This window comes from Staurois parvus, unplaced genomic scaffold, assembly GCF_062004578.1.
Source record: "Staurois parvus isolate SC_StPar_1 unplaced genomic scaffold, SC_StPar_1.0 ptg000255l, whole genome shotgun sequence".
Lineage (NCBI taxonomy): Eukaryota > Metazoa > Chordata > Amphibia > Anura > Ranidae > Staurois > Staurois parvus.
In genome coordinates this window covers 928,471-1,000,559 of record NW_028318051.1, presented here as the reverse complement: position 1 = coordinate 1,000,559, position 72,089 = coordinate 928,471, and the positions used below count along the sequence as shown (strand labels likewise).

Below are 72,089 nucleotides of genomic sequence, written 5' to 3'. Positions count from 1 at the left end.
GCTTTAATAGCTGCAGATGTTTCAGACTCAGAAATGTCCTCATTGAGGGCTGCAGAGGCCGAATCAGAGAGGGCGGGAAGGCATAAGTTCAAAAAGAAAAAGTTCAGCCTTAGTTGCAGAGTACGGGGTGGATTTTGTTATGTAGATAGGCTAAGAAATCTGCAAACTGAGAGACATTGAGAGGGATCACACACGTGGTCACCACTAGGATTTCAACGTTGAAATGATTTGTATGAGTTCCTGATAGAATTAGGTTTTTCTACAAACATAGGGCCAGGCTTGTTCAAGCACCTGTAAAATTTATGTTTAAACCACCGAAGAGCCTTTTCCGATTTGACAGTGGGTAAAAGATCCAGTTCTGTGGCGTCATTAAAATATATTTCATGATTATTAATGAACATATAACTGGATTAAATGATCCTTATATATCAGCCTGGAGTAAAAACATGATACTTGGCACCATACCAAGTTTTTTCCTAGTACCTTGATAATTGAGTTCCATAGCAATTAAAAAGACCTGGTTATCTGTAAAAACTGTGTGTTGAATCTTTATAGCTGAATGCCCAGTGATGTGCACTATTGTGACAGAAAGCAGATGGAAAACACGAAGTGTATTGACACAGGTATCTGCTGCTTTATCTTTACCGTCATCTCCTAATATTACATTGGATGTGCTTATTTAAACAGATCATTGATGCTGTTTCCTGCATGACAAGCAGTAATTTGACAAGTAAACGCATTTCTCCTAAATCCAGTGATTCCTATTGTAACTTTTATTTAAAAAATATGCTATCACCAGACCTTTAAAATTATAAATGCATATATTGTATGCATTTTATTTACCTCTAAAATCTTCCCTTATGTAGACCTCCAAAAGCCCTAAAACTGTTGCTGGGTGCTGCCATCTTGGATGTGATGTCACCAGCCCCAGCAGACTCAGGGCTGTGTAAGGTCCACTTTTCAAGTCCCCACCTATATTGAAATGCAGCATACACTTAAAAAAAATAGTATGGTGGAAAAAAAGATAGATGACATATTTGCATCTCCTCCAACTTCCATGGTGCAGGGGGTGATATCCATCCTTTGCAGATAAGATCCAAGGAAATGGTGAGCAACTCCAAATCTCCAAGAAGATGCTGCACAACAGTGCTGAGAGCATCTTCCCTGTGAGACTTGGAGTACTTTATATTCTCCAGATCTAGCTGAAAGAATGATGAGGTCACTGTCATCTAGGCATCCTTGGGCAGAAGCTGAGGAAGGTAAGTATATTATCTAACTTCCCTCTACTACAGCTTTTAGTTTAATTGCTATTCTGCTTTTGGGCCCTTAAAGGTTGGGCCCTTAAAAAGAGGTCACTTTAAGTTTAATTGACACATTATAATATTCCACTTTGCTCCTCCTGGCTGCTACATAAATGGTTAAAGACCATGTTTAGTCTTAGCAAAAAAAAAAAAAAAAATCAGCAACTAGAAATACTGTAGCTGCTGAAATTAAAAAAAAGGACACTTACCTGTCCAAGGATCCAGTGCTGTCCTCACCCGAGCTGGTTTTTCGGCAGTCTTCAGGTTGCCGGCACATTTGCTAAGCTTCGCAGTTGGCTTCCCACTGCCCATTTTCGAACCCTGCTGTGTCTTGTGAATGGTCCCGCAGCTTGTCCTAGAAGGTTGCAGGTGGGGGGAACTTACACTCTGACTGCTTAGGTGGTCAAAGTGGAAGTGGATACCTACTAAAACAATGTATTGCCCCCCCAAAGAAAAACTCCAAAAGTGGGAGAGGAGGGGGGAAGGTGTTAAAGCAGAACTTCACCCTAAAAGTGAAGTACCACTTTAAGTACCGAGGTGAAGGAAGGAACAGAGATGCTGGGTCAGCACAGACAGTAATTAGAGGAGAGGGCTATGATGTACAAGGGGGAGCTATGCCAGGGAGCTGATTAGACAATAAAAATAATTTATGGAAAGGAAAGCACTGCAAGTAAGTATTTAAAGTAATTTATTGTTCTGTCATTTTACCTGCAATTTTTTAAGTTGGTGACAGGGTCTAATTATAGCTGAACTCTGAGTATAGTTATATTGCATAGCTACATTATTTCAGCTTAGACCATTGTAAGTATGCATATGTCATACCTTTGGGACCATAGTTGAGAATTTTTAAAGTAGTCACTTCTACCCCAGTGAAACATATAAATAGGTATAGTTGATCCATCTGCACCACATACTTACATAGTTAGTCTGGCTGAAAAAAGACAAAAGTCCATCCAGTTCAACCATTAAAAAGAAAAGTTATAATCCTATACCCACAGTTAATCCAGAGGAGTGCAAAAAAACCCCAGCAAAGTATGATCCAATTTGCTCCTGCAGGGAAAAAAAATTCCTTCCTGGTCCCCGAGAGACAATTGGATATTCCCTGGATCAACTTTACCTATAAATGTTATATCCAGTTATATTCTGTGTATCTAAGAAAGAATCCAGGACTTTCCTACAGCAATCCACTGAGCTGACTAGAACCAACTCCTGAGGGAGTCTATTCCACATTCTCACAGATCTTACTGTGAAGAAACCTTTCCGTGTTTGGAGATTAAATTTATTTTCCTCCAGACATAAAGAGCGCCCCCTTGTCCTCTGTGATGACCTCAGGGGGAATAACTCTACACCGAGTTCACTATATGAACCACTGATGTATTTATACATGGAGATCATATCCCCCCTTATGTATTATACATGGTGATCATATCCCCCCCTTATGTATTATACATGGAGATCATATCCCCCCTTATGTATTATACATGGAGATCATATCCCCCTTATGTATTATACATGGAGATCATATCCCCCCTTATGTATTATACATGAAGATCATATCTCCCCTTATGTATTATACATGGAGATCATATCCCCCCTTATGTATTATACATGGTGATCATATCCCCCTTATGTATTATACATGGAGATCATATCCCCCCTTATGTATTATACATGGAGATCATATCCCCCCTTATGTATTATACATGGAGATCATATCCCCCCTTATGTATTATACATGGAGATCATATCCCCCCCTTATGTATTATACATGGAGATCATATCCCCCCTTATGTATTATACAAGGAGATCATATCCCCCCTTATGTATTATACATGGAGATCATATCCCCCCTTATGTATTATACATGTTGATCATATCCCCCCTTATGTATTATACATGGAGATCATATCCCCTCTTATGTATTATACATGGAGATCATATCCCCCCTTATGTATTATACATGTTGATCATATCCCCCCTTATGTATTATACATGGAGATCATATCCCCCCTTATGTATTATACATGTTGATCATATCCCCCCCTTATGTATTATACATGGAGATCATATCCCCCTTAGGTATTATACATGGAGATCATATCCCCCCTTATGTATTATACATGGAGATCATATCCCCCCTTATGTATTATACATGGAGATCATATCCCTCCTTATGTATTATACATGGAGATCATATCCCCCCTTATGTATTATACATGGAGATCATATCCCCCTTATGTATTATACATGGTGATCATATCCCCCCCTTATGTATTATACATGGAGATCATATCCCCCCTTATGTATTATACATGAAGATCATATCTCCCCTTATGTATTATACATGGAGATCATATCCCCCCTTATGTATTATACATGGTGATCATATCCCCCTTATGTATTATACATGGAGATCATATCCCCCCTTATGTATTATACATGGAGATCATATCCCCCCTTATGTATTATACATGGAGATCATATCCCCCCTTATGTATTATACATGGAGATCATATCCCCCCTTATGTATTATACATGGAGATCATATCCCCCCCTTATGTATTATACATGGAGATCATATCCCCCCTTATGTATTATACATGGAGATCATATCCCCCCTTATGTATTATACATGGAGATCATATCCCCCCTTATGTATTATACATGTTGATCATATCCCCCCTTATGTATTATACATGGAGATCATATCCCCTCTTATGTATTATACATGGAGATCATATCCCCCCTTATGTATTATACATGGAGATCATATCCCCCCTTATGTATTATACATGGAGATCATATCCCCCCTTATGTATTATACATGGAGATCATATCCACCCCTTATGTATTATACATGGAGATCATATCCCCCCTTATGTATTATACATGTTGATCATATCCCCCCCTTATGTATTATACATGGAGATCATATCCCCCTTAGGTATTATACATGGAGATCATATCCCCCCTTATGTATTATACATGGAGATCATATCCCCCCTTATGTATTATACATGGAGATCATATCCCTCCTTATGTATTATACATGGAGATCATATCCCCCCTTATGTATTATACATGGAGATCATATCCCCCTTATGTATTATACATGGAGATCATATTCCCCCTTATGTATTATACATGGAGATCATATCCCCCCTTATGTATTATACATGGAGATCATATCCCCCCTTATGTATTATACATGGAGATCATATCCCTCCTTATGTATTATACATGGAGATCATATCCCCCCTTATGTATTATACATGGAGATCATATCCCCCTTATGTATTATACATGGAGATCATATCCCCCCTTATGTATTATAAATGGAGATCATATCCCCCCTTATGTATTATACATGGGGATCATATCCCCCTTATGTATAATACATGGAGATCATATCCCCCCTTATGTATTATACATGGAGATCATATCCCCCCTTATGTATTATACATGGAGATCATATCCCCCCTTATGTATTATACATGGAGATCATATCCCCCCTTATGTATTATACATGGAGATCATATCCCTCCTTATGTATTATACATGGAGATCATATCCCCCCTTATGTATTATACATGGAGATCATATCCCCCTTATGTATTATACATGGAGATCATATCCCCCCTTAATCTCCTCTTCTCAAGAAATAATAAATTCAGTTCCTCTAATCTTTCCACATCCCTATTACATAAAGTGAAAGTCAAAGAAGAAAAGGAATGTGAAATTTTAAAGGTACAATTCCTCCAGGATAAACACACACAAATATACATAAAAATCAGGTTTTATTACAGGATATGTTAAAAACACAGAGACATATTTCTCTAATAGTAAAAACATAAAGGTATCAACAGGGGCATCCCTAGGGTTGGTGTCACACAGTGCGGTAACATTTGGTGACACCCCCTCCGACGATCCCCGCAGAATGGATTGGATCTGCGGATTGAGCATAATGGATCGGACTCCGATCCATTATGCTCCCCAATCCGCAGATCTGATCCGTCTTGCGGGGTTCGTCGGCATGCAACCTATACGGGGTGACACCGGACCCGCTCCACGAAAAGGTAAGTTGTAAAGAAATAATATAATACAGAAAATGCTACTAACTAGTTGAAAACTCCTCAATAACACACTAGAAGTGAAGTCCAATCCCTAATAAGTCCACAAAATATAAACCATAGCCTTCCTGTGTGATCACGGTGAAAAATTGTGTCCAAAGGAAACATAAATCCTTCCAACGATTTCCACGATAAATAGTGAAAAAGAACTGTGAATCAAATGGTGAAACAACACTGTGTGTGTGAATCACTCTTCAGTGCCCAAACACAAGCCAACACAGTGTACATTTCTACAGAATAAATAAAAATAGGATGTAAAAAAACAGAATTGAAATAAATAGAATAAAAAAAAACAGAACATAGCCGTCTTCCTAAATTCGAATAGAATAAAACAGAATAGAATAAGCAGAAAAGAAAGGAAGAGAACAGAAAAAAATAGAACAGACAAGAGTAGAATATAACAGGAAATAAAGAATAGAATAGAAAAGAATCGAATCGAAAATAGAACAGAATAAAATAGAAAGAATATAGCCTTCTTTAAATTGAATTTCGAGTTTCAAATAGAATAGCACCAGCTATTCTTCACAATGAATTTGAATCAGTTTGATATTTTCGATTCAAATTTGAGTTTAATATTTCGAATCCATTGGAAAAATTTTAATCTGGTTGAAAACAAATGAAATGAAACTAAATGAAACAAAGTTGATTACGAATGCAACGAAATTAAATTAGTAACTTAATGAATTGATACGAAATTAAACAAATTGTTTCATTCTGCACGTCTACTCTCCTCTACTGAAAACAGTGTTTTATGGCTGTCGTTATCCCCATTGATAGCATTTCCCCTACATGCTGTCCTGGTGACAATGTTGTCCCCTGCACAGGAAGTGAGGGAATGGGGACAACAATAAAAACCTGACTGTTCTCTACTAGAGCCTAAGTTTTACAGTGTTCCTAAACCCACAACAGTACAATCAGTCTGTATATGCAGTAAAGCATGCTTGTTATACTCACTGTGGAACCTAAGGGGTTAATCCTCTGCATTGTGTAAAAAAGGCTGTTTGATTCTTTCTACTCTGATCCTCCCCTTCTTCTACTGTCCCCAATCCATCTGCTGATAGAACAGAGCCTTGAAGACAAGCTGCACATGCTCAGTTTGGTGTGTATTGCTAGATAGTATTTTTTTTCTCAAGAGAGTGCATGTAATCAGCAGAGGGCCAATCAGCGCTGTCCAGACAGAGGGTCAGGGGTTATGCAGCCTCATAGGGCAATCAGGGGAGAATGAAAACTCCTCCTACAAGCTTTAACCAGTGCTCTGCTGGACACTGATAGAAGTCACAAGACTGCTATAACTGCTGATGAGAAAAGGTATTTAGCAGTTTATGTTTACTAAAATAATTGCATTTCCATGTTCTGTGTACTGTGGGAGGCCAGAGAGCGAATGCAGGGTCCGGGAGACCAGATATAGTGAATGCAGGGTCCGGGGAGACCAGATATAGTGAATGCAGGGTCTGGGGAGACCGAAAATAGTGAATGCAGGGTCCGGGGAGATCGGATATAGTGAATGCAGGGTCCGGGGAGACCAGATATAGTGAATGCAGGGTCCGGGGAGACCAGATATAGTGAATGCAGGGTCCTGGGAGACCAGATATAGTGAATGCAGGGTCCGGAGAGAGCAGATATAGTGAATGCAGGGTCCTGGGAGACCAGATATAGTGAATGCAGGGTCCGGGGAGACCAGATATAGTGAATGCAGGGTCCGGGGAGACCAGATATAGTGAATGCAGGGTCTGGGGAGACCGAAAATAGTGAATGCAGGGTCCGGGGAGATCGGATATAGTGAATGCAGGGTCCGGGGAGACCAGATATAGTGAATGCAGGGTCCGGGGAGACCAGATATAGTGAATGCAGGGTCCTGGGAGACCGAATATAGTGAATGCAGGGTCCTGGGAGAACAGATATAGTGAATGCAGGGTCCGGGGAGATCGGATATAGTGAATGCAGGGTCCGGGAGACCAGATATAGTGAATGCAGGGTCCGGGAGACTAGATAGAGTGAATGCAGGGTCCGGGCAGACCAGATAGAGTGAATGCAGGGTACGGGGAAACCAGATAGAGTGAATGCAGGGTTCGGGGAGAACAGATAGAGTGAATGCAGGGTTCGGGGAGACCAGATAGAGTGAATGCAGGGTTCGGGGAGACCAGATAGAGTGAATGCAGGGTCCGGGGAGATCGAATATAGTGAATGCAGGGTCCGGAAGACCAGATAGAGTGAATGCAGGGTCCGGGGGTTAAATAAGTTTTGGCTGAAGCTACACATACACAAACCAAAGCCATGCTTCCATCCTGAAGAGGGGCTTTGCAATGTGTTTGCATATCCTTGGTGTCAGATTTATTTTAGCGGTGCACTTTGCTATTACAACGTCATGCAATTTCTGACACTTGTAGAAAGATGTAAAAGGTCAGCACTCTCATTATCTGTGCTTAGAGTTCCAACTGGTTTATCTTGCACCATACTAGTAACACAAGATTTTCCCATGAATGACCTTCGAGACATTTTCATTTATCTTTTGAAACACAGTCATTGACAGCCCATGTCTTCCATTCAAAAAACCCACCCCCTCCAAAAAAAAAAAAATTACACAAAGTGAATCCATGACAGTATTTAAAGAGGAACTGAATGCATCGATTATTGGCAGACTGTGCTCCTTAAAACACCCAAACCATCTATTTCCAGAGCATGTATTTCTCCTGAGGTTACCTGTGGGGTTTTTCTTTGTATCATGAACAATTCTTCTGGCAGGTGTGGCTGCCTGACCTTGGCTTGGTATCAAGAGATCCCCAAACTTTCCACTTCTTAAAAAGTGATTGAGCAGTACTGACTGGCATATTCAAGACTTTGGATATCTTTTTATGTCCTTTTCCATCTTTATAAAGTTCCATTACCTTGTTATGCAGTTCTTTTGACAGTTCTTTTCTGCTCCCCATGGCTCCGTATCTAGCCTGCTCAGTGCATTCACGTGAGAGCTAACAAACTCATTGACTATTTATAAAACTGTCAATGTAGCATTTAAATTAATAATGCAAAAAACTATTATTTACAGCCAATCACCCACCAAAGGTGAGAAATTAGATACAAATGACACAAATTAACATATAAAAAAAAGTCCACATAATCCAGTTATATAATAATGCTGTACCAGGGGGGGACTGACCATTCGAGCTTTTGGGCACTGCCGAGGACCCGGGGTCAGTAGGGGGCCCCATGAAATGCCCCTGGTACCTTTTTTATAGGCTTTTTTGAGTGTGGGCAAGAACACAGGGGCCCCATGATCCCCTATTGCCCAGGGGCCCCATGAGTTGTCAGTCCGCCCCTGCGCTGCACTAGACTGGTGACAATATGTGCAAAAAAAGAAGTTAGATTTTTTTTTTAATTTCTACATTTCCCCCCAAAAATTGTAAAATTACAACTTCTAAAAAACTCACCATGACTCTTACTAAATACCTTGGACTGTCTATATTTCCAAAAATGGGTAATTTGGGGGATGTTTGTAAAGTCATGGTGTTTTCGAGCCTCAAGAAATGAGATGGGCCTTCAGTATGTCAGGATCGATCGATTGTCAGATATACTGTATACACCTTGGTTTGTGGACTCTATAACTTTCCTACACACTAAATAATATGCACTAATTTGGGGTATTTTCACCAAAGAAATGTGGCAGAATACATTTAGAGCTAAATTTATGAAGAAAGGTTATTTATTTGCAAAATTTTATAACAGAAATGAAGAAAATGCATTTTTTTCAAAAGTTTCAGATTTTTTTGGTTTATTTAGCAAGGAAAAAAAACTCAGTGGTGATTAAATACCACCACAAGAAAGCTCTATTTGTGTGAAAAGAATAATTTTTTTTTGCGGTACAGTGTTGCATGACTGTGCAATTGTCATTCAAAGTGTGAAAGCACTGAAAGGTGAAAATTGGCCAGAGGCCTCCCCTCTGAAGATGTGCCTTAGCACGAAAGGCCTCAGGAGGAACTGCCAGCTTGTCACGCCTCATTGCCGCCCAGACCACGAGGAGGTCTGGCGGCCATTTTTCTTTAGGTCAGTAAGAGAGTTTTTACCTTGCACTTTTTGGCTTTTTGCCCACTTCAATACTGACCTGTTCTGTACTATATCTGTTATTAATAAAAGTTTGACATACTACACTATGGGCATTTTCACATTCTTTACCCCTTACTGAGGGGTTACCAGACTAGCAGACACAGACACACCCGGAGGAGGTAGCCCTCACCTGGTCGCTTTATCCTGATCCTAAGGAGGTCCTGTGAGTCCAGCAGATCACCGCCTCCCAGAGGGAGTACGATACCTGTGATTCTAATACACAAATGCGCATTTCCTATGCGCGGTCGGTGAGTGCGCATTTCTGTCATTTCTACTGGATCCTTCATAGCTGTGTCTACCATCTGATTGTCATTATATTGATGGAAATATCTCATGAACTTTTAACAACAAATTTTAAAGAACAAACTTTTCAATATGTTTTAGCGCTGCACTTTTTTATTTAATTAATATACACTTATTGGTATTTTTTTTTTACCAGAGATATACAGCAGAATACATTTTGGCCAATAATTATGTAGAAATTAATTTTTTTAATTGGATGTTTTATAACAGAAAGTAGAAATATCCTTTTTTTTTTCAAAATTTTCGGTCCTTTTTTTGTATATATAGCAAATAATAAAAAAGCCCCCAGTGGAGATCAAATACTACCAAAAGAAAGCTCTATTTGTGTGAGAAATTTCATTTGGGAACAGTGCTGCGTGACCTCGCAATTACCTGTTTAAGTAGCGCAGTGCTGAATAGAAAAAAAAAGTCCCGGATTTGAAGGGGGTAAAGTGGTTAATGGCACCCCAAATGCAAGAAGCAAACATGTGTTTTGCTGTGCACAAACACTTGCGGTAAAAAAATCATGTAAACCAGAAGCAGCAATATGTTCTATGATCTATTTTGCTGCATTTGTCGCATGAAGGGCAGCTGCTTGAAATCCATGGGTTGCCCTATGCACCTTGGGCAAGAAGCTTGAAAAAAAAAAAATGCACACAAAAAAAGCAGGCTTTAAATCGTTAGGTGTACATTTTCACTAAGCATTCATTCACACTGATGCGGTGTGGAATTTGCAGCATTTTCAGTGCGAATTCTGTACCGCATCACAATCGCATCCCGTTCACATGGACCGATGCAGGTGTGTATGTTAACGACACCCCCACATCGGTCTGCAAAATGCGGTGCGATGTGCAGAATCTGATCACAAAACGGGGTACGATGTGCAGAATCGGATCGCAAAACGTGGTGCGATGTTCAGAATCGGATTGCATAGGTGTGAATATCTATGCAATCCGATTCTAGTGTGGACCAAAAAAGGGTCCTGAACCTTTTTGGTGCGAGTGCGGTGCGAATAGAGCCTTACAAAATGTACAGCTCCAATCGCACCGCATACAAATCGCATGTGATTTGTACAGGAATGCAGCGCGGTTCCTGTACAAATCACATCGGATTTCCACAAGCGCTGTAGCGTGAACCTAGTGTGAATAAGGCCACACAGCAAAAATGCAACCTGGCTGATTTTTGTGACATAATGGGGGTTATTGCTCTGTACTAATGTAAATGACCCCCCAGGGGTGCTGCTGGGACTAGGGTGGCCACCTCATCCCTCTAAAACCGAACACATATTAATTACATGTTCTGGGGCTAATTTAATGCAGATAAAGCGCTAGGTGAGTTTAATTGCCACCTTAACCGCTTTCCCACCGTCCTATAGTAGACATTCTGCTACAGGGCTGCACAAAATCATACATATACGTGACTACAGATTTCTGGGTAGTGGGCACACATATCCTACCCATTGGCTGCTTCAGCCGTCGATCACTGGGTCCTGGCCGGTGATTCCCCGCCAGCACCTGGCGACTGCCGAGTATCACTGACAGGGGAGAGACCTGCATGTAAACAATACAGATCTCTCCCCTGTCAGCTCCTGCACACTGCTTTGTATGGCTCTGCAGAGCAGACCACAGACACAGACTGTGTGCTTACACAGTGAAACACAGCACACAGTTAACCCTTTGATCGCCCCACATATTAACCCCTTCCTCCCCAGTGCCATTAGTACAGCATCAGTGCTTTTTATTAGCACTAATCACTGTATTGGTGTCACTGGGGATGTCAGTGATAGTCAGTTCCCCCGCCCCCCAGTGTCCGAATGCCTGTCGCAGTTCCGCTATAAGTTGCTGATCGCCGCCATTACTAGTATTAAAAAAAAAAAATCCAGTATCTATACCGCCATTTGTAAACATGATAACTTCCACATAAACCAATTAATTTACATGTATTGGGATTTATTTTTTTTAGCAAAGACATGTCGCAGAATACATTTTGGCCTAAATTTATGACGAAATTTGATTTTTAAAATTTTTTTACTGGACGTGTTTAAGAGCAAAAAGTAAAAAATAAGTTTTTGTTTATAGCACAAAAAATTAAAAAAAAAAGCAGAGGCGATCAAATACCACCAAAAGCTCTATTTGTGGGCAAAAAAGGACATGTTTCATTTGGGTGCAGCGTTGCATGACCGCGCAATCGTCAGTTAAAGTAATGTAGCGACGTAAAGTGAAAACGTCCTGGTCAGGAAGGGATTAAATCATCTGGAGGGTAAGGGGTTAATGAGCCCCAGAACCTGTGTAATTAATGTGTTCGGGTTTAAAGGGATGGGGTGGCGACCCTTGCTGGTACATAGTCAGGGGCAGACTGACAACTCATGGGGCCATAGGGCAATAGGGGATCATGGGGCCCGTGTCCTTGCCCACACTCAAAAAAGCCTATGAAAAAGGTCGGACTGACCATTTGGAAACTCAGGCACTGCCCGAGGGCCCGGGGTCAGTAGTACATAGTAATGCACATGTGTCCCTGCACATAGTAATGACCCCTATGACTGCAGCGCTCAGTGGTGACTCTGTGAGAAGAGCAGCAGCAGTACCTTCCCTATCACCCCTCCCATGGCTCACACCACCCACCACCCACCGGGAACTACAGATGAACAATCATTAATCGGCACACACACTCTATCTCCTGGCACCTTTGCCCACTGATTGATGACGTCACTCTGCCTCAAGGTCCATAGGTCAGCCAATAGACGCCTCCAGTACAGAGCCTTGCCTGCCATTCTTACATCCCTGATTGGCTCTGTGTTCCGCCCTTCAATGCAGCGACACGCCCCAGCTGTCGGTCAGATGGTCCTATCCCCGCCCCTTACATGACCTTATATGGCATAGAGCGGGTTATTCTTAAAGGGAACTCGGCAGCACGCCTCCTTTTCGTCTGCTGGCTCAGCGGCTCGTGGTGGTGCTGCGATCTCTCCGCCGATCACCATGTCTGACAAGCTGTCCTACAAAGTTGGTAAGAAGGCGGCACCGGGCGCTGAGGATAGGCTGCAGGTCTATGACATGTGGGAGGACATGCTGGTCCAGCCTGGGGAAGGAAGGTGCCGGGTGTAGAATGGGGGACAGCCACCGGCCTCTGCTCCAATCCACCTATACAGGGACTACAAGAACCAGCATGGCTGTCAGTGGGGGCGCCGATCAGACCATACTGACATTAACGTTTGCAGCCATCAGGGTTTGTATGACTCCATATACCTGAGGGATGGGAGGGAGTGACATCATTGTGTTCTATGGAGATAGGAAGTCTTCAGCTTTCTAAATGATACAATTTCTCAGATCAGAGGATGAATGAAAAAACATTGGAAAATATTTATATCTGGGGATGGGTGGACTATTGTCGGGTGGGGGGATGATTGGGTAGATCTGGGGGTGGGGGAATGATCTTTGGGTAGATCTGGGGGTGAGGGGTTGATCTTTGGGTAGATCTGGGGGTGGGGCGATGATTACTGGGTAGATCTGGGGGTGGGGGGACGATTGTTGGGTGGGGGGACGATCGTCGGGTAGATGTGGGGGGGGGGGATGATCGTCGGGTAGATCCAAGATCGACCATTTGGTAGGGGGATGATCGTCGGGTAGATCTGGGGGTGGGGGGACGATCGTCGGGTAGATCTGGGGGTGGGGGGACGATCGTCGGGTAGATCCAAGATTGACCATTTGGTAGGGGGACGATTTTGGGGTAGATCTGGGGGTGGGGGGATGATCGCTGGGTAGAACTGGGGTTGGGGGGACGATTGTCGGGTAGATCTGGGGGGGTGGGAGGGACGATTGTCGGGTAGATGTGGGGGGGGGGACGATCGTCGGGTAGATCCAAGATCGACCATTTGGTAGGGGGACGATTGTCGGGTAGATCTGGGGGTGGGGGGACGATCATCGGGTAGATCTGGGGTTTGGGGACTGTCAGGTAGATCCAAGATCGACCATTTGGTAGGGGGACGATCTTGGGGTAGATCTGGGGGTGGGGGGACGATTGTCGGGTAGATCCAAGATCGACCATATGGTAGGGGGACGATCGTTGGGTAGATCTGGGGTGGGGGGACAATCGTCAGGTTAATCTGGGGCTGGGGGGCGATCGTTGGGCAGATCGATTGATCATCTGGTGGGTGAACGATTGTCGGGTAGATCTGGAGATGGGGGACGATAATGATATATTTGGATCAGTTGATGCGTAGCAACCATCATATCTATATGAGGGGATGGATAATAATTGGTTAATATTTTGAACAGTTGATACATGATAACTCTTGTCTGAGTTGTCCATTGGTAGGCGGGGTTTCCTCTATGCACTGAATAGATTGGAGTATTTGGATAGCCGAATTGTCCGATTGGTCAGTTTATTTTATATCGGCTGTTAAAAAGTTACTAAACTCAGGACCCGGCACTCGCTGTCTGTGGTCTCCCCGGACCCTGCACTCGCTGTCTGTGGTCTCCCCGGACCCTGCACTCGCTGTCTGTGGTCTCCCCGGACCCTGCACTCGCTGTCTGTGGTCTCCCCGGACCCTGCACTCGCTGTCTGTGGTCTCCCCGGACCCTGCACTCGCTGTCTGTGGTCTCCCCGGACCCTGCACTCGCTGTCTGTGGTCTCCCCGGACCCTGCACTCGCTGTCTGTGGTCTCCCCGGACCCTGCACTCGCTGTCTGTGGTCTCCCCGGACCCTGCACTCGCTGTCTGTGGTCTCCCCGGACCCTGCACTCGCTGTCTGTGGTCTCCCCGGACCCTGCACTCGCTGTCTGTGGTCTCCCCGGACCCTGCACTCGCTGTCTGTGGTCTCCCCGGACCCTGCACTCGCTGTCTGTGGTCTCCCCGGACCCTGCACTCGCTGCCTGTGGTCTCCCCGGACCCTGCACTCGCTGCCTGTGGTCTCCCCGGACCCTGCACTCGCTGCCTGTGGTCTCCCCGGACCCTGCACTCGCTGCCTGTGGTCTCCCCGGACCCTGCACTCGCTGCCTGTGGTCTCCCCGGACCCTGCACTCGCTGCCTGTGGTCTCCCCGGACCCTGCACTCGCTGCCTGTGGTCTCCCCGGACCCTGCACTCGCTGCCTGTGGTCTCCCCGGACCCTGCACTCGCTGTCTCTGGTCTCCCACAGTATAAATGACATGGAAATGATATTATTTTAGTAAATATAAACTGCTGAATAACTTTTCTCATCAGCAATTAGAGCAATCTTGTGACTTCTAGCAGTGTCTAGCAGAGCACTGGTTGAAGCTTGTAGGAGCAGCTTCATTCTCCCCTGATTGTCCTATGAGGCTGCATATCCCCTGACCCTTTAGACAGCACTGATTGGCCCTGTGCTGATCACATGCACTCCCCCAAGGAAAAAAAAACTAGTAATACGCAGCAAACTGAGTAGGTGCAGCTTTCCCCCAGGGCTCTATCGGCAGATGGATTGGGGACATTAGAAGGGGAGGATCAGAGAAGTCAGGATCAAACTTCTTTTACACAATGCAGAGGATTAACCCCTTAGGTTCCCAGTGAGTATAACAAGCATGCATTACTGCCTCTACAGACTGATTTTACTGTTGTGGGTTTAGTAATACTTGAACTATATCCTTAAAGGCAGTACCAGGGAAGGTTCAGCGCCCAGAGCAAGAATGCTGAACTGCTCCCTCCTCCTAATACATGCTGAAGACCTTGCGTCCATTCTTTGCCCCCTTGCTTCGGCTGTCAGTGGTTTGCATGGAGTGTGCACTGCCCATGCATGGCCGATTGCCCGCTTTCTTGCAGTTAGAAGTTGGTTGCACCTGCATGGGGTGTAGAGCGGGTATGTGGAACACTGCATGACATCAATGGCAGTCAGAGCAGCCATGACGCTGCAGCCCACTGGTTGATAGCCACTGATCTGGAGATTACTTGGGTGAAGGGTGCCCTCCCCTACTGCTGAGCCCCAGTTGGTCGCTTCTCCTGCCCACCCCTTGTCCCAGCCCTGCTTAACCACTTGCCTACCAGGCACTTTCACCCCCTTCCTGCCCAGGCCAGTTTTCAGCTTTCAGCGCTGTTGCACTTTGACAATTGCGCGGTCATACAACGTTCTAATAGTTCTAATGGAATGCTGCCCGCACTGGAAAACGCAACCATACTGGGAACCGAGGTTTCCGTGTGGGCTGCGTTTTCCAAAGAGGTGCAGGGACTTCTTCCCTGTGGGGCACGGGAATCCATTCAAATGAATGGGCGCAAGTGCCTGTGTAAAATGCGGCCGCATAGGTGTGAACCAGGGGTTCTAAAGTTTTGTAAATAAAGTAATTTTTCTCCTTCACTGATGGGCACTGATAGGCTGCACTGATGAGGAGTCACTGATGGGTACTGATCAGGAGGCTGCACTGATGAGGAGTCACTGATGGGTACTGATCAGGAGGCTGCACTGATGAGGAGTCACTGATGGGTACTGATCAGGAGGTTGCACTGATGAGGCACTGATCAGGAGGTTGCACTGATGGACACTGATCAGGAGGCTGCACTGATGAGTCACTGATGGGCACTGACCAGGAGGTTGCACTGACCAGGAGTCACTGATGAGCATTAAACAGGAGGCTGCACTGATGAGTCACTGATGGGCTTCACTGATGGGCACTGATTGCCCGCACTGAAGGGTAATATTGGCTGCACTGATGGGATACACTGCTTACCGACTCCTTTCCTCACGCGCTGTCAGTATGAGGAGGGGACTGGCGATAACTGGCATTTACTAATTACCCAGTGATCAGCTGTGATTGGACACAGCTGGTAACATGGTGAAAGAGGCTGTGATTGGCCCGTTTCATAGCCATGTGTTCAGTTGTGTCCGAAGGGCACAGCGATCACAGATCACACGCGGTGCGTGCCCAGGCGGCACGCTTCTGGAGAAACACTCATGGACGCCCTCCCAGAACTAGCCGACCGCACTGTAGCAGTCTTTCGGCCATAGCTCGGTCAGGAACTGGTTAAAGGCCAACTCTCAGACTTGAAAATGATCCCTTGTGGTGGGGCTACACTGACACTGCAAGGGTTAATTGCTTCTTTAACCTTTGTTCTAGTGGGGAGTAAAGGCACTTTTATCTATGGATTCTCCACTTCCCCATGCTTGGGCAGTGGACTGTCCCTTGGTTTTGTCATGTTCAATGCACTGCTGTGGACCCTGCATCGGTCTCTGTCAGGACCTTAGGCCTCCAGAGCACAGGGGAGAAGATGCTGTGGGGACCGGTCTAGCACGGTTAAGTAAACCTACATTTTACAAATCCCCTCCATCGACTCAAGCAGTTAATCCTTGCAGTGCAGGTGCAGCCCCACTGCAAAATAACATTTTCCCAGTTTCCTGAAGATCAGCTTTACCCCGGTTCACATATGCGGCCGTGCGGGTCGTGTTTTGTGCAGGCACAAGAGCCTATTCATTTGAATGGACTCCTGTGCCCCGTGACACGCAGAGGAGAAGTCCCTGTACTTCTGAAAACACAGCCCGCACGGGAACCTCTGTTCCCAGTACGGTTGCGTTTTCCAGTGCAGGCGGCGTGCCATTAGAACTAATGGCACCCACCCGCGGGTCCGCATTCCTCTGCGGGTGGTGCAGCTGCGTGGATTTTCATGCGGATCTGCAGCGGCACCACGCACACAGATGTGAACCAAGCCTAAGGCCCCATTCACACTTCACGTAGCAGGATCGTGCGTTCCTGCTTGCATTTTGTTTGCAAGGTTTGTGCATTTCTGTGGGTCGCACACGGGGCGGCAAGTCATGCGCTGCATTATGCGCAACACACGCAACCTTTTCAGTTGTGGAGAATTGGGCATTTTTTTTTATTTAAACGTTCAGTTTTTCACACAAACACACAATCACGCCTCGTTTGGGGTATATCATAGATATTCGTATTTTAATATTTCTAAATGATGAAATCTCTCTGATGTACTTGAAAATATGGTTGAAGAAGGAATTTTTTTTTTTTAAATTTTTCTGTATTCTAGTCTGATCATTTAAACCCACGTCTATAGTGAGTTTTTCTGCTTTTTGTTATTCCTGGGTAACAATGATGGGACATGATACTTTTGGGCTGTAGAGAAGATCCAGGACAGATGAGTTTCTGCACAGACCCCCTCGGGGAGGATGACGACAAAGCAGTACGCTGTTTGGTAGTCTTCCTGCTTCTGATGTAATCCTGGCTGTTCACTGCTTCATGTGGACTCCACGCTGCTGCTAACACAGCTCTGCACCCTAGAGGATTCTGGGAGTTGTAGTGTTTATGGGCTGTCAGCTGGGTGCTGCTCCGTTCTGGCTGAAACTCCCCTTCCCAGCATGCTCCACACCCGGCTGCCTCCAGGATTTGGCACACGCTGTAACAGGATCTGACAGCAGCTCTAGAGCAGACCTGCACTGAGAATTCCAGCCTAACCTATATTACACAAGAGATTAGCTCCCGTGTGCCTGCTTTATGTAAGCTGTACCCTGGATTTAGGATAATTGGTTTACAGCACCTATTTTTTATATATATATATATATATATATATATATATATATATATATATATATATATATATATATATGAATGTGTGAAGGGTTATCACTTTTGCCAAAGAAAAAAAAAAAACAAAAAAAACTGCGTGTGCTATTAAAGCAATATTAAACCCACAAGCAAACCTTTATTATATTGCAGTTTACCAAATCTTACTTGTGATGGCTTTTTCAGGATTTCTTCTATTTTCATCTGGTGATCCAGCCAGTAAGTCTGTTTTTTGAAAAAAAAAAAAAAACTCTCTAGCAGAATGCATCATTTACAGGGATGAGGCAAACTATTTAACACGGGCAGGGGTGCTTACATTGATCAGCTTTTATTTATTTATGCAAAACCTTTATCCAAAAAAGAAAAACCAAAAAAACTGTTGCCGTAATGGCTTAAGGCCCCTTGTAGACGGGGCGTGATGCGCCTGCTCAGTGGGGGGGTCTCTCCACTGAGCAGGTGGATGACAGGTCTGACAGACACGGCCCGCTAATTTCAATGAGACAGTCGGATGTAAACGGACTGCCTGTACGTTCCCCCCTGATTGTCATCTGATCCGCTGGATGCATGGGCAACAACCCCCCCCCCATCTGTCTGTTTTTGGTGTATCGGATCGGGTGCCAGCGGCGTGTCCAGTACATGGAAGTAGATGGTGCAGAGGAGAGTGATCCTGGGACTCCTGCGTGTGACATGTGGAGTTCTGGAGGGGATATAAGGAGAGATAGACCCCTGGAGGTGAGAGTGGGATATCCATCCATCCATATCCATCACAGGGAGCATCATTTTGGAGAACCACCGGGTGGATTATTAATATATTGCAATGTGGAATCCTCTGAGAAGGATTTTTGGAGCAGGAATAGTTGCATCTGTCCTTTCAGGACAAAACACGATTTTTAGCCTAAATTTTATTGGGCTAAAAAGGAGTTGAGCGCATAATATAGCAATACTCATTGTTTTTTTTCACCCATTGGATGTCACAAGTTTTTTTCCATATATTAGGAGGACTGTTCACTTAATATGGGCATTTGTTTTGTGGTTATAATTGTTTGTTTGGTTTATTGTGTTCCATTGAGGAAACTTTTATAATTTTTGTTTTGGTCATCATATTTTATATTTTTTGGTAATAATCAGGTTTATAATTTGATCATGAACACAAGTCACAGATGAATATAAGTTCATTTTAAGTATTTTATTATCACATATTATGGGTAAACCCTATTAATAGCACGGGAGCCCAGCACTATTGTTAATATTTGGATTGAGGTGTCAGCCGACTATTGTCGGCTGACACCTGCCAGTCTGTAGGAAGTCTATGGATGGACCAATTGGGTCCGCCTGAAAAAAAAAAACACGGACAGGCGGACGCTATCAGTCCGCTCATGTGAAAGGGGCCTAAAAAGTGTGAGTTGGAGTCTGGCTTCAATGTGTTAGTGTATCTAAATCTGTTAGTAAATGTAACAATCTCCCCAGACTGACAATGCTGCTGTCCAAAGCTACCCCACTGTGCTCCTTCATCCAGAGTGGGGGTGCTCTAATACAGGAGTTGTTAGTGGCCAGATCACCAGAGGAAAAAATCTAAAGACGAATGCAGCACTACATCTAATGATTGGTAAGCTGCAATATATTACACTTTTGGTTTTGTGTTTAACCATTTCCATACCGGGCAATTTTACACCTTCCTGCCCAGGCCATTTTTCAGGTTTCAGCGCTCACACTTTGAATGACAATTACGCGGTCATACAACACTGTACCCAAACTAAAATTTTATCATTTTCTTCACACAACTAGAGCTTTTTTTTGGTGGTATTTAATCACCGCTGGGGTTTTTATTTTTTGCTACATTAACAAAAAAAGACCAAAAATTTTGAAAAAAAAACACATTTTTCTTTGTTTCTGTTATAAAAGTTTACAAATAAATAATTGTTCATAAATTTAGGCCAAGATGTATTCTGCTACATGTCTTTGGTGAAAATAACCCAAATTAGGATGTATTTTTTAGTTTGTAGGAAAGTTATAGAGTTCACAAACTATGGTATAGATCTGAATATTGATCAATCCTGAAGTACTGACAGCCAATCTAATTTCTTGAGGTCCAAGAATGTCAGGACAGTACAGATATCCCACAAATGACCCCTTTTTGCAGAGTAGACAGTCCAACGTACTTCATAAGAGGCAAAGCGAGTTTTTTGAAGTTGTATTTTTATGTCATAATTTTTTGGAAAATGAAAAAATTAAAAAAATAATTTTCACTTTTTTTTTTTTTACATACGGTCACCAGTGCAGTACAGCGTCATCATATAACTGGCATGGCGTTTAACAGGGACACTGACTGGTGACAGTATGAAAAAAAAAATATATATTTTTTTTATTTTTTTATTGTATTTAATTTTTTTAAATTTTTTTAAATTTTTTGTTCATATTTTACTATGACCAAAGTAGTACAATGTTACCATAGTAACACTGTACTACTTTGGGGAAGTGATCAGTATTTTTTATTTTTTTATTTTTTTACACAATTTGCTTATAGCAAAGAATTACTTTGCTATAAGCAAGCATTTACCGGAATGGAATCGATTCATTCAGCGCTTTTTTTTTTTTTTGTGCTTAGCTGTGATTTGGTCACAGCTAATCACATGACATGTGCATGCGATTAGCTGTGACCATTCACAGCTAGGCACTAGTATACAATGGATGGCATCATGAATGAAGCCATCCATTGTATACAACTGTCATGTGACCTGCTGTGATTGGTCACAGCAGGTCACATGGTGCCAGCAACGGGAGCCGGTACTCGGATCTGTCATCGGCCGTGTCCGAGGTGCACGGCCCGTGACAGATCCCGCTGCTGCGCCGCTCTGCATTACCGCAAACGGCGCATGTGCGGGAGCACCCAGAATGAAGAGGCACATCTGAAGCCGCCAAACGGCCCTTGGCCGGGCGGCTAATGGTTAATAATGCTTTAAGGGATGTCTGTAGATCTTGTTCATAGCAGTGCAGTTTTATGTTATGTACCTACTATGGCTGTAGATTCTTTTTTGCAACTTCAGAAGCCTGCCTGAAAAACTCATTGGAAATAGAAACAACACCTCCTGCGCTCAGGGACCCAGATCCTGGGTGGATGGACCACTTATGGAAGCTTGTCCACCAATGGATCAAAGGTTGTGCAGCTCTTAAGAAGGCTGGGGAAGCCTGACCAGTACTGCAAAGTGGGGAAAAAAAAGAGTGCACCAACCTTGCGCATTAGCTTGATACAAAACTTGATTTATTAAAATGATATATATATATTCACGAAGCAGTAAAACAATCATGCAAGATCCTCAAAGGAGCATTAAAGTGCAAGACCAGTGCGAGTCACATCAAGGGGGGGCGCACTCTCAGAAGTTCAGCTGATGCGTTTCGAAGGGGGTCCCTTCCTCCGAGCTGAGGAAGAAGGGACCCCCTTCGAAACGTGTCAGCAGAACTTTTGTGTCTCACCCCTTGAGGTGACTCTCACTGGTCTTGCACTAATGCACCTTTGAGGATCTTGCAGGGACCCTCTTCGAAACGCGTCAGAACTTTTGGGTCTCCACCCTTGGGTCTCCACCCTTGGGTCTCCACCCTTGGGTCTCCACCCTTGGGTCTCCACCCTTGGGTCTCCACCCTTGGGTCTCCACCCTTGGGTCTCCACCCTTGGGTCTCCACCCTTGGGTCTCCACCCTTGGGTCTCCACCCTTGGGTCTCCACCCTTGGGTCTCCACCCTTGATGTGACTCGCACTGGTCTTGCACTTTAATGCTCCTTTGAGGATCTTGCATGATTGTTTTACTGCTTTGTTTGAGTATATATCTCATTTTAATAAAAATTAAGTTTTGTATTGGAGGTAATGCGCAAGGTTGGTGCACTTTCTTTTTGTTTCACTTTGGAAAAACCCCCATATCCTATTCTCTTTTTTTTCTGTTTTGCTATGATGCTTCAGTCGGCTCTCAGGCTGTTGATTCATTATCACAAGAGTGTGTACTCTCTTCTTCTGAGCCCCACGTGGGCGCTCTCACTTATCTGCCTCATTAGCTCTGAGCTCAGTGCTGTAGCGACGGGTAGATGGCGTGCCCCTGTATGCGCGGTATTTTAAATAGGAGAGACTTTATTCACACGGGTGTGACCCCACCACATACAGATGTGTGCGGCATCTAGTTCTCAACTCCGCATAAAAGCGCAATAGGGCATTCAGACAGGCGCAGTGGGGCTACATTTGGCAGCAAAATAAAGTGTTCATTGCCAGAGTGCACTGTTGTGAAGGCAAGAATCAGCATCTGGATTGTTGGCTGAAGTGTCATAGCGGCATGTAAAAACATGCAAAAAAAGTTAACCGCCTGACTATGCTAAGGCTGCAACATGTAGGTGTTGCATGAACACGATTTATTTATTTTTTTTCCCTCCCCATCTTACAACGCACATGGGTTAGGCCATTCTTTTGAGTGAGCTGCCCTACGGGCAACAAATGTTTCAAAGAAGCCTCTGCACTTTTTTGTGTGTGGATGTTTTTTTTTAATTTTTTTTTTTTTTTTGTTTCCGATGAAGTATGGCCTGCCTAACACTCAAGTGTGATGAAGGCTTAAAGCAGTGGTTCTCAACCTTTCTAACGCCGCGACCCCTTAATACAGTTCCTCATGTTGTGGTGACCCCCAACCATAAAATTATTTTCGTTGCTACTTCATAACTGTAATTTTGCAGTAGGAGGAATAGTGCCACGTCATTGGTGTCAGTGGGAGGAATAGTGCCCCGTCGTTGGTGTCAGTGGGAGGAATAGTGCCCCGTCGTTGGTGTCAGTGGGAGGAATAGTGCCCCGTCGTTGGTGTCAGTGGGAGGAATAGTGCCCCGTCGTTGGTGTCAGTGGGAGGAATAGTGCCCCCTTCATTGGTGTCAGTGGGAGGAATAGTGCCCCCTTCATTGGTGTCAGTGGGAGGAAAAGTGCCCCCTTCATTGGTGTCAGTGGGAGGAAAAGTGCCCCCTTCATTGGTGTCAGTGGGAGGAAAAGTGCCCCCTTCATTGGTGTCAGTGGGAGGAAAAGTGCCCCCTTCATTGGTGTCAGTGGGAGGAAAAGTGCCCCCTTCATTGGTGTCAGTGGGAGGAAAAGTGCCCCCTTCATTGGTGTCAGTGGGAGGAATAGTGCCCCCTTCATTGGTGTCAGTGGGAGGAATAGTGCCCCCTTCATTGGTGTCAGTGGGAGGAATAGTGCCCCCTTCATTGGTGTCAGTGGGAGGAATAGTGCCCCCTTCATTGGTGTCAGTGGGAGGAATAGTGCCCCCTTCATTGGTGTCAGTGGGAGGAATAGTGCCCCCTTCATTGGTGTCAGTGGGAGGAATAGTGCCCCCTTCATTGGTGTCAGTGGGAGGAATAGTGCCCCCTTCATTGGTGTCAGTGGGAGGAATAGTGCCCCCTTCATTGGTGTCAGTGGGAGGAATAGTGCCCCCTTCATTGGTGTCAGTGGGAGGAATAGTGCCCCCTTCATTGGTGTCAGTGGGAGGAATAGTGCCCCCTTCATTGGTGTCAGTGGGAGGAATAGTGCCCCCTTCATTGGTGTCAGTGGGAGGAATAGTGCCCCCTTCATTGGTGTCAGTGGGAGGAATAGTGCCCCCTTCATTGGTGTCAGTGGGAGGAATAGTGCCCCCTTCATTGGTGTCAGTGGGAGGAATAGTGCCCCCTTCATTGGTGTCAGTGGGAGGAATAGTGCCCCCTTCATTGGTGTCAGTGGGAGGAATAGTGCCCCCTTCATTGGTGTCAGTGGGAGGAATAGTGCCCCCTTCATTGGTGTCAGTGGGAGGAATAGTGCCCCCTTCATTGGTGTCAGTGGGAGGAATAGTGCCCCCTTCATTGGTGTCAGTGGGAGGAATAGTGCCCCCTTCATTGGTGTCAGTGGGAGGAATAGTGCCCCCTTCATTGGTGTCAGTGGGAGGAATAGTGCCCCCTTCATTGGTGTCAGTGGGAGGAATAGTGCCCCCTTCATTGGTGTCAGTGGGAGGAATAGTGCCCCCTTCATTGGTGTCAGCGGGAGGAATAGTGCCCCCTTCATTGGTGTCAGTGGGAGGAATAGTGCCCCCTTCATTGGTGTCAGTGGGAGGAATAGTGCCCCCTTCATTGGTGTCAGTGGGAGGAATAGTGCCCCCTTCATTGGTGTCAGTGGGAGGAATAGTGCCCCCTTCATTGGTGTCAGTGGGAGGAATAGTGCCCCCTTCATTGGTGTCAGCGGGAGGAATAGTGCCCCCTTCATTGGTGTCAGCGGGAGGAATAGTGCCCCCTTCATTGGTGTCAGCGGGAGGAATAGTGCCCCCTTCATTGGTGTCAGCGGGAGGAATAGTGCCCCCTTCATTGGTGTCAGCGGGAGGAATAGTGCCCCCTTCATTGGTGTCAGCGGGAGGAATAGTGCCCCCTTCATTGGTGTCAGCGGGAGGAATAGTGCCCCCTTCATTGGTGTCAGCGGGAGGAATAGTGCCCCCTTCATTGGTGTCAGCGGGAGGAATAGTGCCCCCTTCATTGGTGTCAGCGGGAGGAATAGTGCCCCCTTCATTGGTGTCAGCGGGAGGAATAGTGCCCCCTTCATTGGTGTCAGCGGGAGGAATAGTGCCCCCTTCATTGGTATTAGTGACACCAATGATGGGGCACTATTCCCACTGACACCAATGATACTTACCTTGCAGATCCCTGCTCCAGCCTGGGCTCGCTCGCTCCCTCCCTCTCCCATGGTACCAACACTTACCTGTCAGATGTCTTCCTTCTCCGGCCGCTCTCCTCCTCTTCACACGCTCAATCTTCGCGGTGCCGCTCGGCTCCTCCTCTCCAAGCTCCACCTCTTTGCCGGTGATTGGCCGCCTGTGTGCCTCTCCTGAGCTACAGTGCCGGCGGCCAATCACAGGCGAGGATTGATCTCAAGGTGTGTCCAGATGACAGGGGCGGCATGTCATCCCGCCCACACCTGGAGGTGGCGGCGGCGAGGAGCGGTGTCTCGGTTCTTAAGACCATCGGAAATATGTGTTTTCCGATGGTCTTAGGCGACCCCTGTGGAAGCGTCGTTCGACCCCCAAAGGGGTCGCGACCCCCAGGTTGAGAACCGCTGGCTTAAAGGGAAACTCCAGTCTCACCTTTAACCACTTGCCTACAGGGCACTTCTTGCCCAGGCCAACTTTCAGCGCTGTCTCACTTTGAATGACAATTGCGCGGTCATGCAACACTGTACCCAAATTAAATTTTTATTTTTTTATTTTTTTTGCTAAATAAACCAAAAACAACTGAAGACTTTGAGGGAAAAAAAAAGTTTTTTTCTTAGTTTTTGTTTAAAATTTTGTAAAGTGATTTTTCTCCTTCACTGTTGTGCGCAAATTGGGCGGCACTGATATGTGGCATTGATGTGCACTGGCAGGTGGCACTGCTGGGACTACACTGATCATCAGTGCTCTGATGATCAGTGTAGATATCCCCTTGGAGGAATGCCGCTTACCGGCTGTCCTCTCCTCACAAGCTTTCAGCATGACAGCTCGTGTGGCGAGAAATGCCGATAACCGGCAGTTCCCTATTTACATGCGATCAGCTGTGATTGGACACAGCTGATCACATGACCAAGCCGATGTCTTTTGGCTCTTTCCGTTGATCATGATCCACTGTGTCCAAGGGACACAGCGCCCCACCGATCGCTACATGCCCTTGGAGCCGCACGTGTGCTTAGAGTGGGAGGACGTCATATGACGTCCTCCCAGAACGAGAGAACCGCCTTGCGTCTCATTTCCTTATATGGTGGGCGGGAGGTGGTTAAAGAAAATTTGTCTGCTGCAAAAACTGTAGTTGCTGACTTTTAAACGGCCACTCACCTGTCTTCTGGTCCAGCGGTGTGTTCACACAGATCATCTTATCTCCCTGGCACTGGAATCTTAATTGAGGGCATCTGGCTGTGACTGCTTGCAGCTTCATAGCTGGGTGCCCACTGCGCGTTCGCGAGTAGCGCTGCACCTTGTGAATGGTCCTGTAGTCTTCTGGGACCTGTCACATACCCCAGAATACTGCAGAGGAGGCAGGGAGGACAACCTCCGATCATCTACTCTAGGAGGTGGTAGTGGGAGCAGGTAGCTGTTAAAATTGGATACCCGCTCCCCCTAGTGCCAATTCCTCATGGGGAGTGACAGACCAGTCCCTAAAGCAGAACTTCCTCTTTTAGGTGGAGTCCCACTTTACCCACATGCCTGCTGCCCTATAGTAGAACACTATAAGTGATGTGCATTTCCGGGTAGTGTACACCCGCGTGTGCATGCCGCCCTACCTGTGCCGCCACTGGCGGCTAGCAATGTTGATTACTGGGTCCAGGCTGGAGATTCCCCGGCGATCGTCAGGCAAAGCTGACGGGACAGACCTGTGTGTAAACAAAGATCTCTCTCCTACCAGGAAGAACATGCTGCTATGTATTTCTCTGCATAGCAGAGAAATACACAGCAGCATGTCTCCCTAGTAAAACACACAGCCCATCATGTAAAACAGCACACAGTTAACCCTTTGATCGCCCCAGATGTTAACCCCTTCCTGCCCAGTGTCATTTGTACAGTGTCAGTGCTTTTTATTAGCAATCCCGCTCATTTCAGTTGCGTACACGCATTTGGGATAACCTGATTATTTTTTGTTTTGGATGGGAAAGGAGGTCACAGATCAAAGTCTTCTGTTCCAACTGTAGAACCTTCCCTTTTTTTTTTTTTTTTTTTTTTTTGTTCCCCTTTGTAAACCAATTCAGAAAATGTGATCTAATGGATGATCTACTGGACTGGCGACACAAGAGACTGCCAGTAAACTGAGCATGGCTGTGTACAATTGCCGGTTATGCTTTCAAATCTTGGTGTTTTGTATGTGAATCCCTGCTTGGCTGATCTTGGGTTAAAGCTGTACTCCTGGCAAATGGCTAAAATTAACTTCTGAAATACAGGCATTTGATCTGTTTTACCTGCCAAACGATGTTACTGTCCATTCAGATTGGAGCTTTACCAAAAGATCTTGCAGAGAAGAAGACACTATTAAAAAATTATTTATTTTTATTTTTTAACTGATGCAGTTAAAGTGGTTCTAAAGGCTCATGATTCCTCCCCCCCCCCAGGTGTTTTTAAAAGCAATCCACTGAGCTGGCCAGAAACAACTCTTGAGGGAGTCTGTTCCATATTTCACAGCTCTTACTGTGAAGACACCTTTCCATGTTTGGAGATTAAATTTCCTTTCCTCCAGACGTAAAGAGTGTCCCCTTGTCCTCTGTGATGACCTCAGGGTGAATAACTCTACACCGAGTTCACTATATGAACCACTGATGTATTTATATATGTTGATCATATCCCCCCTTATGTATTATACATGGAGATCATATCCCCCTTAATCTCCTCAAGAGAATACATTCAATTCCTCTAATCTTTCCTCATAGCTGAACTCCATGCCTGTTATCAGCTTGGTTGCCCTTCTCTGTACTCTCTCCAGTTCCCCAATGTTCTTTTTGTGAATTGGTGCCCAAAACTGAACTGCATATTCCAGATGAGGTCTTACCAATGATTTGTACAGGGGTAATATGATATCTCTCTCTGGAGTCTATACCTCTTTTAATACAGGAGAGGATTTACTCGCTTTCGAAACCTCAGCTTGACATTGCATGCCATTATTAAGCTTGTGATCTACCAGAACCCTTAATATATACCAGAGACTTGATTTGAATGATCTTAACCCTTCCCCTCTGCTAGGAAGATGGTAACACCCTAAACCAGTAATGCTCAACCTGTGGCCTGTTGGCCACATGCGGCCCTCGGAGCCCTCTGATGTGGCCCTTTGACCTCAAACTAAATGTGGGAGTTTTAGTTCACTTTCAGAAAGTGCACCATATACCTGCAAAAAATAGGTCTATGGCAGCCCACAGGGAAACCTTAAGTGGGCTGCAACTATGATAAACCGCAACATATCAGTTTGAAAACAGCCTTACAGGGAGCTCAGGACAGTAAGTGCTCATTTTACATTTGTAGTTTGGAGGTTTGGTAAAACCCATAGTTGACTTGTTTTTATCACATTCCCAACTACTGGTGTAGCATCAGGGGTCCCAGTGGTGACCCTGCCTCATGCTCCAGGGGGCCCATACGGCCTTCCTGTCACATTGTTTTACACTTGCACAGGAGAGGCAGTAAGGCAGTAGGGGGGCATATACAGGAACCAATCCTCTCCATTTTCCTCCTGCAACTGCTGAAAGCCGGCTTCTCCTCCTTTCCCTTCTGCCGGCATTCATTGGCTGCAGGAGGAATATGTTCAATTTTTTTTACTTTTTTCATTTTGAATAGTAGATTGAACGATTTTATTTCATTGTGGACCAAGACCAGTTACCAAATCACTTAAGTGGCCCTCGCTCATCAAACGGTTGAACACCCTTGTCCTAAACGTTGGATAAACATTCTGCCAGAAAGTGTAAAGTTGGTGAACTCTGTCCACGTGAAGTACACTGTGAAACCTGTAGTATTTGGTGTTGATTAGTGCACAGCCACTGTTCTAGATTATGTTCAGTAAAATATTTTGTATCTGTTCTAGCTGACATCACCCTGGCAGAATGGGGCAGGAAGGCCATCGAAATTGCAGAAAACGAAATGCCTGGCCTGATGAAGATGAGGGAGATGCACTCGAAGAGCAAACCTCTGAAAGGGGCCCGGATTGCCGGTTGTCTGCACATGACTCTCCAGACAGCTGTGCTCATTGAGACCCTGACGGCACTGGGAGCTGAGGTACATACTGGTTATACAGGACCATTTTTATATGAAATTTTTTTCTATGGCCGAAACACGCTGGCTTTTCACATGACTGTACCACACCAAATTTAATAAAGAGCATTTTGAGTATAGCCATTGCACTGGAGCTTAAAGATCTGAGGTTAACAGAGACCTTCCAAGCTGGAAGCCCATGCCTGCAAGCCATGAATGATTAGGAAGGTAGAAGCTCTGTTTCATCGGTCTTAGTAAGTTTACTTGCATTGCATGTAAACTTACAGGTGAAACTCGAAAAATTAGAATATTGTGCAAAAGTTCATTTATTTCAGTAATGTAACTTAAAAGGTGAAACTAATATATGAGACTCATTACATGCAAAGCAAGATAGTTCAAGCTGTGATTTGTCATCATTGTGATGATTATGGCTTACAGCTCATGAAAACCCCAAATCCACAATCTCAGAAAATGAGAATATTGTGAAAAGGTGCAATATTCTCGGCTCAAAGTGTCCCACTCTAATCAGCTAATTAAGCCATAACACCTGCAAAGGGTTCCTGAGCCATTAAATGGTCTCTCAGTCTGGTTCTGTGGGAATCACAATCATGGGAAAGACTGCTGACCTGACAGTTGTGCAGAAAACCATCACTGACACCCTCCATAAGGAGGAAAGCCTCAAAAGGTAATTGCAAAAAGTTGGATGTTCCCAAAGTGCTGTATCAAAGCACATTAATAGAAAGTTAAGTCAAAGGGAAAAGTGTGGAAGAAAAAGGTGCACAAGCAGCAGGGATGACCGCAGCCTGGAGAGGATTGTCAGGTAAAGGCCATTTCAAAAGTATTGGGGACTTTCACAAGGAGTGGACTGAGGCTGGAGTCAGGGCATCAAGAGCCACCACACACCGACTGATCCTGGACATGGTTTTCAAATGTCGTATTCCTCTTGTCAAGCTGCTCCTGGACAACAAACAACGTCAGAAGCATCTTACCTGGGCTAAAGGAAAACAGACCTGGTCTGTTGCTCAGTGGTCCAAAGTCCTCTTTTCTGATGAGAGCAACTTTTGCATCTCATTTGGAAACCAAGGACCCAGAGTATGGAGGAAGAATGGAGAGGCCCAAGGACCCAGAGTATGGAGGAAGAATGGAGAGGCACAAGGACCCAGAGTATGGAGGAAGAATGGAGAGGCACACACTGCAAGATGCTTTAAGTCTAGTGTGAAGTTTCCAGTCTGTGTTGATTTGGGGAGCCATGTCATCTGCTGGTGTTGGCCCACTGTGCTTCATTAAGTCCAGGGTCAACGCAGCCGTCTACCAGGAGATTTTGGAGCACTTCATGCTTCCTTCCACAGACAAGCTTTATGGGGATGCTGACTTCATTTTCCAGCAGGACTTGGCACCTGCCCACACTGCCAAAAGCACCAAAACCTGGTTCAATGACCGTGGGATTACTGTGCTTGATTGGCCAGCAAACTCGCCTGACCTGAACCCCATAGAAAATCTATGGGGCATTGCCAAGAGAAAGATATGAGACCGAACAATGCAGAAGAGCTGAAGGCTGCTATTGAAGCATCCTGGTCTTCCATAACACCTCAGCAGTGCCACAGGCTGATAGCTTCCATGCCACGGCGCATTGAGGCAGTAATTGCTGCAAAAGGGGCCCAAACCACTGAGTACATATGCATGCTTCTACTTTTCAGAGGTCCGATATTGTTTTATGTACAATCCTTGTTTTATTGATTGCATGGAATCTAATTTTCTGAGATTGTGGATTTGGGGTTTTCATGAGTTGTAAGCCATAATCGTCACAATTATGACAAATCACGGCTTGAACTATCTTGCTTTGCATGTAATGAGTCTATCTCATATATTTTCAACTTTTTAAGTTGCTGCACTGAAATGAACTTTTTTGCACGATATTCAAATTTGTGTGCGTCTTTCACACAGTCGTTCCAATCAGGTCCACCTATCCGGTTTTCCAGATTGACTTGTTCGGACAATCCATTCATCTCCATGGACCAGCAGTTGTAAATGGACTTGAATGGCGTTTTACTGTGTTTTGCCATATTTTTCAGCGTTAGAACATTTTTACAGCTCAACTCTTCTAGAAACCCACTAGTCTTGGGTTTATTTTCCAGCCAAAAAACATTGATTACAGTCTGTGTGCATGGACACACAGGATAACGTGTTGGGGGGGGGGTGGGGGGTTTACTAGATGTAGAAAGTCAAAAGCCAAAAACATCTGCTGTAAAAACATCCAGTGTGCATGAGGACTAAGGGAGGTGGCTTATCCTAGTCGTTCTAGGATTTAATACCTGCTCCATGGTGGCAGCTGCTCTGGGAAAATTGGTTGGGGATTTTTATTTCCCCACATTTGCTATCTCTGGATTTCTTTGTTTGCCTGGGTCCCTTTTTTTTACCTTGAAAGAAAACAAATTCAAAAGTTGATTGCTGAACAACATATGGCACATGCTGTGGCAAATATTCTGCATATTCAAAACCTACAACCCCAGTTGGAACGCTGTGTAAAATTCACTTAAAAACAAATTTTAAACTGACAATGTACCATGTACAATGTTTTAAGTAAAAAAAAAAAAAAAAAAATGGTTATGAAATTGATCAGCGACACGTCACAAATAAGTTGGGACAGGGTAACAAAAAGCTGGTATAGTAAAGCTGGCCGTAGATGGAAACATTTTGGCTGGTTAAGCAGGGACTGGCTGAGTTTCGATCCATCAATAGGTAATCTGGTTGTACTGAAGTCTCTTCAGTACAAACTGCCTGTTTTTTGGATTTTTTTATTGCACGTGATTAATTCTAAATCTAGTTTTGCTCAGCAGGGGATCTGTCCACTGATCGCCCTGCTGAGATGAGTGGAGCTGCTGGATGACAGGTCTGTCCACTCCACTTGTATAGAACGAGACACAGCCTGCTCTGCTCTGTGGGCAGTCGGATGTACATGGCCTGGCTGTTTACACCCAACTGCCCTCCTAAATCGGCGTTAGCTTGGCTTACCCTACACGTCATAGCCCCCTTTACATCATTGTACCCTCTGTCTGTGTTCTCAGCCCCCCCTTCACATTAGTCCCCCACCACCTTTACATTAGTGTCCACAGTCCCCCTATACATTGCAGACCCCCTAAATATCAGTACACCCTTTAGGCTACGTTCACACCTATTCAGTTTGCGCTTTGCCTTTTTTTTTTTTTTTTTTTTTTTTTGCAGTTCTTTTCGCAGTTTTTACTTCTTAAAGCCGTTCTGTATTGCCCCTTCACATCGCAAAACTCCCCTACACAGCCCTACCTTTTTGGTAGGGCAGAGGCATGTATCATCCTGGGGTGCCCTCTCCCCAATCTCCCACCCAGCAGCCACCACTGCCCTCCTCACAGCAGGGCAGGTGATGGAAAGAGGTGCAGATCAAGACTGAGGGCAAGAGCTTCCCAACTTTTCTCTGGAAGATTTACACTCCCCCCCCCCCCCCCCCCCCCCCCCCCCTCCTAACCAGGCTGTTTTTTTGCAGTACGGCGCTGCATTTATTTTAACTGACAATTGGTCGGTCTTTTTTTTGTTTTTCCTGCAAATAGGTTTCTTTTTGTGGTATCCCTTTTTTGCATTTTTTTTTTTTTTCTTTTAAACACGGTAACACTGGGTGGCACGAGAGGAAGTGATGGATTGTGCTCCCAGCACTGCAGGGACATGCGATAGGCACAGTTCTGTTGTGACAAAAGTGATCAATGTAAACCTAGGCACAACTCAGTTCTTCCTCCCTGCTCAATGATCTGTGCATGGATGTGCGCTGGGACTCTGAGATCTGCTTCTGCTGTGACCGTTCACAGCAGAAGTGATCTGCCAGCAGCGTGTGTGCACCCCCATGAGGCATAAGTGCAAAATTGCGCACGTGTATATTTGTCTCCTGGGATATTGATCTGGTCAGTTAAGTAGCAGAGGGGGTTGTTAATCAGTTTCAGCTGCTTTTGGTGTTAATGAAATGAACAGGTTCACTAGATGGGCAGCGATGAGACTACCCTCAAAACAGGAATGGTTTTACAGGTGGAGGCCACTGCCTTTTTTTGTTTTTTTTCCTTATCTTTTGACTGTTTTTCACTAGTTTTGCATTTGGCTAGGGTCAGTGGCACTACTGTTAGCATGAGGCAATACCTGGAACCTACAGAGGTTGCACAGGCAGTCAAGCTCCTCCAGGACTGCACCTCAATACGTGCCATTGCCAGAAGGTTGTCTGTGTCACCCAATCTCAAGAGCATGGAGGAGATTCCAGAAGACAGTTACTCTAGGAGAGCTGGACAGGGCCGTAGAAGGTCCTTAACCCATCAGCAGGACCGGTATCGGCTCCTTTGTGCAAGGAGGAAAAGAATGAGCACTGCCAGAGCAATACAAAATGACCTCCAGCAGGCCACTGATGTGACTGTCTCTGACCAAACAATCCAAAACAGACTTCATGAGGGTGGCCTGAGGGCCCGACTTCCTCTAGTGGGCCCTGTGCTTACTGCCTGGCACCATAGAGCTAGATTGGCATTTGCCATTGAACACCAGAATTGGCAGATCCACCACAGGTGCCCTGTGCTTTTCACAGATGAGAGCAGGTTCACTTTGAGCACAAGTGACAGACGTGAAAAGGTCTGGAGAACCTTATGCTGCCTGTAACATCGTTCAGCATGACCGTTTGGTGGTCGGTCAGTGATGGTCTGTGGAGGCATATCCATGGAGAGATTCGCAGACCTCTACAGGCTAGACAATGGCACCCTGACTGGCATTGGGTATCAGAATGAAATCCTTGGACCCATTGTCAAACCCTGTGCTGGTGCTGTGGGTCCTGGGCTCATGTGATGAAAGTATGCAGGCAGTTTCGGTCCATCCAATGCTGCCAGGTTGCACCTCAGACTGTCCAGGAGCTCAGTGATGCCCTGGTCCAGATCTGGGAAGAAATACCCCAGGACACCTTCCATCGTCTCATTAGGAGCATGCCCCGACATTGTCAGACATACAAGCATGTGGGGGTCATACAAACTGAGTACCATTTTGAGTTGCTGCAATGAAATTTCATCAAAATGGACTAGCCTACTGCATCTTTTTTCAGTTTGATTTTCGGGGTGTCTTTAAATTCAGTCCTCTGTAGGTTGATTTTCATTTCCATCAAATGATGAGGCATCCTTACGTTCCTAATACATTAAAAAAAAAAAAAAAAAAAATCTTCTGGATATCTATACGGATATGGATTTGGTAAACTACGAAATACTCACAAATGCGGGCCATTTTTTGCAAACAAGATTTGTTAATTTGCACCCACAAAGTATTTTTCCTAACAAAATCATTCAAGACCATGTTGCAAAAATGAAGAGAAGCCTCCTGTGCTGCCAAAAAGTGGCTGAAACAAATGTATGAAAAATTGTGCTGCGCTACTTATCCTAAAAGTGAGTAAACCATTCACATAAATGCAAAAAAAAATTGTTCACTAATTGGTAGTGCAGCATTTTTAACAATCTCCTAAAACCCAAAAATGAATGAACAATCCAGATGGAACCATGTAACAACAAAAGTGAATCCACAATATGTGTAACAAATGGCAACAAAGATTGACAAGAACAGTGTTCGATGGATGAAATGCATAAACATATAAATGAAAAATAGATAAGTGACATAAAAGACAGACCCAAAAAAGGGGCAACAAAGATAAAGTGACCAAATGGTGAATGCAAAAAAATCATGTTCAGTGGATGAAATGCATAAAAATATACACTTGTGTGCATATATATTTGGACACAGGCACAATTTTCATACTTTTGGCTCTGTATGCCAACAGAATAAATTAAAACACAACAATCCAAATTAATTTGAAATGCAGACTTTCAGCTTTAACTCAAGGGGTTGAACATAATACAAAGTACCAATTTTAGGAACTGCAACTATTTTATTTATTTATTTTTTTAAATCTCCTCCTCCCTCCTCCAAATTCCTCACAAAGGATCAAAAGAGAGCTTCCATAGTGTAGGAAGGAAGGCTTTATTAATGGGTACATTAGCAGATCCAAAAGGCAATCGCTGTATCAAATAGTACAGGGTGTATGAAGTTGGGAGTACCAATATGACGGCTGCCGTCCGTACCGGAATAATGCCACCACGCTTCTGTCCTATGCGTTACTTCACAAGTCATGACCTCATCAGGACCCCCCCCATCTGATCGCACTGGAACAGACTGCACTAGTGTGAACTAGGACCACTAGAATACATGGGAAACACTGTGCATGCATTGTTTGAGCAGAAAAAAAGTGCTGGACTGCATCTGGTGTGAACCAGCCTTCGGTGTATAAAAGGCAATGTACAAAAAAAAAATTAGATGCACTTACATAGTGATGTGCAACACAGGCATTTTAATGCTTGTCTCTATGGATGCAAGAAATTGTCTGAAATATGCTTTTTGGGTGGACATTCCCCTTCTCTTTAATGAAAGAGGGAAGAAAAAAAACCTTGTGCACATCAAATTGGCTTTTCTTGCATGGAAGCAAATTTAGTAATCTTTAACTAATATTGCAGAATTGTTTGAGCTTTGTACTACTAGGCATTACCAGTTTAGAAGGCTTAGCTTTGTCTGGGCCATAGTTAAGAATTCTTGGGCTTGTCTGTTATTTTGTACTGTGCAGGAAGCACAGCATTGTGGGTCCATCAGTGTTGCAGTGCTGTTCTGTGTCTAGAGCTGTGATACCCCCTCCTCCAGGGCTTCTCACATCCTATGGAACTCCCTACCCCAATCTATCTGGCTATCTCCTAATCTAATCACCTTTTTCAGATGATTCCTGAAAACCTTTCTCTTTATAGAAGCCTATCCTGCTTCTTACTAGTAAACTGCCTTTTATTTCCCCCATCAGCTCACCCCCCCACAGCTATTACCTTTTTGTATCACTCAACCCTTCCTCCTAGATTGTAAGCTCTCACGAGCCGGGTCCTCTGTTTCCTCTTGTACCAAATTGTATTGTAACTGTAATGTATACCTTTTTTATTTTGTAAAGCACCAAGCAAACTGTTGGCGCTATATAAATCCTGTATTCTAATAATACCCTCCCAACCACTGGACTTTGCACACGGTTCAGGTCCTGGAATTTTCATGCACCTTGCATTCCCTAACGTACCCCCCTTTTTTATTGTAAAAAAAAAAAAAAATATTTTTGCATTTTTCATTCTTCCAGGTGCAGTGGTCAAGCTGCAATATCTTCTCACAGCCATTATGTGCACCTCACATGACAAACCTGACACCTAACTTCGAAGTGCTTCGTCTCCCATGTCCTGGTTCGGACTTTTACCAGGCTCCCAAAACCTCCTTTTTAATAAAATTATATATTTTCTTTTTTTTTTTTTTTTGTCATCTTCTTGCATTCTTATTTACAGTGCTACCTTTTCAGCATTAGTGAGCATTTGGCCTCGCTGTTGGTGCAGTTGGGCGGAGCCCCTCCAGGAGGCGTTTGGGTGACGTTTTGTCTTTTGCTGTTTTTTTTTTTTTTTTTTTTTTGCTTTTTTTTTGCTTTTTCATTCTCTGTTCTACCATTCCTGCCAAAGATATATATGAAGCGTCCTTGGCTGTGTTCTTGGAAAACAAGTTTTTTTAGTTCCTTGGCAGTTCTCACCCCACGTGGAGTTATGAGTCATGCCTTCTTGAGCACTTGTGAGGAAGAGATTGCCGTTGGTCTCGAAATGCGTCAAGTGCAATTTACGCATAACCTACCTCTACATTGGAAACCCCATCTGTGATAATACCGCCGTTATTTGTATTGTAGCTTCATGTCTGCTTTTAAGATTGTAAAAATAAAAACTGTACCATATTTCAAGTCCCACCAACAAGAGGACTTCCCCATTGTATCTTTTAGGGCTCGTTCACACTTGACTTTATTTCGAACTCCTGCCAAACTCCCCTATAGCGTTAGACAGGCGTTTGAGGAGCGTTAAAAACGCTCCCCAAATGCCCCATGCGTGGTTTTGAGGCGGTTGATAGGCGTTTGCCAAGTAAAACCGCACCACAAATGCCTATAATGAAGTTAAATGGTATTAACACTACGCAACCGTCTGCCAGGCGTTTGCGAAGCAGCACCATAGACTTGAATGGGAGGCTTCAACTCCTGACTGGACACGAGGTGTCAGTTTTGCCGCAACACTAACGCTTCAGTGTGAACAGCACTGTGTGCTGCCATGTGCAGAATTTTCATGGGCGTTTCAGAAGCGTTGAAAACCCTTCCCAGACGCCTGCTGACAAAGCTAGTGTGAATGTTGCCTTAGGGATGTTGGCACTAATCATACCCCCCTCTCTTTACTTGTATTCCCTAATGTACTCCTTTACAATAAAATATTTTTGCTTTAATTTTTCCAGGTGCAGTGGTCAAGCTGCAATATCTTCTCCACCCAAGATCATGCTGCTGCAGCCATTGCCAAGACCGGGGTACCAGGTAAGGCAGAGAAGTTGTGCCATGAATAAACGCTTATGTTTTGCAAGAGTTGATGAATAACACACAATCATTCCAAATGAGTGTCTTCTCACCCCCATTCCCCCCCCCCCCCCCCCCGGCCCCCAAACCATTTTTCAAATGGCACTTCTTGCATGAGTTATATTGGTATAGAGATGCAAGAACTGCTTCAAGCTCTATCCCCAGAGACCAGGAAGGGAGGGGGGAACTTTCTTGCTAAACTTTAATTGCGGTTTTAATTATCTAGCAGACATGGACTTGTGCATAATCCAGCTGTTTCCTTGCAGTGTACGCCTGGAAGGGGGAGACCGATGAAGAGTACATCTGGTGCATTGAGCAGACCCTATATTTTCCTGATGGAAAACCACTCAACATGATCCTTGATGATGGAGGAGATCTCACAAACCTTGTTCACACCAAACATCCAGAGCTGCTGAAAGGTGATTAGACTGACAATCCATTGCTTTGATATTCTGCAGTTTATAATGTTACCCCTAGGTGGGAGTGTTGTACAGACAAAGTGATTTTTCTGTACAGTACACAGATGACGGCTTTTATTGATGAAAATACACCTTCAGTGATCTGTTAGCCAGTAAAGGCTATTACTTTGGTTATCACTATGCCCAAGATATATATGACTTGCTAGGAAAAATACTATAATGTCATAAAAAGCTCCTTCCCTCCTTTTTTTAATTCTCTTAGTAAATTTTATTTTTTTTATTTTTAAAAACTCCATTGTAAAGTGCTTATGTTTTTTTATATGTATATTTGGGTGTGAAATAAAGTTTTAGGAGGGCAGTATCTTTTTTAATATGAAGTCTTGAGAGTTGAGAACATAAACGTGACGTCAAAGTAGCAGGAGGAAAGTGGTTTTATTTTTTATTTTATATGGCTAACCTTGGTATGTATTTTACTGAAAAGGTAGATAAAACTCCCTGCGGCAAAAGCATGTCTGTCAACTGTAGGTGGATTTAACCATTTGCCGGCTGCCCTATAGCAGATGTACTACTACACGGTGGCCGTTCTGTGCGAAATCACACATGTATATGTAAGTCGATCAACGGGTGCCGAAACCCGTTGTTAAAACCGCACCACAAATGCCTATAATGAAGTTAAATGGTATTAACACTACGCAACCGCCTGCCAGGCGTTTGCGGAGCAGCACCATGGACTTGAATAGGAGGCTTCAACTCCTCCTGACTGGACACGAGGTGTCAGTTTTGCCGCGACGCTAATGCTTCAGTGTGAACAGCACTGTGTGCTGCCATGTGCAGCATTTTCATAGGCGTTTTGAGAAGCATTAAACACCCTTCCCTGACGCCTGCTGACAAAGCTAGTGTGAATGTAGCCTTAGGGATGTTGGCACTCCTAATCGTACCCCTCTCTGTCTTTACTTTTATTCCCTAATGTATTTCTTACAATAAAATATTTTTGCTTTTTTAATATTTCCAGGTGCAGTGGTCAAGCTGCATTTGACGCTTTGATCACCTAGATGTTTAACCCCTTCCCAGCCAGTCATTAATACAGTGATGTATATTTCTAGTGCTAGTGGGAGGCACATATGCAAACTGTTGTAATTCCTACACCGTTCACCTGATTTGGATGTAAATACCCTCAAATTAAAGCTGAGAGTCTGCAGTTAAAGCACATATTCGTTTCATTTCAAATGGTGTATAGAGCCAAAAATGTTAGAATTGTGTCGATGTCCCAATATTTATGGACCTGACTGTATATATGTGTATACGTACATGTGTATATTCATTTTTATTATGTGAAATTATTCTCCACTCTCCGATTGCAGCCCACCAAAACTCTACAGACAAAGCTGCCAGCCTTATGACCTAGACCAAAAAAATCCAAATCTGATGCTTTTTCTTTCCTGCAGGAATTAAGGGGATCTCTGAAGAGACGACCACAGGCGTGCACAACCTGTACAAAATGAAAGCTGAAGGGACCCTAAAAGTACCTGCCATCAATGTCAATGACTCTGTGACAAAGGTAGGTTCACACCTTCTTTCTAGATTCATTAAAAGCTAAATTTGGTGCATGATTGTTTTGTGGTGAAGACTTTTTTTTTTTCTTTTCTTGAATTGTTAATGCATTTTTTAAATAATTTTCAGAGTAAATTTGATAACCTGTACGGTTGCCGAGAGTCCCTGATTGATGGCATTAAGCGAGCCACTGATGTGATGATTGCAGGGAAGGTTGCAGTGGTTGCAGGGTATGGCGATGTTGGAAAAGGTTGTGCTCAAGCTTTAAGGGCCTTTGGTGCACGTGTCATCATCACGGAGATAGACCCCATCAATGCGCTGCAGGCAGCCATGGAAGGTGAGGACCATGGAACACAGACCAATCCTTGAGTTCCAGTTTTTGGTTTTTGTTTTCTTGGAACAGAATCAGCAGTCGTGCAATGAAATGCAGTTGGGCAGAATGAAGTGAAGGGTGGATTTAGGAGTACTGGTTAAGCCTCTTATTAACCTAACTCCATGCCAAGTAGTAGCTCCACTTGCTTCTGGGTCCCGTGCCAAGTGGTTGCCTTGTTGATCACAAGAGGTTATTCACTTGGAACAGGTACCATTCAGAAGAAAACGTGGAATTTTTCTCAATGAATGTAAAACATTCTCTGGATGAGGTGGGGCAGTGACATCATCCTCTCCACCTTGTCCAATCACAGAATGCTCTGCACTGATTTGCACCCTCTGATCTTGGGTGCAATGCTATGCAGGATGCAGTGTAAAATTAAATGCTTATATATATATTTTGTTTAAGTGTGAGATGGTATATTTATTTGAAGACCAGGGTGGGGGATGTTAAGGGACCAGGGAGGTTGTTGTTACAAGCGTTATAAAGCTTAGGGTTTTTTGTTTCTGGCTTGATGCAGAGTTAAAGTGTTACTAAATTCACAGTGAAATCAGTCTGTATATGCAGTAAAGTGTGCTTGTTACACTCACTGTGGAACTTAAGGGGTTAATCCTCCGTATTGTGTAAAAAGGCTGTTTGATCCTGTCTTCTCTGGGGCAATTGAAGCCTATGGGTAGCATCACTGCTCCCAGGCATAACCAGCTGTTGTTGGGCTTTCTCCTCTCCCCTGGAGCCAGTGCTGGCTAATACGGGAGATCATGTGACTGACTGACTGGATTAGTGCAGCCTGAAATCTAGGTATTTGCATCTTCCTCCCCCCCCACCCCTTCTTCCTTTTTTTTTTTTTTTTTTTTTTTTTTTTTTTTTTTACACACAGGTTAGATTTATAGGTGTTTGAGTGGGGGATGGAGCATTTTAAAATGTGAACAGGTTAACACAAGTGATGCTGCTGCACATGTAGTCAGTTGGCCACCACTTGATATCCCAAGAACTTTAACAGTATGTTCTTTTGGCAGGTTATGAGGTCACAACAATGGATGAAGCTTGTAAAGAAGGGAACATTTTTGTCACTACAACAGGGTGTGCAGACATTGTTGAAGGCAGGTAAGAAACAGTCTGTTGTGTATATATATATTTTTTTTTTTTTACAGTGACCTATATCATAAATGCCTCGGCTTTCCGCGGAGAGGACATGTACACTGATCATCGGGGCACTGATGATTAGTGTGCCCTGATGATCAGTGTAGCCCCAGCAGTGCCACCTGTCAGTGTCCATCAGTGCCTCGTGCCAGTGTCACATCAATGCCACATCGGTGCCTACCAGTGCACAGCAATACCACACATCGGTGCCCATCTGAGCTGCCTTTCAGTGATGCCTGTCAATGCCCATCAGTGCCCACCACTGCAGCCTCATTAGCGCATATCAGTGAAGGAGAAAAATCACTTATTCACAAAATTTTATAACAAAAACTAAGAAAACGTGTGTTTGTGGGGTGGTTTTTTTTTTTTTTTTTTTTTTCCAAAATTTTTAGTGGTTTTTAGGTTTGTTTAAGAAAAAAATAATAAACCCTGAGGTGATTAAATACCCCCAAAATAAAGCTCTGTTCTGTCACAAAACAATGATAAAAATGTCATATGGGTACAATGTTGTATGACCGCGTAATTTTCATTCAAAGTGCAACAGTGCTGAAAGCTGGAAATTTGGCCTGGGCAGGAAGGGGGTATAAGTGCTTTGTTTTTGGTTTTATTTTTTTAACTGCTAGCCTACAAACTCTCCCATATCAGGTGAATAGAGATCATACACAAACAACTTTAATTTTTCCCTGGAGTTCTGCTTCCTAATGTATGTCACGTGTGTGACCGTTGCACTGGTCATGTGATCTCAGCTGTATATAGCTCTTTGGTAGGGCAGAGTTGACTTTTGCAACAGCAAGATCTTACCACGAGAGCTTTCCAGAGGACAGTGGGATTCCAAAAATGTGCAACCCCAATAACATCTCTGTTGGGTGGACTGACTTTTTCTTCCTATTTTGAATTGACAAGACTAAAATGTATTTGTGGCCTTGGGAGACGCCTTGGATATTTTTGCTTCTTAGTTCTAATGCCTACACATTCTGCTTCCTGTCTCTGTAGTCCTTTACACTCCCAATGCTCATAACCTAGCTGATCTTATTTTTACTCCTCAGACACTTTGAGCAGATGAAGGATGATTCCATTGTTTGCAACATTGGCCACTTTGATGTTGAACTCGATGTGAAGTGGCTAAATGACAACGCTGCCAAGAAAGTGAACATCAAGCCGCAGGTAAACGATAACATTCAAACCGCTTCCCAACCGCCCTATAGCAGAACTACTGCTACAGGGTGGTAGGGTTGCGCAAATTCGTGTGATTTTTGCATTTCTGGGTAGGGGGCACGTGCCGCCCTACTGGCAGCGCCATTGGCGTCTACAGCCGGAGATTCCCCGCCAGCACCCAGCGATTTGCTGAGGAACACTGATTGGGGGGAGGTCTGTATGCAAACACAGGTCTCTCCTCTGTCAGCACCAGCATACTGCTTTGTAATACAAAGCAGCATGCTGACATAGTAAAACTGTTAACGCTTTGATTGCCACAGATGTTAACCCCTTCCTGCCCAGTGTCATTGGTACAGTGTCTGTGCTTTGTCTTAGCACTGATTACTGCATTAATGTCATTGGAATATCAGTGGCAGTTGGTCAGGTTCCCCCCCCCCTTGTCAGAATGCCTGCTGCAGTCCCGCTCATTGATTGTCGCCATTACTAGTATAAAAAAACAAATGTGTATGTAACATATATACAATCTCCATTTTGTAAACTTTCACACAAACCAATGAATTTACACTTCGTGATATAGATAGGCTTAATTGTTGACAATTTGATTTTTATTTTACTGGATATGTTTTATAGCAAAAAGTCAAATATATTCCTTTTTTTTAAATTTTTTATTTATTTTCGGTTTGTAGCGCAAAAAGCGCAGAGGCAATTAAATGCCACCCAAAGAGAGCTCAGTTTGTGGGACATAAATTTAATTTGGGTGCAGCGTTGCATGACCGCGCAACTGTCAGCAAAAGTAACAGCGCGGTAACACAAAAAATGGCCTGGTTAGGAAGGGTGGTAAATCTTCTGGAGGGCTAAGTGGTTAACTTCTTCCCACCTGCTTGATAGCCAAAAGATGTGTCCAATCACATGTAAATAGGAAATGCCAGTTATCGGCAGTCCTCTCTATGCTAACCGCGTTTGAGGAGAGCCAGTAAGCTGCATTTCTTAGGGGGACCTCTACACTAATCATCAGTGCGTTGACTATCGGTGTAGCCCCATCTGTGCAGGCTTTCAGTGCAGCCTTGTCGCTGCCCAGCAGTGCAGGAGAAAAAAAATCAAATTCTGGGGGGGAAAAAAAAGCCATTTTGCTTCAAGTTTTGTAAATAAGTGATCTTTTTTGTTGCAAACAATAAAACCCCCAGTGGTGATAAATACCACCAAAAAGCTCTTTGTGTGTGAAGAGAAAAAAAGTAAATTTTTTTAATCTTGGGTACAGTGTTTCATGACCATGCAATTGTCATTCAAAGTGCGATGGCGCTGGAAGCTGAAAAATTTGGCCTGGGCAGGAAGAGGGTGGAAGTGCCCAGTAGGCAAATGGTTAATGCTCTACCCTTAGGCCGTTTAAATCCATAGTAAATACGCATCTAGTATGAGCATTCGTTATTCTCTAAGGTTGAAAGTAACACATTTTGCCACTAGATGGAGCAAAGGATCATGGGGTTTTTTTTTTTTTTATTAATACTTGGCTCAATCTAATGGCCAAATGCAGAATTTTGTTGGTATTTTTATTGAATGATTTGCAATCAAAATAGGTCTGTGTGTATAGCTATGTGTGTGTATCTCCTATCCTAATGCCATTGTCCTATAGAATGACTGTACTTGCACTTTTGCAGGGTGAATGGCTATGCAAATACTTTATAAATCAACCCCTTAAAGTTTGTGGTGAACAACCAACACATGCACAGCGACCTTAAATGCTGGTTCTCACTGATTCAGTGCATATCTGATGCAGTTAAACACCCGCATTAAACTTGCATTGCACCTGACACCCCCCCTTTTTTTTTTTTTTTTTTTTTTTTTTTTTTTTTTTTTTTTTTTTTTTTTGGGACCGTATGAAATTTGCACTGCATATATGTGAACAGCCTGCTTTGCAAATAATGCTTTTGAAGATTACATACGAATCTATGCTTTTCACAATGATGCAAATTCTACACAGATCAGATGCAAACTAGCACTGAATGGAAAACCGTGATGTGCATCCCACCTGGGCAGTTTATTTATTTATTTATTTTTTCAGGAAGAAAGACAAGTAGTTACATGAAATTTGTAACTACCATCTTTTTATTCCAAGTCCTTTCAGCTCTGCAGAAAATATGTAATGTTTTGCAGATTCTGACCTCTCCTACTGTAAAATTATACAGTATTTATAAAGCGCCAATAGTTCGCTCAGCGCTGTACATTACAGAGGGGGACAGAACATGTGACAGAACAATACCAATACAATGTAAAACATGAGGGGATTGAGGGCCCTGCTCCTTGGAGCTTACAATCTAGAGGGGAGGGGATGGTGGTACAGGAGGAGATAGCTGTGGGGGATGGGGTGGTAGGAAGAGTGCTCTTTGCCTGGTTGCCTGATAGATGATCAATGACTGTAGAACTTTCTTAATCTCTGACCTGGAACACACAGGATTGTGCCCCTTTTTACAACCTTCCAGTACTGGTTTTAGGTCAATGACTCCTAATTGCACTCCTAATTTCCTTAGAGCCAAGCCTGAACCATTTTTGCACGGCCAGCATTGATTAATAATTGTGCTGTAATAGTTCTGGAACGTGCAAACATTCATAACCACGAACACATCCATGGCTGCAATTTTTTTTTTTCCCTTTTTTTTTTATATTCTTGCACAATTTTATATAACATGTGCAGGCCATAATAACCTCTCTAGTCTGCACAATTTCAGAGTAAATCAGACAAGGGAGCTTGGTGTGGTGTAAGATCCGGGGACAGTGATGGTATTGAGAATTGGGCTGTAAAGTGGAACCGTAAACACACTTGCTAGCATGGGTAGTTTTTGTAGAAATTATGCTGCCAAAGGCATTATTTAGTTTTGGGGGAGATGCCACTGGCTGTTGCGTACCCCAACTGTATAGTGTTTGCGCCATCCTGACACTAGTTTTACCCTTTACCAAAGACATTGTGCTTGTGCAGAAGGTGCACAGAGTTGAAGGATCAGGAGTTTTTTTTTAAACTTTTTTTATTTTCCCTGCATATGCGATCTACTTATTGTATACTATAGCCTAAACCACTTGCCCTCCAGAGGGTTTATCCCCCCCCTTCCTGACCAGGCTGTTTTTTGCTATTCGGCGCTACGCTATTTCAACTGGTAATTGCGCGGTCGAGCAATGTTGTACCCAAATGAGATTTGTCTTTTTTTTTTTTTTTTCTCACACAAATAGATCTTTCTTTTGGTATTTGATCACCTCTGCCGTTTTTGTTTTTGCACTATAAGCAAAAAAAAAAAGACCGAACATTTAGAAAAAAAACCTGATTTTAATTTTCACTTTTTGGTTATAAAAAAAAAAAATCTAAAATTCAAAGTTAGTCATAAATGTAGGCTAAAATGTATTCTGCTGCATGTCTTTGGTAAAAAAACAAAAAACTCAATACATGTATATTTATTTGATTTGTGTGAAAGTTAGTGTCTACAAACTATGGTGTATATATATTTGGAATTACGTAGCGTTTACTTTCTGACTGCCTGTCACATTTCTTTTCCCAATGGAAAGTAGACACTTCAAGGATTTTGCAGAGGCATGTTGAGTCCGTGGAACACTATTATTATATATATATTTTTTTTTTTTTGCAACAAATATTTTGAATATGACAATTCTTCGTATTCTTCTTCCTTCCTTCCTCCTTCCTTCCTTCCTCCTTTCTTCCTTCCTCCTTTCTTCCTTCCTCCTTTCTTCCTTCCTCCTTCCTCCTTTCTTCCTTCCTCCTTCCTCCTTTCTTCCTTCCTCCTTCCTCCTTTCTTCCTTCCTCCTTCCTCCTTTCTTCCTTCCTCCTTCCTCCTTTCTTCCTTCCTCCTTCCTCCTTTCTTCCTTCCTCCTTCCTCCTTTCTTCCTTCCTCCTTCCTCCTTTCTTCCTTCCTCCTTCCTCCTTTCTTCCTTCCTCCTTCCTCCTTTCTTCCTTCCTCCTTCCTCCTTTCTTCCTTCCTCCTTCCTCCTTTCTTCCTTCCTCCTTCCTCCTTTCTTCCTTCCTCCTTCCTGAACTGCAGTAATAATCATGCATGTTACCTTAATACACTGGTGTGAATGCGCCAAAGTCTGTGTTCTAAGCCTTAGTTAATTTCTCCTCGTCTTCCCCCTATGGTGTCTTCTCATGTGTGACCTTCTGACAGTGCCATACAACCAGTCACTAATCCTGCCTGAACATATACCCTCCACTTCATCAGCCTCCTTTTTTTTTTTTTTTTTTTTTTTTTTCTCCCCTGCATTTAACTTTCTATGTTGCTGGCAGCTAAAGATTCCTTTTAATTACTCATATGCAAGTACCTAGTGGCCCTATATAGTTTTTAAGCTGGGTGTGGAATAGCTTGTGTGTATAGTTTGTCTTCAGATCCACTTTAATTTGTAAAGATACTGTAGGTTCATAATGACTTCATTGCTATTTACAGGTGGACCGCTACCTCTTGAAAAATGGGCGCCACATTATATTACTTGCTGAAGGCCGTCTAGTAAATTTGGGATGTGCGATGGGTCACCCTAGCTTTGTCATGAGCAATTCCTTCACTAACCAGGTCATGGCGCAGATTGAACTGTGGACCAACACTGACAAATATCCTGTAGGAGTGTACTTCCTGCCCAAAAAGGTATGTTCTGTAGATGTCGCTGTCCATAGCGGTAATGTAAAAACCTGAAGAAATCTTCAGTGGGAATTGTTAGTTTTTGTGTATGTTAAAAAATTCTCTGCACCAAGGTAAAAAAGCCTTCTGCATGCATCTCACCTTAGCCTGATCTCACATCCAGTGATCTGCATGAGAGCAGAGGTTCTCTCGGCTCTATAGCTCCTCATTGGACAGAGGCAGCAGGAGCTATTGACTCCTGCTGCTGTCAATCACCGTGAGGAGAGACTCGGGCAGGGCCAAGCCAGCTCTGTCAGTAGACACAGAGCTGACTCTGGAGCGAGCATGCACAAGTGCCCCCATAGCACATGATGAACTATGGAGGCACCTGGTAGAAGGAAGGGGCCAGGAGCGCAGGTTGGATGACCTGAGAATAGGAGTATTGGAGCTGTTCTATGCAAAACCACTGCACAGAGCAGGTAAGCATATGTTTTGCACAGCTGTGGGCTGTGATTGGACCAATTTATTATAACAAACACAGGCTCTGTACAGAGAAAACAATCTTGCAAAGTGGAATTAGAAGCAGACCTTTAGTAAAAGCGGCATACATTAGAGCCCTGGCCAAAAGTTTTGAGATAACAAATCTTTCTCTTACATTCAGTGACTGACGCAGCTCTTCTGAATCTTGAGCATAGGGTTATATTGCCACCTACAGTAGTAGAACACTAGGCATAAAAAGGACTCGGCACTGCCTAGTTGATATAAACTCCCTGTCTGCTATAGTCAGTCCAGTTATTTCTGTCTAGTGTTTCAGGAGTAAGGAACTGGTTCCCTAATGGGACCTCTGGCTCCTTGGCCCTTTTTTTTTTTTTTTTTTTTTTTTTTTTTTTTTTTTTTTTGCCACCAGAGATGCTCTCTGTCGTCTGCTGCCCTTACGTCTTCTGGCCCTGAACAGTGCAGTTCAGTGTAGGACCTGCTTTACCAGGGAGTAACTGTCCCTGTGTCTGAGCCGATCCGGCTCTGCAGATTTTTACTTCATATCTGTTCACAGTCCCAACAACAGACAGGGTTCCCCGATTGTGACCCTGAAGGTCCAGCAAGGTTATCTGCTGGATTAGGGTTAAAGCTGGAATCCATCTGTTCGGTGGTAGCCTCTCTTCCTGTGGGTGTTTGCCAGCATCCATAGGCATATAGTATGTGTACCTGCACATTCCCATGGGTGACGGACATCAGTGGTTCCTATGATTTACCCTGGGGGAGCACATTATCATTTATTAGCATTTCCCTTTTGAGCGGTTCTCGGCTCCCTTTTGAGCGGTTCTCGGCTCCCTTTTTGAGCGGTTCTCGGCTCCCTTTTTGAGCGGTTCTCGGCTCCCTTTTTGAGCGGTTCTCGGCTCCCTTTTTGAGCGGTTCTCGGCTCCCTTTTTGAGCGGTTCTCGGCTCCCTTTTTGAGCGGTTCTCGGCTCCCTTTTTGAGCGGTTCTCGGCTCCCTTTTTGAGCGGTTCTCGGCTCCCTTTTTGAGCGGTTCTCGGCTCCCTTTTTGAGCGGTTCTCGGCTCCCTTTTTGAGCGGTTCTCGGCTCCCTTTTTGAGCGGTTCTCGGCTCCCTTTTTGAGCGGTTCTCGGCTCCCTTTTTGAGCGGTTCTCGGCTCCCTTTTTGAGCGGTTCTCGGCTCCCTTTTTGAGCGGTTCTCGGCTCCCTTTTTGAGCGGTTCTCGGCTCCCTTTTTGAGCGGTTCTCGGCTCCCTTTTTGAGCGGTTCTCGGCTCCCTTTTTGAGCGGTTCTCGGCTCCCTTTTTGAGCGGTTCTCGGCTCCCTTTTTGAGCGGTTCTCGGCTCCCTTTTTGAGCGGTTCTCGGCTCCCTTTTTGAGCGGTTCTCGGCTCCCTTTTTGAGCGGTTCTCGGCTCCCTTTTTGAGCGGTTCTCGGCTCCCTTTTTGAGCGGTTCTCGGCTCCCTTTTTGAGCGGTTCTCGGCTCCCTTTTTGAGCGGTTCTCGGCTTCCTTTTTGAGCGGTTCTCGGCTCCCTTTTTGAGCGGTTCTCGGCTCCCTTTTTGAGCGGTTCTCGGCTCCCTTTTTGAGCGGTTCTCGGCTCCCTTTTTGAGCGGTTCTCGGCTCCCTTTTTGAGCGGTTCTCGGCTCCCTTTTTGAGCGGTTCTCGGCTCCCTTTTTGAGCGGTTCTCGGCTCCCTTTTTGAGCGGTTCTCGGCTCCCTTTTTGAGCGGTTCTCGGCTCCCTTTTTGAGCGGTTCTCGGCTCCCTTTTTGAGCGGTTCTCGGCTCCCTTTTTGAGCGGTTCTCGGCTCCCTTTTTGAGCGGTTCTCGGCTCCCTTTTTGAGCGGTTCTCGGCTCCCTTTTTGAGCGGTTCTCGGCTCCCTTTTTGAGCGGTTCTCGGCTCCCTTTTTGAGCGGTTCTCGGCTCCCTTTTTGAGCGGTTCTCGGCTCCCTTTTTGAGCGGTTCTCGGCTCCCTTTTTGAGCGGTTCTCGGCTCCCTTTTTGAGCGGTTCTCGGCTCCCTTTTTGAGCGGTTCTCGGCTCCCTTTTTGAGCGGTTCTCGGCTCCCTTTTTGAGCGGTTCTCGGCTCCCTTTTTGAGCGGTTCTCGGCTCCCTTTTTGAGCGGTTCTCGGCTCCCTTTTTGAGCGGTTCTCGGCTCCCTTTTTGAGCGGTTCTCGGCTCCCTTTTTGAGCGGTTCTCGGCTCCCTTTTTGAGCGGTTCTCGGCTCCCTTTTTGAGCGGTTCTCAACTCATCAGGTGTCCTTGGTGCTGGCTCCAGTCCTAGTGTTGCAGGACTCCCAGGTTGTGCTGACAGACATAAAGTGGATCATGATGCACTCTTTGCAAGACTATATATTGTCTGGGTACAGTTTTTTTTTTTTTTTTCCTTGCTCAGTCACCAGCTAAAGTAGCGCAGTGTAGTAAAAATGGCTTAGTCATGAAGGGGGTAAAACCTTCCGGAGACTAAGTGGTTCAATAGTACTGTTCTGTATACTTCGTTCCCATTCTGCACCTACACGTGGGCTGTCTAAGGAGAACAGAATAACACATGGCGGTTTTTTACTAAAACTGCAACTCTACATAGAAACCAGTAATCTTCCAGGTTTGGTGTTTGTGGGTTCCCCCCCGCCCCCCATCTCTGCAATGCATTACGTTCAGTTGGGTAGATACTTGCAATAGATAATAGGTCTAAAGTTGGCCATACAGATTAAAATCTGGTTGCGCAAGGGTCAACTACTATGTAGTGTAAGGCTCTTCTGGTTGACCATTGATTGAATTTGCTAACTTTCCTTGCTCTGCATAGTTAACAATACAACTGCACAATTGCCTGTAAAATTATTATCTTTTTTGTTGCTTGCAAGTTTAAAGGCTCCAAATCTGATTGTGTGGTACGAGGAGCTCAGCACTTGATGTAAGAGGAACACCTTTTAGCCATAGGCCACAAACCAACACCTCATTATTGGTACAAAGGTATAACTATGCCAAAGGTGTGATAATGGCTGTAAAACCTATGAGGTGACACAACGCTGGTTTCAATTATTCTTGAATTACACAGCAGACTTGAATGATCATATGTCGCTGTTCCCATCAGGGAGCCTATAACTACCTAGCCGGACCTTGTAATGGGGCATGCCTTGGCAATTAGTGGCCAACTTGTAAATTTTCTAAAGCTAAAGGTGGCAGAGCTTTACACTGGCAAGTGCTGTTTTTTATTCTGTGAGCTAATGCTTTTGCTTCGATATTTGCTATGGCTGATGGGAATTTTAATATTTCAACCTCCTTTTTTATAGCCACTTAATTGCTGACTCCCCACCAACTTTTTAAATGGCTTCTTTGTATTGCCGCCAAGGTTGGGCTAAGCAGTCTATAATGCCTAGGACGGTCTTATGCAACATCAGCAGGATCTGCAGGTTTCAAAGAAACATAGGAAATTGCCTGAATCTTTGCTTGCGAAATGTCCTAAAACCTTTTTAATGATCTAAACAAGAGCACATAAAAGCAATGTAATGATTGTGTGTTGTAAAAATGAAGGGGAAGCAAGAAATTGGAAATGGTGTGCGAACAGGTTGTGGTGGAAACTGCTGTCCTTAATATTGGTGCAGTGCCTCAGTGCTTGTTGTGTCGCACATAATTGTGTGTTGTGTTGAAGCTCATAGTGATGTAATTGTTGACACCCCATCAGGTTTTTAAATGGTCTTTGTGTTGCCGCCAAGAGAAATCTAAGCAGTCTAGAAGGCTTAGAATGGTCTTGTGCAACAGCCGCTGGATCCTGGCGGGTTCAAAGAGAAATGGGGAAATTGCATGAATCATTGCTCGAGAAATGTTATACAACCTTTTGTAATGGTCTAAATGAGAGCACAAAAAAGCAACATAAACGTGTGCTGTAGAAAAAGGTGGTGGAAAAAAAAATTGGAATGGAGCAAGGATGACCCGTTGTGTGAAAACGGGGTTGGCCTCCAAAATTGGTCTGTTGCAGTGTGTTTTGCAGACATGTTAATGCATGCTTTGCCAGATATAGATATAGATATAGATAGATATATATAGATGTGTGTGTGTGTGCATATATGCATTAAAGCCTGATCCTGGGCTCCATTCTTTGCACACCTTTTTTTTTTTTTTTTTTTTTTTTTTTTTTTTTTTTTTTTCTTCTTCTTTTCAGTTCCCATTAACCCTTTGAGGACCGTAAGATTTTGAAACGCCAAAAGAATCAATTTTTTTGTTTTTAAAGTTCGTACACTACAGTTGCTGTAACTAAGCCATTTCATGAAATAATTGGCAAAAAGCTAGATCCATTTGTTAAAATTATTTTTTTTTGGTTTGAGTCAAAATATTAGTTCTTATTAAGTTCTTAATCAGATGATTCACGCAATTAAAAACATGGGACAAATACGTCCCTTGGTCCTCAAAGGGTTAACTGTTTAACGTGCAAAGCATTTATTGCTGCAATAGGACCAACACAAAAATAACCACTTTTTGGTTTGCTACAGCTTTCAAATAATCCACTACGTTGTAAATTAGGTCCATAGTTCGTTATTTTGCAAGTCTTTTAAAACCACACTTCTACTCAAGGGGACTGATCTGCCCATATTAGTATTCAGTAGCAAATTTTGTTTTACTTATGATATGCTAATGCAACAAAAATCAGTCCTCCTTCAGTAGTTCTCTCTATATGCAAGTCATCTTTACATAGACTGAAGTCTTCGGCTACCATAGGCCCTTCAAAGTGATCTGCTAAATGAGGTACAATGAGGGGAATTACTGGAGCAGCCAGAATCTGCACTAGCTGAAAATGAAAGCTAGAAGCTGATTAGTTACTATGCACAAAGTTTAACTTCACAAACTGCAGATGGAACCTACTTGGACAACTGCTCCAGTTTTTTTTAGTAGATTCCCCCCAACCTCTTGGTCTACTGGACTTCATTTAACTTTTTTGACTTGCATCGTTGGACAGTCCAAAAGTGTGGGGTTTTTTTTTTTTTTTTGTTTTTTTTGTCCCACAAATTTCTTAGTAAAATTTGAGGAATATCAGGAATATGAAATGTTGGGTTTACATATTCTTTAAAACAAATTTTGGCACTGTTGGTTGAATATGTAAACTCTGCATTTTATTATTCCTGATGTCTGCTGTACCATGTACTTGTATGCAAGTATCCTGTTCTTTTTGTATTGCTTCCTTTTTTTTCTGTGAAATCCCTGGTGTTCCTGCCAGTCCCTCTGCTTTCCTATCAACAACTAACCACATGAGCACAGCGTGGTCAGTTTTCTAGCTGTGCTGGCATTCTTCCTGCTCTCCTCCAACGATCATACTTTTCCATTATCCTGCTGTTTCTCTCCCCCCCCCCCCCCCCCCCCCCCCCCCAGCTCTTATGCAGCTGAGAACAGGAGAATTTGATCACTTATAAAAATGGGGTGGGCGGAGTTATTTTATGTGTTTGGAGGGAGTTATTTTATAGTGTGTGCTTTTTGGTTTTTTTTTATTTTTATGTAGACTTTTTTTTTTTTTTTTTTTATGGGTGATTTTACAAGGTGGGAGTTTACATATACTTGACTATAATGCTTACAAATTAGATTGGCAGCTTGGTCTGAGAACTAGGAATGTATGCATTCATACTCCTTATTTCCCCCAAATTTACATGTCTTGCAGCAAATGTGGGTTGGACAAACTATAGCACTACCAGAAGTTCTTACAATTGTTTGATCATAAAAAAAATAGAAAAAAAGGAAACCTATTGCTGTATTAGATCATGCACACTTGCAAGTGTTTGATTCCAGTCCCTCCACTTGTATAGTTCAGGAATAAATGTAGAGTGGGGGGGGGGGGGAATATAAAAACTGCATTTGCAATAAAAACAGGACTGAAGGGGTGTGCACAGCTGGCTACAGTGCTGCCAATGGCTTAGGGTTGTTGGCCTGATACAGAAGTACTGTTACTGTTTGGATCCTCATGGAGGAAACTTAAGGCACAAATTGGCATTATGTCTTACACTTTGTGTATATGGTTCCCCCCCCTTTTACAAACTCTTATTGTTTATCCTCGTTACTTTCTGCAGCTTGATGAAGCCGTGGCAGCTGCCCATCTTGATAAGCTTGGAGTGAAACTGACTAAGCTTTCAGACAAGCAAGCAAAGTACCTTGGCTTAGAGAAGGAAGGACCCTTCAAACCTGACCATTACAGATATTGAGCACCAACTACAAAGAGACAGACGACCTAGCGGAGAGATCAGTCACTATCCATGTGCTTTTCCTCATGATCCCAAACGGTTGCTTCAGAAACCCTTGTGGTTTCATAGTCACCTCTCTGGCGAGCACACCTTGTGTTTCGAAGACTGTACCTCAAAATGTGCCTGCTTTTTTTTTGTACCTGGATGTGTGAGAAACAGTTACATGTTATGTGAATCCTTAATCCTGTTTTATTCCTTTCTTATCTCAAGAAAATAGAATTTTACTGTTCAGATGCCTGTCTCGGCTTTGTGCATTTTTCATGGAAGTACTTAAGATGTATAAAACGCCTTGTTTATTATAGTGTTTCTTGTTTTTTTTTTGTCTCCATCATATTTGGGTTTTCAGTGTATTAATATTTCATTGTCTCAATCATATTTCGATTTTCAGGGTATTAATATTTTTTTGTTTTAGTACAAAAATAACCTTTTTAAAGTTATTGTATTTCATACATCCTCCATGACAACACATCTGAGGATCTGCCAGAATGAGGAGACAGGTGCTGAAGCATGCTTTACCCTAAGCCCTGGTTCACACCAATGTGACTTGTCATGGGACTTACTGCTTTGAATCTCATCCAGTGTTTGTCTATGGCCCTGTTTTTAAACAGCTGTAACTTAAGTCAAAGCAATTTTTAAAAAGGGTTCCTGCAGTAAGTCGCACAGCATAGTTGGATGTTAGTCATGCTTTTGGCAGGCAGGCTAAGTATGGGTGTGACTTATAACATGCTTTGAAAAGTGAACTTTACCTTTTCTAAAGTGGAGTTCCACCCAAAAGGGGAAGTTTTGCTTTAAGCTTTGTCCCCTGCTCACCATTAAGGATTGGCACCGGCTGTGGCTGTGAAGCTGCAAGTTGTCACAGCTGGTTGCCCACACTGAAGATGCCGGCACCGGGGAGAGAAGACGGCTGGTGAAACCAGCGGTGGTCAGGACACTGCTGGACAGAGGGACAGGTAAGTGGCTGTATATTAAAAACAAACTGTAGCTGCTGACTTTTTTTTTTTTTTTTTTTTTTTTCTCAAGTGGAACGCTTTTAAGCTCAGTTTGCACTTTTTGCATTTTAAGTATGTGTTCTTACATGCAGTTAGCTTATGTGATGAGCATTTTGATGAAAGATGCAGCAAACAGGATTTTTTATTTTGCTGAACATAAAGGGCTGCACCAGATTTTGCACACTACAGATTCAGTAGTACTTCCCCATTGCCTCAGTGGGAGATTATCCCTACATCCACAATGGTTTTTAGTGTGTTGGGGGGGGGGGGGGGGAGAAATCTGTCAGGTGTGTGTCCAACCCCCCCCCCCCCCCCATTTCATCATAATGGTTGAATTGAAAAATCTGCATATACCCAGTTTTGGAAATGGTGACTATGGTGGGGTTTACTTGCTAAAGCTGGTTCACTCAATTTTGTGTACTTCTGCAAAGAAACCAATCCGCTTTAATGTTTGATTGCTAAAGCTTAATTGGTCAAGCTGAGGTTAGAAGCTGATTGGCTACCATGCACTACTGCACCAAATTGAGTGAACAAGCTTTAGTAAATAAACCTCTATGTTGGTTGTGTGTGTGGGGTTTTTTTTTTTTTCCCCCAGGTTGATGTAATTTGCATGATGCAATTCCTGCATTTTGCCTTTGTTCAGAAGCTTCCTATAATAAAAGACCAGTACCATGCTTCAAGGAATGAAAGCAGGAAGGGCTGGTCTTGTATTTGCCCATTTTATTCGGTTAGACATACTGATTTCTACGCCGAGCCCCTGTCTGCACTGACTATGCACTGACGAGCACTGTTATGTTGCTGCTACCTTCTGCAACATATCTGGGTATGCAAAACATGGTGTATGCAAAGTGCATGTATACCCTTTTTGGCAATTGTATATATTTTAAATGCATTTTGTGTGCCTAGAGCTCTGTTTTTTAAATGATTACAGGTGATCTTTGAAGTCTCGCTGCCTTTGGTTAAAGTGTTACTAAACCCACAACAGTAAAATCACTGTATATGCAGTAAGGCATGCTTGTTACTTACTGTGGAACCTTGGGGGGTTAATACTCTGCATTGTGTAAAAAGGCTGTTTGATCCTGTCTTCTCTGCCACTTCTCTTCTCAAATGTCCACGCTGATAAGACAGACTGAATCTGTAGCCCTTCCGCACATGCTCAGTTAATGTGTTGCTTGAGAGGGGGTTTTTTTTTTGCTTTGGAGAGTGCATGTGATCAGCACTGGCCAGATAGAGGTCAGGGGTTTTGCATCCTCCTAGAGCAGAAAGAAAACTCCCATCTTCAACCAGTGTGCAGCTGAGCACTGATAGAAGTCACACAACTGCTATATACTGCTGATTAGAAAAGATATTTAGCAGTTTATATTTAGCAAAATAATTGCGTTTCCATGTTGTGTACGGTGGGAGACCAGATATAATGAAGACAGGGTCCTAGGTTTAGTAATAATTTTCAAATGTTAGTAAGCAACACTTCCAAGTGCTTTGAATGGGTGGGCTTGTTGGCAAGGCATTCCTGAAAGCAACATGTAAGCTTATCTTTCTCAGCCTTTTGCCTGGAGAATCCTGAGGCAAAACAAGGTTTCTCAGGGCTCTCCTACCTATAAATACACCCAATGGCATATGATGTATGTTTCACACTTGGCATGGGTGTCCCATTTTTTTTTTTAATACAAAATGATCTTGCTAATAAAACAATGTTTGAAATATAAATGGCATAAACAGTCCAGCCAGTGCAATTTTCAGCATTCTGTAAAACGGCACAGCATGTCTGAGAAGTTTGGCAACATCTGCCTTACACAAAGGGCCAGTATAATGTCCTTTTAGACTTTTTGAGGGGTGGATTAGGGCCTGCAACAATAGAAAAATTCCTGGCGTCGGTGAGAATAAGCATGGCCACAGGATTGATGGTCAGTAGGAGTAGTGCCCATCCTTGGTATCAGTGGCAGGAATAGTGCCTTGCCATTGGTTCAGTGGAAGAAGTATTGCCCCATTGTTGGTCTCAGTGGCAGGAATAGTGCCCCAAGGGCTGGATAAAAAGAAGCAAAGAGCCACATCTGGCCCTCAGGAGCAGAGGTCTCCAAACTGCAGCCTAAGGTATGACCTGTACAGAGTGGTCAGGATACACCTCTTTTACATTGGTTGTCAGTGGAAGGAAGAATGCCCTGTTACATTGGTGAGCAAAATACATTGAAGCATTCTATTACATTTGATAAATGTGAACCTGGCGTAATAAATGTAGTAAATATCAGGTTAGAAGATGTAGTACTTTCATACTTAAAGTGGAACTACACTGTATCTGAGCATCACAAACCAAAAATGCAAGTTTCAATATTCAAAGCAAACTCTGCTCATCCATTCATGTCTCAATGCTCTATTTTGCTGAGAAATAATATGAAAACACTAGAGATGAGCAAATCGAACTTGGCGAAGTGGAATTCGTTTCGAATATTAGGGAAAATTTGATTCGCGAATCCGAAAATTAGCATACTTCGGATGCGCGAATCGAAATTTTTCCAAAAATGGCGGCGACATGTGGGGCGATGGAGCGGGGATCTCTGGGAAGGCGCGCAGACAAGGCGCGCTGACCCATAATGCATTCATTCATGACGTGATTGCATTAGCCAATCAGCAGCCAGCCAGCACTGTGTAATGGTGGAGCTATAAATTGTGGCCATCTTACAATTCTCCATTTGCCTCCGGTCATTCAAGAGAGACAGACCTCTCTGTATTAGGGACAGAGTTAGGGCCACAGAACTGTTACTCGGGGCCACAGAACTGTTACTCGGGGCCACAGAACTGTTACTCGGGGCCACAGAACTGTTACTCGGGGCCACAGAATCGTTGAATTAAAGAGTATGTCAGACAACACGCAGAGGAGTGTCAGAGGAGGCCATGTTTTAGGAGCGAGCAGACGTGGCAGCAGAGGAAGGGGTCGAGGCAGCACTAGTCGCAGCCAGAGGCCAGTGCTCCCGGTGTCATCCAGCGGTCGTGTCTCCACCAACAACCCTGCAGTCATCGATTGGTTGGCTCGGTCGTCTTCCTCTTCCCAGGTCACCTCTGACACCTACAGCCAACGGTCGGTGGGTACGTCAGACACAACCGTTAGTTGGCATGGCCCGGGAGCAAGCCCACTGAAATCACGTGTCCTCTACCTGCCCCTGTCCTTTGGTGTTCCCTCACCAAGCGAAGTATCGCATGCTGTGGGCTCAGCCCCACTGTACAGTGAGGAAGAGCTAACAGAGGGCGGTCAGGAACGGGGGGAGACATCCGCCTCTTCAGCAGCCAGGCGAAGAAGTACTGGCGAGGAGAGTGGCTCGGTAGCCGGTCTAGAGACAGGTCTGTCTCCTGACCCAGACGCAGCCGAGGGGGCTAGTAGTGAGGCGGAGACCCTAATTGATGAGGCTGATCGCACTTGGCAGCCTCGTCGTCATCAGGCTATTGCTTCCGCATCATCAGGAGAAGAGGGTGCCAGCTTGGCAGCGAGCAAAACAGTTGGTGGGTTGCCCAGGAGGCAGCAGGGTCGCAGCAGTGTCAGTGGAGGCAAACGGCCACGGACTAGAGCACCAGCTCCACTGCAGCCTACCACCATGGCCAGTAGTGGTGCCGGTGTGCACGGAGGAAGTAGCAGTCAGCCAGTGAGGAGTAGCGGGGGCAAAGTTTTCTACTCGGCGGTGTGGCAATTTTTCGTCAAGCTGCCTGAGGAAGTAAATGTAGCCGTATGTCGACTACGTGGGCAGAAAGTCAAGCGTGGCCAGGGGGCCCATGTTGGGACTACAGCATTGCGTCAGCATATGCAGCGTTGCCATTCGGTGGCCTGGGAAAACCGTGATAAAGATACGGCGGTTCTGCCTGCCCCCGCTCCATCACCCGCTCCGTTACTTGCTCCGTCACCTGACGGCAATCGCCCTCTATCAGCCAGTCAAGGCTCCAACACCTCTGCTGAGGGGAGTCGTCGCTCGTTGGCATCTTCCGCTCGTTCAGATGCTCCTTCTCCTGCTACTCCTCTTCACGGATTCCGTCAGCAGTCTTTCTTGGAATCCGTTTCCAAGAGACAACAGTTTGCGAGCACGCACCCGACGGTGCAAAAGCTGAACGTCCTCCTGTCCAAGTTGCTGGTGCTGCAGTCCCTCCCTTTCCAAGTGGTGGACTCAGCACCTTTCCGAGAAATGATGGCTTGTGCCGCGCCGCGGTGGAGTGTGCCAAGCCGGCATTTCTTCACCAAAAAGGCAGTGCCAGCCCTGCATTCACATGTAGAAGAGATGGTGGGCCAGTCTTTGAGCATGTCGGTCTCTGCCAAAGTGCACGGCAGCGCCGACGTGTGGAGCTGTAACTATGGTCAGTGACAGTACATGTTATTTACGGCCCACTGGGTGAACGTGGTGCCGGCACAGCCGCACCAGCAACTTGGACAGGTCACGCCGCTTTTGCCTCCACGTTTGCACGTCCTTGGTCCAGAAAAGATGTCCGCCTCTACCACCTCTTCTTCCGCTGTGTCCTCAGCCGCCACCCCCGTGCCAAGTCCCATTACCCGACCGGCATATCACATGTGCAGGGCGCAACGGTGTCACGCTGTTCTGCACCTGGTATGCCTTGGCGAACGTAGTCACACAGGGGAGGAACTTCTGAGTGTAATGAACAGAGAAATCGACAGATGGCTGTCTCCGCGCAAACTGAAAATCGGAACCATGTTGACCGACAACGGAAAGAACATGGTGTCTGCTCTGCGTCAAGGAAGGTTGTGCCATGCGCCATGCATGGCTCACGTGTTCAATCTGGTTGTCAAGCGGTTCCTAAAATCCACCATCCCACTGCAAGACCTCCTTAAAATGTCACGTAAACTTTGCATGCATTTCAGCCATTCCTACACCGCAAAGCACACCCTCCTTGAGCTGCAGCGGCAGAACGGAATTCCACAGCATCGCCTGATCTGCGACGTTGCAACAAGGTGGAATTCAACCCTACATATGTTAGACCGCCTTTACGAACAGCGAAAGGCCATCACCGATTTCCTGATGTTACAAGCAGATAAAGGTACTCCCCTGTGTAACTTGGATGTCAGCCATTGGCAGCTCATGCGTGACACCTGCCGCTTGCTCAGGCCCTTTGAGGAGGCCACGCTATTCGTGAGTCGGCAGGACTATGGGATGAACGACGTCATTCCTCTGTTGCACGTCCTGGAACAAATGCTGTTAACAATGGCTGGTCAGGGTGCGGTAGACGTGGCGCACAGATCTCAACGCCACATGACCCCTGTGGGGGCAGGACAGGAAGAAGAGGAGGACATTGGTGCTCAGGAATTATTGAGTGAAATGGGTGGTTTTTCCACTCAGCGGACAGGAGTGGAGGAGCAGGAGCATCTGGTAGAGGAGGAGGAGACAAAGGACCCAGACGCACCGTGGCAGTATGCTGTGGAGATGGAGGCAGGGAGTCCCTCGCATTCCTTGGCACAAATGGCCCATAGCATGCTCGGTTGCTTGCGTAGCGACAGCCGAATAATAACCATCAGACAGAGGGATGACTTTTGGCTGTCCACCTTGTTGGACCCTCGCTACCGTTCAAAAATGGTGGCCTTTTTCACACCTGCTGAGAGGGAGGCCAAAATAACGTACTATAAAAACCACCTATGTAGTCAGTTGGTCTCTGCCTTTCTGCGCCAACGTCTATCCTCAGACACTGTGGGCCCTGTGCGCTTGCGTTCCGTTGCCATGGCAGCAGGGGAGGGGTGGGGTGGTAGGAGCAGTGGCAGCTCCACCAGCAGCGGCTGCCTCAGTCTGCAGTCAATGAGTAGCTTTCTTCACCAGCGCAGTGAGGAAACTACTAACCAGCCGCAGCAGCAGCATCAGGTGGACCTGGAGCAGGACCTCAAACAGGCTTGGGCCTACTTGGACAGCACCCTGCCAACCGAGGTAGACAATCCCCTTGACTACTGGGCAACGAAACTTGACCTTTGGCCCCAACTAGCTGAATTTGCCCTTGAAAGGCTGTCATGCCCGGCCAGTAGCGTGGCATCGGAGCGCGTGTTTAGTGCGGCAGGAGGTATTGTAACTCCGCGGAGGACACGACTGTCCACCCAAAGTGTGGAGAGACTCACGTTTGTGAAAATGAATCGGGCGTGGATTAGTCTGGATTTCAAACCACCAGTTCCTGACACAACTGACTAAATCCGCCATGAATCATGCCCCAAACATGTTGTTATTTTTAACATAGGCCTCTGTATGGCCTTCAATTTAAGCTGCTTAAGCTTCGCCACTCTGTCATGGGCCCCTGTACCGCCTCCTCATGCTGCTGCCAGGTCCAGAGTCTCTCATGGGTCCCTGTATGACCTCCCATTGCTGCTGTCTCCATCGCCACACTCTGCCATGTGCCACTTTCAGGTCTCCTCACACTGCTGGTGGGTTCCATTTTGTCATAGGGTGCTGGCAGATTACGGGCCTCCCATTGCTGCTGCCAGGCCCGTAATCTGCCATGGGCCCCCGTACCGACTCCTCATGCTGCTGCCAGGCCCGTAATCTGTCATGGGCCCCTGTACCGCCTCCTCATGCTGCTGCCAGGTCCAGAGTCTCTCATGGGTCCCTGTATGGCCTCCCATTGCTGCTGTCTCCATCGCCACACTCTGCCATGTGCCACTTTCAGGTCTCCTCACACTGCTGGTGGGTTCCATTTTGTCATAGGGTGCTGTATGGCCTCCCATTGCTGCTGCCTCCACCGCCACACTGTGGCTCCACACTCTGGTTTTGGCCCCGTGACTGCCCAAATGAGTGAAGTGTGCGGTGATTCTAAGATCGACGGCACTCATCTGCATGTCATACTGACTGACAGTATTATTTCTCTTCCCCAGCAGACTCCAATGGCATTTAAATTAAGGGTACAGTGTTCTGCACTAATATAAAGGCTCTCTGAAGCCTAGAAACACCCTTTTTATAAGTTAAATTTGCAGCGAATATATTCGCATCGAATCAAATTTATTCCTCGAATTCGCCGAATCGAATTTTTGAATACTTCGCTCATCTCTAGAAAACACCCTCTGGCCTTTCTGGCAGTGGCCATCTTGAGTAAGGGCTTATTGTAGCATTTTTTACCTGGAATTCATCTGCTCTTTGCTCTTCCATTAGCTGAGTTGAGAATCCTCCCCTCCTGAAGACTGCTGGGATGTATGATATCACTTGCCTTGGCATGGAAACCAGAAAGTAACTGAAGAAATATGTAAATATTTATTAAAAAAAATCTCTTTACATTTACTAATGTTAGCAGCATAATTATTTAAAATAGTCTTCTCTGATTGAGAATTAAGTTCTGCTTTTTAAGGTAGGGGTGTCTGTACATTTTTATTCACCTAGAAGCTGTACTGGTGGAAGAGCCATGACAGCTTTTTTTTTTTTTTTTTTTTTTTTTTTTTTCCTGCTCTGCTCCTATTCTGTTCACTGGCTATTCTTTGCATCACTGTAAGTTTAGGTATTTGAACTAGAAAAGACTAGGAAAGAGCCAGGGCCTACTCTGTTTGTCCACTCTCTGCCCAAGTACACAAAGAACAACTAGAAAAATGGTAGTCTTTGCAGTTCAGTTATAGGTGTTCAATATGGACTTTCTACAGTGTTTGACACTAGCCATCAGGTTAGTGTAGATCTGCTCCACTTTTCAATAAGTCTTCATTTGATTTCTATACGCAGGTAGCTTTTAGTACTGATGTGGTGGTCTTGTGAGAAGTCACAATTATATTTTAGTAGAATATGAAGCATTGAACAAATACTACCCCCAACCATCCTAGAGTATGAGCTTATTGAATCCGTGTCTTCTAAAGGCCTGAGGCACACAGAATTAGCCAGCACATCATGTAGCATAGGTAGTGCATGTGATGGTATCTAATTATAAACAGGTTTCTGGACCATGCCTCCTGCATTAGAGCTGGTTCTTGGTGAATAATTGGACTTTAGAAGTACTATAGAGAAGTAATATGTGTTGGAAAGAATATATTTTTGTTTTATACATAACATAAAACATTAAAAGGTTCTTTATACCCAATATATCATCCTTCATGCCAAGACACCTTTCTAATTGTTCTACCCTACACAAGCTCTTAAATCTCTTAACTCATTCTTGGTGGAACATCATCTACATAGTGTAATCCTGGCAACTGGTGAAGTGGCAGCTCCTTTTCAAAAGACAATTTGGTTCACTTCCTCAGGACAGAAAGGTAATGTCACTGCGAAACCACCTGACGTTTTAGAACCAAAGCCTCCCACCTTACCATTTTAATATAACAGAACATCTAACATATGCTTTGACATATATACAGTAAAGGATCATTTCATTACATATTTTTGTATTGAACCAGGACTGCTGAAACCACTTGCATAGGCAGATACAGGCATGTGTTATCAATAAGTAAGTGGTAAAGCACAATAACCTATAGCAACCAATCACTGAGCTATAATGATGTGCAGTAACCTCTAACAACCAATCAGTAAGTGGTAATGTGCAAAAACCTCTAGCAAATCTGTGAGGTGTAGTGTGTGCTGTAGCTTCTAGAAATCACTAAGTAAGCAGTAATGATATGCTGTAACCGCTGGCAACCAGTCGCAATCACTGCCTGATCTGCTGCAGTAAACTGATTTTGAGTCTAGCTGCTATTTATCGTTTGCCTCAGAGCAGGTGGAGAGTGAAATTTCATGTTTGCCTAGGGTCCATACACTATTGCCCTGGTCCCAAGGACATCTCCTAGGCTCCTGGTGCCTGCCTAGGTTGGCCTTGTGGATGATTAGGTTCTTTTCAAATCTGATACCCTAAACTGGGTCTGACTTCCCTCCTTCTATAGCTAACATACAGCAAAGTTTCTAATTCCAACATTATGAAGAAACAATATTTTACCCAAAGTTCATGATTACTCCACTTTAGGGTGCTCAGAATTATTGGTTACATAACAGCCAGAATGTCTCGTGCCTCAAGCATGAGGAGGACATTGAACAAGGTAAGAATGTGTCGTCGATGGGGTAGTAGATTTTTTTTTTTTTTTTTCATTATCGGGAATGTATGTTATGTGGTGGTTTGAAAAACAAGTGATGTTTGATAGAGCTCTTTAAACTCTGAGCAGTGTTCTAAATCCATAATGCATTTTGAAATCAAGTGGAATGTTAATGGATGTAATTGATTATAGAGCCTAAACTTGTATGCCTGTGTTTTTTTGTGTGTAATAAATAAGTAGAAAATGTATAATCCTGCCATTATAAAATAGATGCCATGTGTGCATGAAGTGCAAGTTCCTTGAATAATTAGTATTCCTCGAATAATTAGAAATTCCTCAAATTTAGACAGTTTTTTTTTTTTAGGGCGGTGTCTGACTAGTGATCTAGCATGCAGGACTTTTCTCAACATTTTTAGAGGACACTGAGTGAAGTCATTCCTAGGGGTACACTGGTAAACAAAGCTGTAAAACTGCCTAGTATAACCCCTCCCACTCCCAGCATGCATACGTTTTTGCTGATGTCCTAAGAAGCAAACTGATTTCTGTGACTTTTAATACGTTTTACTTTAATCAATACTTTTTAATACCTTTTTTTTTCTTTTATCAGGCTTCTACAATTGCTGCAGAGCCAAACTGGCCTTATTTTTACAGCTTGCCAGATTTGGCTGATCCTCGACTTGGCCACATATCCGTAACCTGCTGTGATGTTGAAAGGGAGCCAGCCAGAAATGTGACCTACAGCAATGGACTCTGCTTAGGCTCTTTACTATACACTCTGTAACATGTGAGGTGGCCACAGAGCCTTCTCGGCCTTTTGGCTAAGATCAAGTGTAGTATCGACCTTGCCTTTAGGGGTGTCCCTGCTTCCAGCTAGGACGTTGAGAACCACTTGCATCTATCCCAGCCATTTGGTCTGTGTGGGGTACCCTCTACTCGGCCTGGTAGGATCGTCTATTAAATTCGGCTTCACCTGCTTGCTGCTATTGGGTTTGAGGCTTAGCCCCCACACAGAACGAGTTTGTGATCTCCCCCCCCCCCCCCCCCCCCCCCTTGTTCACTCTGCGTTACTACCTCCGGGCAGTAGACGCTCAAGAGCCTTTTCAAAGGCTAAGCAAGCGAGAGTGAAGCCGCCGAGGAAGAAGAAGGAATCCGCTGAAGATCTCTTGGAAGCCCTCCTGAGAACTCCTCTGCGACAAGATGGGGAAGAATAAGCAAACCGCGAAGAAGCCACTGACCGCCACCAAGACCCCGGGAGAAGCCCCCTCCACCTCCACCTCCACCTCAGAACGCTCCGGCCCTGCAGAAGGTCTCCCCCCTCTGGAGCCCTGGATGAAGCAGACAGTCGTGCTACGGCTGAAAGAGGTGGAAGGCAGAATCCCGGAGATGACCCCGGAAGTCTTCGGCAAGAAAATGATTCTGGATCAAGGATTTAGCAAGGCAGAGACCCTGTCGGTGCAGTCCTTCGTGAAGGGCATTTTTCTTTATAACCTTTGTTTCATTACAGGTCTGCAGAAGGTACTGGGAGATGGTGAAGACCTCTGGGCCCGATTCCCCTTTCCGCAAGTTTCTTGCGAATTCTCCCATTCAAAGGGACGAAAGGCGGATAACTGTGTCCATGAGGAACCCTCACGTCCCCGGTAAAGATATCTCCACCTATCTCCAGAGGTTCTGCGTCGTGTTGAAGGACCCAGTCCGGATACTAGACGCCAACGGCTTCTGGACAGGTAAGTGGGCCGTGTTTTGCAGATTGCTGAGAGATCGTCCCGCTGGAGATCTCCAACACCTGCAACAGTGCTTCTCCCTGGGAGCGTCAGCAGGTCTCCTACATTACCCGGATCAACCCCAGTCATGCCGCAGGTGCGGTCAGCCAGGGCACGAGGGTAAGGATTGCCATGTGCTTTCATGTAGGTTCTGCCGGTCTGCAGGTCACGAGACCAAGGATTGGCCGAGGTCCAAAACCTGCAACCTCTGTGGACGGTCAGAGCACGTCTACAAGGACTGCCCAGAGAGAAGCAGGACGTATGCGGGGGCCCTGAGCAAGGGCCCAGCTGCTAAACCAGCGCCTCAGAAGGACCCAGGTAAGAGGAACCCCCCACCCCCTCCCCCCACCCCAGCCCCCCCTGCCCCTCCGGTGTCGGAGGCCGGACCCTGGTCCCCCTGCCCCTTGCCCTCCTGCTCCACCCCCCCTGACCTGTCCTCACAGGAGGATTTCCCGCCCCTTCCCCCTGCCACCCCCGTCAGCAGCTCTGTGGCGGGGATCAGGAAGCGGAAGAAGGAGCAGGCCAGCCCGGCGGCGGAGGACCCCTCCTCCGCCACCAAACGGCCTGCCGTCCTCCAGGATGCCGCAGGTCACCGACCCCGTGGGGGAGGACCTCGACACACTGGAGGAAGAGGTGGAAGAAGAAATGGCTCTGACCCGGTCGGGGCCAGATCTCTCCACCGACTTCGATGAGGTCCTCAACGAGGTCCTCAACCAGATCGGTCTGAGCCAGGACCCTGGCCAGGCCGCAGAGGTCGCCCCCCCTCCCCAGGGGAGGTAAGCACAGCCCCTGCCGACTAACCCCTTCATCTCTTTCCCATGATGGCTGAGATCTCTATCTTTTCCATTAATGTGAGGAGCATCAAGGATGTGTCTAGGAGGCAGACTGTGCTGACCTTTCTCTCCACACAGCAGAGTGATGTCTACATGCTTCAGGAGTGCGCCCTTCCCCCTCTGAGGAGGTACACTCATTTGTCCTCCCAGTGGACCCACGGTCCCTCCTACTGGTCTGGGGGTGGCGATTGCAAGTCCGCAGGGGTCGCGGTTCTTATCCGGGGAGGACGTTTCACTGTTGACTCCATCCATGAGCTCGTCTGTGGCCGCCTTTTGGTCATAGACTGCTCGTGGGCGGGAGAGCCCGTTAGGCTCATCAACGTGTACGCCTCCCCGGAGAAGAACGCGCGGCTGGAGCTTTTCCAAACCCTGCGGACGCAATTCGTCACAACGAGAACAGTAGTGATCGGCGGTGATTTTAACTGTCCGATAGAGGAGGACGGGCGCAGCTCCAGCATGTACGCAAAACTCGACGCCACCTTGAAGCTGCTCCGGGAGGTGATTGCGGAGGCTTCCCTGCAGGACGCCGTGGGATCCGTGGGGCGCAGTTCCGTGAACTACTCATGGAGCCGTCCCGACGGATCTGTGCGCTCCAGGATTGACTTTGTGCTCACCTCCAGGGCAGTCAGGCACCGCGGGTTCTCCATGGTTCCCTGCTTTTTCTCTGACCACAGGGCCATTCAGTTTCGGGGTGACCTGGGAGAGGGCTTTGCCCCGGGCCCAGGCTCCTGGAAGCTGAATTGCACCCTGCTGGACAATGAGGAACTGCTAGAGGAGCTCAGGGAAACCTACGGTTCCTGGAAGGAGGAGAAGTCTTTCTTTCCCAAGGTAAGCGACTGGTGGGAGTTCGTGAAAGTCAAGCTGCGCAGCTTCTTTCAGGCCAGGGGACGCCAGCAAGTGTGTGCCAGGAGGAGGGAACTCAGGAGATTGCAGTGTCAGCTGCAGTCCCTGCAGGACCTTCAGCTCTGTGGCTGGGACGTGCGGCAAGACCTGGAGGACACCAAAAAGAGCTTGAAAAAGCACTTTGAGGAAGAATCCAGGCACATTGTCTTCCGTGCCAAGGTGGAGCATCTAGAGAAAAGTGAGAAGTGTAACTCTTTCTTTTTCAGGAAACTCCACTCAGGACACATACCCCTGTCGGAGCTGTGTGACAAGACCGGAACACTCCAGAAGGGGAAGGAGGCCGTGTTGGAAGTGGTCAGCGACTACTACACAGACCTCTACTCCCCCAAAGAAACAAACACGGAAGCGGCCGACAGGTTCTTGTCAGGTATCTCTAACGTTATTGATCCTGCAGGTTTGTCGGCCACCAACGCCCCCTTGACGTTGGAGGAGCTGCACTCTGCTGCTAAATCCTTTAGGCGAGGCAGGACCCCGGGTTGCGACTGTCTCCCAGCGGAGCTCTATGTAGCGCTGTGGGATCTCGTGGGCCCGGACCTGCGCAAGCTGTACGAGGAGATGGTGGTGGAGGGCAAGATGCCTCCTTCGTTGAGGGAGGGGATGATCACGATCCTGTACAAGCGTAAGGGGGAGAGATGTGACTTGAAAAATTGGCGTCCCATCTCTCTCCTGAACGTGGACTACAAGATCCTCGCCAAGGTCATGGCGAACAGGCTGAAGGCTGTCATCGGACAGATCACCCGGATCAGACTTGCGGCATTCTTGGCCGCAGGATTGCGGACAGCCTCGCGCTTTTCCGGGACACGGTCCAATACATCAAGGACCGCCGTGTGCACGCGGCCCTGGTCAGTCTTGATCAGGAAAAGGCCTTTGACCGTGTCTCTCATGGGTTTATGTGCAGAGCCCTGCGCAGGTTTGGTCTCGGGGACATGTTTTGTTCGTACGTTGATATCGTGTATAATGATATATGCAGTTCCATGCAGGTGAACGGCTGGAAAACTGACCCCTTCCCGGTCCTCTCGGGTCAGACAAGGCTGCCCTCTCTTACCTCTGCTTTTTGTTTGCTGTATAGAGCTCTTCGCCGAATGCATCAGACGGAATCCAGAGATCGGGGGAATCACCGCACCGGGACCAGACAGAAGGGAAGTGAAGTGCTCACTCTACATGGACGACGTGACGGTGTTCTGTGCCAACCAGCGCTCCATCGACCTGCTCGTCCAGACCTGCGAGGACTTCGGCCAAGCTTCGGGGGCAAAGGTCAACTGCGGGAAGTCGGAAGTCATGCTCTTCGGAAAGTGGTTCCTGCCGCCTTCTGCATCCATGCCCTTTGGCATCAAGACAGACTTCATGAAAATTCTGGGAGTTTGGTTTGGTGTCGAGGGCGCAGCCCTGAAGTCTTGGGAGGAGAGACTAGCAAAGATGCGTCAAAAATTTGGACTCTGGAGCCTCAGAGACCTCACCATCGAAGGGAAGACACTGGTACTCCGCAGCGAGATTCTCCCTGTGTTGCAGTACCTCGCCCAGGCCTGGCCCCCTCGGGTCAACACCTGTAAGGCCATCACCAGGGCGGTGTTTCACTTCATCTGGGGCTCCAAGATGGACAGAGTGAAGCGGGCAGTCATGTTCAAGGAACACCTCAAGGGCGGTAAGGGCGTGCCCGACATCGCCACTTAACTGAGGGTGTTCTTTGCTTGCAACTGCATCCGCAGAACTTTGCCCAAAAGGATTATGGACTCTGGCGGGAACGCAATGTCTCGCTTCTTCCTGTTGCCTCTCTGGAGGTCCCTCGGGTGGGACACTTGGGACAGTTCCATCCCCTACAACTGGGACACTCCTTGGTACTACTTGGATACCTTCAAGTTCATCAGGGAGCAAGGGCTGCAGGGAGTCAAGCCTGACTTGTGGAAACTAAAGACCATCTACAAGTTCATCCGAGCCAGCGACATTTTTGGAGTCGGTTCCAGGCCTGCCTTCAGACACCTGCAAGGTGGTCTGGAGGAATGTTTCTTCCAACATTCTCACCAACAGGCACAAAGACCTGGCATGGATGGCAATCCAAGGGGGGTTGCCTCTCAGGACATTTATGCATGCCAGGAACCTGAGCAGATACAGACACTGCCCCTTCTGCATCATCCATGAGGAAACGTCTCACCACGTTTTCTGGGAGTGCTCATTTGCTCAGGCCCTGTTGGGGGCCCTGGAACCTGAACTCAAGGACTTTGTACCACAGACAGCCATCACTCACTTTGGGGTGTTGAATGGACTATTCTGTAGGACTTTTTCTCTGGAGGACATTGACGGCGCCTGGCGGGTGCTGTGCTGTTTTAAGGACGCTTTATGGTGCGCCAGAAAGCGCCTCATCCACCAGCGGGAGAGGATGTCCATTGAGGACTGCCGCAGACTGATCCTCAGTCTGCTCAGAGACTATTCCTTGATGGACTTTAAGGAGGAAGAGGACGTCTGAAGATTTCCCCCTACTCCCCCTTGCGTGTCTTTTGTCCTTTCAATAAAGCTTCGGGCCTGTGTGTTTTTTTTTTTTTTTTTTTTTTTTCCCCCTTCCCCTCCCCCCCTTCGCCCCACACACACCCGAGGCCTATTGATCGTAATATTCGGTTTTTCGTTTGTGCATGCATTAGTAATAGTAATATTAGGAAACGTATTGTGTATTAGGATGCTATAGTTTCGGGGTAAGCGGCGTCATGCATGACGTGTTGGTCTGGGGGATTCTTCCTCTACGCATATCACGTCAGGCATCATACCGCTGAGCGAATGTATTTATTTCTGAATGTATTTATTGTATGCTTGGAACTATATTGCTATGTGGTGCGCTGCGTCGCAGTATAGGGTGAGATGTACCCCGATTTACAAGTATCATGTTGTTTTTGATGCTTCTGTAATAAAAGTATCTTTTCAATCAAAAATCTGTTCTTATCAGTGTCCAGTGGGGGTGCTCCCGGCCATTCTAGCTTTGCGGGGATGGCTGTTGTATAGTATTCTCACTGGTATGATGGGGGTCTGGAAGGCTAGTACTGGGGGGACAGAAACCGGGGAGCGCCACAAGTTAAGCTGGGGCCCTGGGAGTAATTCCCCCGAGAAAACTGGAAGGACCCAGTACCTCCTGATTTGGATGGATCTACCTGGTCTGGCCAGGGGCTGGGAAGGCAGAGAGTCTGCAAACACGGTGCCCCCTGAGTAGTCGCCTCAGAGGTGCTCTGAGTAGCACTTGGGTGTGGGACCCCACGTTGTGAAAGAGCACATGGTCACCGCGTTTAAACACTGTGCACTGCGCCTCTAGGACCGGGCCTTTTGGCCAAGTCTTGGGCAATTTTTTTGCTACAGGCCTCGGCCTGGTCAGTGCACGATTTGGAACAACCACTTTATTATTTTTATAGATTTATTTAATTATTTATTTATTCACTCCCACGTTTGTCACCTTTTACTTATGTGTGTGTTTTCTTCACATGATAGAGGGTGTGGGTCCTCAGGCCTGCCCTGAAGTCTTGCGGGAGGATGTGTGGCCTTCTGGTTCCTTCCTCTCCTGATCCCTAGGGGGTTTTCTCTCCGGGAGAGCCCCCTGACCAAGTACTAGATGTCTGGCTTCGGCTGGACATAAGGAACGGTGGTCCACCAGGCCTTTTGGCCAGGAGGACCAAATGGGAACCTTGTCCCCATCATGAGCTTCGTCACCCGGGGGATCAGGGTAGTGGTCCAACCCCTTCAGGGGTAGGACAAAACACCCCTCAGTGCACTTTTTGTGTGGTGTTTTTGCACTTGCACTTTTTTGTGAAACACTTACGGGTTTTTCGTTGTAGTTTCCATGTTTGCTGACTTAAAAAAAAGTGAGGTGGCCACAGAGCACTATACTCTGGGCTGGTGGAACCCTGTCCCTGAAAACTCCTTGGGGTGTATGCCCACTGGGATGGCAAAGGCTGTCTGGATGGGGCTTACTCCCCTGAATCATGATTGGCACTGTGGAACTCTACCAAACAGTAGGGCTTTTCTCTTTAGTTGAGTGTACTTGGTACTATGCTCCAGTTCAGGGGTTAAAAGTTCACTTTTATGATAAAAATAAGAATTGCATATATTTTTGTAGGAACAAAAAATGTGCATTTTTATTATTTTTTTCACAGGAGCCTGCAGAACATTGTACCCTCTGCTCTGGGACAACTGTTCCCACCAGGGCTCATAACTATTGTGTTCCAGAAAAAAGACTACCACATTTCTACTCAAAACTGTTCACCATTCCAAAAGTGAAATTGGGCATTTGCTGGATCTAAAGCTTCTCAACACCTACTTGGGGTACAAAAATTCCAAATCTACAAGGTAGGTCATTGCTTACCTGAACTTGTAAGTCAGCCTCTGTGGACATTAGGGATGCCTTCTTCCATGACCCCATCTTTCCATTACATCAACGCTATCTGGGTTTCGTGGTGGGCATGTAGGATTACCAATGTGTTGCCCTTCCTTTTAATCTGTCCACTCCACCTTGATTCTTCATCAAGGTGCTAGACCCTGTACTTGTTTGCTTTGTTCAGAGGACATTCCCCATTGAGATACCTAGGCAACTTTCTTCAGAGGGAACAATCTGCACATATTCAATCTGTCAAAGTCCAACAGATGGTTTAAGCATAGGTTTGGATAGCTCCTGACCCTCTAGAAGTTAGTGTTAGAACTGACACACTGCTATCTGCATGTTATACTACTACTTTTCTTTCCAGGGTCTCTTCCACAGGAAAAGCTCCAAACTCCATGTTTGGACTCTACAGTCTAGAAGCCAGTCAACCCCATGCTTTTGCATGAGGTTTCTGGGTTTAGTGGTGGCCTCATTTTAAGTCAGTTCCATAGGCCCAATTAGCAGAAAATATGCTGGTAAGGTATGGTGGGTTTGGTTATTTTAGCATAGAACATGGTAGGAAATGGTAGTTGCATATAGTCTTATATTACAGAAATCTAATGGCAATTTATAAATTAAATCTTTTGTTCAGTTACTCAGCGATGTTGGCCTACCATTTATTTGCATAGTGGACCCTTTGGTTAGACATTTGTGGGAACTTGGCATTGAAGAAGTTTTTGGGTTCTCCAAAAAAAAATTCCACAGTGCTGCAGTCTGGATTTGACTAAATGCTAAAGAGGGAATATTTAAACTATGAAATGGAAATTCTCAAGTGAAGACCCTGTATCACCAAAG

The 72,089-nt window shown here is 45.3% G+C and overlaps 1 protein-coding gene across 1 annotated transcript; it reads left to right on the top strand.

Annotated features, from left to right (window-relative positions):
- Positions 1–12,701: 12,701 nt before the first annotated feature.
- AHCY (adenosylhomocysteinase) lies at positions 12,702–53,764 on the top strand. The gene is made up of 10 exons (XM_089680991.1): positions 12,702–12,814; positions 28,872–29,062; positions 37,406–37,481; positions 37,787–37,939; positions 39,385–39,497; positions 39,620–39,827; positions 40,877–40,964; positions 42,047–42,164; positions 46,595–46,789; positions 53,293–53,764. The coding sequence occupies exons 1-10, from the start codon at positions 12,787–12,789 to the stop codon at positions 53,422–53,424; spliced, it is 1,302 nt and encodes a 433-aa protein (XP_089537117.1). The 5' UTR covers positions 12,702–12,786; the 3' UTR covers positions 53,425–53,764.
- The last annotated feature ends 18,325 nt before the right edge of the window (positions 53,765–72,089 follow it).

Bases quoted from the DNA above. Each gene is read 5' to 3' on its own strand.
- AHCY (XM_089680991.1), top strand. From the start codon at position 12,787: ATGTCTGACAAGCTGTCCTACAAAGTTG. The intron at 29,063-37,405 runs GTACATACTGGT...TAATTTTTCCAG, and splicing joins TGACGGCACTGGGAGCTGAG to GTGCAGTGGTCAAGCTGCAA. The intron at 39,498-39,619 runs GTAGGTTCACAC...AATAATTTTCAG, and splicing joins TCAATGACTCTGTGACAAAG to AGTAAATTTGATAACCTGTA.